This window comes from Mytilus trossulus, chromosome 14 (genome assembly GCF_036588685.1).
Source record: "Mytilus trossulus isolate FHL-02 chromosome 14, PNRI_Mtr1.1.1.hap1, whole genome shotgun sequence".
NCBI classification, from domain to species: domain Eukaryota; kingdom Metazoa; phylum Mollusca; class Bivalvia; order Mytilida; family Mytilidae; genus Mytilus; species Mytilus trossulus.
Window position 1 is genome coordinate 61,875,479 of NC_086386.1, and position 58,838 is coordinate 61,934,316.

At 31.0% G+C, this 58,838-nt stretch overlaps 2 protein-coding genes across 2 annotated transcripts; one reads left to right on the forward strand and one right to left on the reverse strand.

The window, feature by feature from the left end:
* Nucleotides 1-4,942: 4,942 nt before the first annotated feature.
* LOC134696337 (uncharacterized) lies at nucleotides 4,943-19,845 on the forward strand. The gene is made up of 4 exons (XM_063558064.1): nucleotides 4,943-5,034; nucleotides 18,159-18,282; nucleotides 18,577-18,647; nucleotides 19,478-19,845. The coding sequence occupies exons 1-4, from the start codon at nucleotides 4,962-4,964 to the stop codon at nucleotides 19,657-19,659; spliced, it is 450 nt and encodes a 149-aa protein (XP_063414134.1). The 5' UTR covers nucleotides 4,943-4,961; the 3' UTR covers nucleotides 19,660-19,845.
* A 9,104-nt stretch (nucleotides 19,846-28,949) lies between these two features.
* LOC134695601 (uncharacterized) lies at nucleotides 28,950-38,141 on the reverse strand. Its single transcript, XM_063556878.1, has 3 exons — nucleotides 37,988-38,141; nucleotides 34,071-34,203; nucleotides 28,950-29,621 (listed from the first exon to the last, which is right to left on the reverse strand). The coding sequence occupies exons 1-3, from the start codon at nucleotides 38,111-38,113 to the stop codon at nucleotides 29,008-29,010; spliced, it is 873 nt and encodes a 290-aa protein (XP_063412948.1). The 5' UTR covers nucleotides 38,114-38,141; the 3' UTR covers nucleotides 28,950-29,007.
* Between the last annotated feature and the right edge of the window lie 20,697 nt (nucleotides 38,142-58,838).

Genomic DNA, 58,838 nt, shown 5'->3' on the forward strand with positions numbered 1-58,838 from the left:
CTTTTAACCATAAACAAGCTTGGTATAATTAAGAATAGTTTGAGAAGTTATTAAAATTTTGCAAACTTTAACAACAGAGTGAATGTTTCCTGGCAGAATAACTAAGTCCATGTATTAGTAAAATACGGAAACAATTGATGTTTTTTTTACTAAATTTACTTTTGAATACTATCTTATGATCATAAACTAGCTTCTGTCTAAGTTTGGTAGAAATCCCGGATAGTTTAAGAAAGTTATAAAAATTTCAAAAATTTGACCACAGAGTGAATATTTGTAGACGCCGCCACGGCGACGACGACGACGATGACGGAATGTAAATGTAGGATCGCTATGTCTCGCTTTTTCGACAAAAGTCGAAGGCTCGACAAAAAAGAGTAGTTCATCAAACCTGACAATGATACATAAATTATTAAAATAAAAAGAATCCATTTTAGGGGGAGAGGTATCAGATACATCTCGCATTCAATTTTGTTGAATTGGTAATTGGAAAATTGGAAGCTATTCTAATAGATAGTTTTGTTTTAATAGATAGATAATTCATTTAAAACATATCCAGTTGCCCATTACAAATACTAATATATTTTGCAAAAACATGGCACAAATGAAAGTAACATTGGACTTTTTCAGCATTTAATTAAATTTCGACATTATTCGTTTTTTTGTGTGCATTTAAAATTGGTGCCTTATTATTTTAAGCCGTCATTTCCGTAGTCAAGAATTCAATGTGTTTTTAAGATAAAGATTTACATAATCTTTTTTAGGAACATGTTCATATAAATACTATCCTTGCTCAGGATATGAATGGTGTTGTCCTGATAGTTATGACTGCAGCGGTACTTCAAAGTGCTACAAAACAGTTTATTATTATTCGTCAGAACCTGGTAGCTCATCAAATGTAGGGTTAGTAATTTTTCAGTTCTATTTTAACGTAAAATAAAGAAAACTCCGTTTCTTTCTAGGAACGATGTATGCTTAAAAAAGAATATGTGGTATATTTGCCAATGATACAACTCTCCACAAGAGCCCAAATGACACAGACATTAATAACTATAGATCACCGCACGGCCTTCAACAATGAACAAAGCCAATACAGCATAGTCAGCTATAAAAGGCTCTGAAATAACAAATATAAAACATTCTAACGAGAAAACTAACGGCCTAATTTAACAAAAAATGAAACAAGTATGTAAAACATCAACAATCGACAACCACTAAATTACAGGCTCCTGACTTGGAACAGGCACATACATACAAAATGTGGCAGACTTAAACATGTTAGCGGGATCCCAACCCTCCCCCTAACCTAGGACAGTGCTAGTTTCTTTTAATATTGTATACTGTTAGTGTAAATAATATGGATTGTACGACACAGTACAATACCGGTAGTTTTACGGACACTTTTATGAATAGAGTCATCTTGTTACCTTGGTCTATAAATATAATTTATATGAAAAGTGTTCATACAAATTATATTTATAAAAAAGCTAAAAATATCCCAAAATGCTGAAATTATATAAAGTGTCTATAGTTCTATATACTGCAACCATACACTGTTTCCACGTACACAACTCTTGTGGGTTTGCTTAGCAGTTATAAAGCTGAAGGCTTTTTAACTGTCTTAATCGTACTATCTAGAAGATACCAATTCTCTCTTCACGATCAGAAAATGCTTTAGTCTTAACGTCAATACTTCTATTAACATTGGTTTTAGCAAATTAAGACAATGCGGTGCATTATTTAAGATAGTCTAAGGAACTGTCTGAGAGATGTCTAATAATGTTAAATGAAGCTAACTTAAACTTGTACTAGGACAACACATTCATTCAATTAATAGAAATTCAATTAATTAAATTATAATACATTTCAGTATTTATGTTAAGGCTGTCAGTTATGAATTTTAAAAAGACTATAGTTTTAACGTTATACTTATACATTCATTTAATATTATCAATCTAATTAAAAATAGTTCTCCGCACTTGCTCCTCATTTTCGCATTGTTTTCTCGAGCGATATTTAAACATTCGAACAAAAATTAGAAGCAAATTTAAGGCAACAATAGTATGATGCTGTTCGAAATTCATAAATCGATTGAAAAACAAATCCAGGTTTTAAACTAAATCTGAGGGAAACACATCAAATATAAGAGGAGAACTACGACACAACAGACACATAACACTAAAATGTAACACACACAGTGCGGAGACCTAGTTTTGCGAAAAGATTGCATCGTTATATCCATACTAAAATGATAAACAAATTTCATACAACAAATCGAAATATTTATATCTGCACAAAAGTGTATTCTTCTAAGGGAGCAACCAATTAACTTTAATAATGTGGGGGTCATGTTTTTTATTTGACAATTTCGTTTCTAGTATAAAAATATTTTTAAAAGTTTTTGGACGCTTCTAATCAAATTATTTTTTTCATAATTTAACTCATCAGAGTAATTTTTTTCCATCAAATTATGGAACCATTTTTTTTGTTGCTGGAAAAAGCCGTATCCCCTTCCCCTTTCTAGCTCACTTGTTCCAATTGCTTATAAGCTTTTCTCATCTCTTAGCGTCCGTCATCTGTTTACCTTTACACACATCTTCTCCTATGAAACTACTGGGCCAAAATCAACCAAACTTGGCAGCAATCATCATTGGGATTTCTTGTGTTCATTGACCCGGCCAGACTTCCAAAATGAACGCCATGGCTAAAAAAAGAACATAGGGGTATAATGTAGATTGTAATTTATATCTCTCAAACAACAGCATTTAGAGTAAATTTGACAAGGTTCAACATATATCTGCCCTGATATTTCCAGACTTATCAGACAATCCGTTGTTGGGTTGCTGCCCCGGAATTTAGGATCGCTATGTCTCGCTTTTTCTACAAAAGTCAAAGGCTCGACAAAAATAGTATAATGGCAATAAAAAACAGTAGTAGAAGTAGAAGATTATAATTATTTATTTATCTATCTATTTATCTATTGATTGATTGATTTTCACCATTATGCATACTCATTTATTAGACGTTTATTTATAGACCAATTATTGGATACTGCATAGGAGGACTAGTTGGTCTCGTTTTCCTAGCTGCTTTTTGTGTGGCCTGTTGTGCAAAGTGTACATGTGGTGAGTTATACTTATTGATTACCAAGTTTATATTAGACCAGCAAACATCAATTTATCTTGACTTTTTCAAACTATCAAAGGAGTAGGGGCAATATATAGATACTAATAGAAGATGTAATATGAATTTCATCAAAAGACCAAAGAAAAAATTGAGAATATTACACATCCAAATCACTATACGATTTTTCTTTTCAGAAAGACCAGGACAAATTGAAGCAATGGACATACAGACTGGTGGTCAGAATAGAGCAGCAACGACAATCCGATATTAAAAAAAAACTGTATCAAGATGAAAATTCTACTTTTTCTCATTTACACTTATTAAGGGCTTGTATTAACAAGATCACCCGTCCAACGTCTTAACAAAAGTAGACATCACGGTTTGGCGTCGCTTGTATTTATTTGCTACAAAATTGATTTTCATTTGAAATGTTTAAATTTTTATTACACTGGTTTCTATTACAATTATTACAGTTTTAACATTGATTGTGTGCTCTCTAAATATGTAATTCTAAAACTAATTCATAACTCCCTGTTTGTGTTTGTTTGTTTTAATACATATAATTTCTAGTGTTTTACTGAAGGTTTGTTTTGGCATTTTTAGGACCGAACTCTTTAATTTATCAAGCATGTTCAAGTTGCTAATAAATAGACTAATGAAATTAATAATATATTTGTAAAAAGTGTAAAAAGGTATCGGAAACTAAGACCACAAAAGGAACAACATATATTTTTATGTTACTTGTATTTCACAACAACGTACATACATATAGAAATGTAAAAAAGAAGATGTGGTATGATTGCCAATTAGACAAATTTTCACAAGAGACCAAATGAAACAGAAATTTAAAGCTATAAGTCACCGTACGGTATTCAAATATGAGCAAATCCCATACCGCATAGTCAGCTTTAAATATGCCCATCATAATGCGTGCTGATATACATACATGTAACATACAAGAAAAGTAAAGATTCTGAAACTTCTTCAACAAGAATTAGGATTTGCACTTATTGTCTTGTCTTATCATGACAACTGTTTAAACATAAAATGTACTACTGTTCATTGGTAAAAATTATGAAGAAGATAAAAGACGACATATCCAACCATGAATCATGTAAATACACTTGTTACACAAACCACTCATCTTTTTGTAAGATATTTACTATTCATATTATTTGATAATTTGTCTTATTTACGTACTGTTCGTAGATATTATGTTTCATAGAGACATAACTAGGGAATGTTATCAGTATAACTACAAATGGATAACGGTGAAATTTAATTTGAAGGAAGATCCAATCGGGGCATTTACATGTTGAAAATATTCCACACAGCCTTATGTGTTTATCTTTGAAGAATATGGTAATGCATATTAACTTTTTATTCTGGATGTATTTTTTTACTAACCTGTATAGTACACATGGCACAATTCAATTTCCCATGGGATCTCACTTTATGGCTATGAATTCGAAGGGATTTCCTATTTACAAAAGTGCAACCTATAACTTTACTGATGAATTAACTGAGAAGTTCCTAGTAATAGATAAGTAGTTACATAACGTACATTTAATATTGTGTATTTGAGTTGGGCACTAGAATTTAAATGTGAATGCATGTTTGTTTTGGCATACGTCTTATAGATCTCTAGATTAATGACCATTTGATAAATGTATTTATTAACATTTTTGCGTTTGAAGATAAGATAAAACAGTAAGATTTATTATCTGCAATATGTACATATACATTTTGTATAAAAACTATAATACCCCACCACGACATAAAATTACATTGCTCAAATCTTTCTAGTTTCAATCAAGTTGTGGTAAATACGAGAATAAATGGAGTACAATTTAAGATTACTTAATTTGATATTACTGCTTTTTATTTGTGATTTGACAGTTTTTATTCAAGGTAAGTAGTATAAAACAATATAAATTAATTATTTAGTGTTATTTTGATGATATTTTGTAAACTGAAACAGTGTACATCATATTTCGTTCACGAGGTAAAAAGAGAGGAAGGCAGTATGATTACCATCCTTGTGATATATGCCGACCTCGGTGCATGATTGTATCCATTGCAACTCAAAAGCATTGATAGGTATCTAGTTTAGGCTGTTTAAACAATATTTTTATTCAAATTATACCTGTTGCCCAATCCGATTCAATTTATTTAATAAATTGAATCGGATTTGGCAACAGGTATAGCCTATGTAAGCCCACTCCACAAAACAAGGTACAATATATCACATTCAAACAAAGCAACACATACACAAACATAATGACAAAACAGAATTATTTTTTCAAAAATTTCTCTTAGCTGACTGTAATGATGTTTCAAATAGTTTAACTCAGATCAAAAGTTTGACTATTTTAAAAATGCTTATAACAAGAACTCAAAAAATAAGAAAAAAGAAATTCTGATTTTTTTTTTAATATTCTAGGTAATAAACATGATAAACTCCAACATTGATTTAGAGGTCTCACATTACATTAAATGGTCTGCAGTCAGCTATTTAAAACAATAAATTTTATAACTAATTTTTAGAACAACATGTTTGATATCATTGTTACTTATTTTTACTAAATTGTTGCACCTGAAGAAAAACGACAGCGAGAAATAACCATATTGATACATTAAAGAATTATAATAATATAAACAGAATTTAGAATGTTAATACAAATGTAATAAGAAGAATAAAAAAAATAGATTTAAGAAATTAAAGATATACAAATTGAATATATGAATGATATAGAAATAAAGTTGCATTTATTAGTTTTTTAGCTTTAATAATAGAAATTTCAATGTACTGTCGTTTGATTTTTAACTTTTGTTTCAATTTTAATTATTTTTCAGCTGGTTCGGGTCTAGAAGCTTAACTATGATATAAAATACAGACATACAAAGTAAAAGTTAATTTGGTTTTGGACTATAAAATACATTTCATTATACAAATCTCTCTGATTTTTTATGTATTCATGAACAGCCTTAACTATCTGCACATTGTCTTCAATACTCAAAGATTGATCACCAAATAGTATCAACTTTAAATCAATATCAACTCCATAAACAGACAGTTTATTAAGGAGTGTGATCCTGTTAAAAGTGTATGATAGACAATCAAAAAAATAATGTTGATTGTCTTCACATTTATATAAACATTAAGGACAGGAAGGTTCTTCTGTCAAAAATTCATGAAACAAGTGAGAATTTAAATTTCGTAATTGGCAATGAATAATATCAAATTTTCTTATGCCTGAACAAAAATATTTAGGAGGAATCTCTGTTTTATATATTTTATCAAGTACAGATTTGAACTGGTTAATCGACAAAGCATTTTTAGCATTAGTATCAAATTCATTCCAGAGTTTAACAACAGATGGTATGAAACTTCTATAATATGAAACTGTTCTGCACCTTGGGATGGTATAATTCTGAGAATCTCTCCTAAGATTGTAATCATTCGGTGTGAGAAGACAAGGTTCTAATAAATCTATCAAAGAACTTGGAGAAAATCCATTTTTTATTTTATAAAATGTAGTAAGTTTATGCTTCTTCCTTCTGTCTGATAATTTTTCAAGACCTATTTCGGTGTATAATTTTTTAAGAGAATTTGTACGTAGGAGAGCAGTAATAATACGAGCAGCTTCAATTTTAACACTTTCTTATAAGTTAGACTCTTGTAAAGTACAATTATCCCATATAATGATTGCATATTCTAGAATACGGCGAATAAGTGCTGTATAAATTGTAATAAGTACATTTCGATACAAACTGTATTTTGCTTGTCTTAATAAATGTAATCTAGAACATGCTTTTTATAAATTGCATTTATATGAAATTTCCAATATGCTGTGACCATGAATGAAAGCGTCGAATGGTTTCTGGTGTAATAATCATTTCGTGTAAATAAAGGCAACAATAGTTTACTGCTTTTCAAAAGTCATAAATCGATTGAGAAAAAACAACTCCGGGTTTCAAACTTAAACCGATGGAAACACATCAGCTATAAGAGGAAAACAACGGAACAACAAAAACTCTGAAGTGCAATAAAATCAGACGCCACCATACGATTATATTTGAAATAAAAATAAATGGCAAAGGTATCTTTAATATGGATTTTTTATTTTTTATCACTGTTTTTTTTTCTTCATATAATGACCTAAACATATACATGATATAAGTATTTGAAAAGTTTAAAATCAAAAGTAAGAATGGAACACATAAAAAAGTAGAATAATCTTTGATGTCAGATTGATATTTCGTGATCGCGGTTGCTCAATCCGTGATAAAGGTTTCCAATTCGTGATCTCGGAGAAATATTTTTTTATCCTGAATTCCAACTCTTGATCTCTTATTCGTAATTTGTGATTTCGGAGTAATAATCCATGATTTCGAATCCTTGATCTCGCATTAATGTAGCAATAACATGAATAAACAGATAGCATTTGAAGCTGAAATTGGGTCTTTAAGTGCAGGAACATGGACAGGCATTTTGAGATGGGTATTGCCATTTTAACATTAATACCCAAACATGTATACATATCTAGAATCCTATTTCTAAGCAGATTCCAAAACACTTTCAAAACAGGGTAAAACTAAATTATATAGGTTCAGTATCAATTGAACATATGGTGTTAGTTTTCTTATTTTTTCTTCAAAAATGGCTGTGAGATCCCCCATAATAGGCTTACAAATATATTTGAACTAGAATGTCAATGATTATCAGACATACATTGTTTCAACACTGATATATAGCCTTTAAAAAAAAAAAAAAAAGTACGTGTCTTTCGTCTCATTTTCCCGCAAATTACGTTTCAAAATTTCGTGCCAAATTCAAATCTTTCCAAAGCTGTCAAGAAATGCTGATATAATTTTAGAGTCACTACTGGAATGGACATGAATATGAACCCGACAGTAACACTTCCTTTGAACAAAACATGGTTCAATCTCTTCTCTGGAATCCTACCTTTCCATTCAAACCACTTTCATAGCAACAATTTTCAATATACTTAATATTTACATAATTTTAACTTTGGTTTGTCTTTTATTAAAAAAATCCCCCGCGGCCAAAAGGAAAACTAATTATCCTAACTGTGTATTGCTACCTAATCATCCGTGATCACGACTTATGTCCTCATTTTAAAATCCCTGACTTCGAATTCGTAATCAGTGAGCTAATATTCGTTATCAATGAGCTCGGAGTCGTAATCCATGATATCAATTTTCAACCTGTGATCTCGCAGTAATAATTAATGATCTTGAATTGATCATTATCAAAGTTTCCCAATCAGGTCACTACGGCCTTCATGTAGACCCTTATGTTAGTAGAAAGTAGAATCGTCTAATATATGATGTTTTTATTTTTGTAACGTGGAAATGGGTATGCTGATGCATCATTGGAAAGTGATTTATGATATTTTAAAATCAGGTCTCTGAACTTGACTATGGTCCTTACCTCATGATTATAAATCAATGTCATTGATCTCCCAAACATTATTTGACCTTTGTTTTTTTTTATGGCTGAACGCTAAACGTTTTAAAATTAATTGTCCAAATACGGTGTCCAAATACTGTGTTTAACAGCAGATACTGAAATGCATGTACAGAGGTAAGAAACGTCCAACTATTTGGAAGGCTATTTTTAATATGATTAAATGTCCTTTTAAAGGAATTTATTGGTTTTGTAAACTCGACCAATTCAATCACAAACAAATAAATGTACGAGGGATAACATGTTTTTGAGTAGCTTGGTCGAGTGTATTCACCAATAAATTCATTAACAAGACGTTTAATCCTTATAATTCTTTTAAATTGGCGATAAGGAATTTTTTTCACACTAGTGACCTGTATCACAAGTATAATGTTCAAACGAATGTTTTCTGTTAAATATTATTTAATAAAACGGGTAACGAAAAATGAAAAAAATATTTTTATCATCGAGTCTTCTTATTGAATTTTGTTTACATTGTTTACAAAAAGTAGTTCGGCCAATGTCGTTTATCGAAAAAAAAAACCCATCAATTTCCACTACCGGAAGTCATCTTGACGAATGATAGAAACGTACAAATACACTGGATGATAAGGGTAAAAGCTACTCTGTTTGAAAAAAAAAAAATCAAGCTTTTAAAAAGACTTGTAGATTGAAAGATATAAAAAAAAACGGAAATAAGAGACCAAAATTAAAAGAATAACCCAGTACTTAATTGGGTAGGTTTTTATTTTACATAACGAGTTTCCAATTATCAACAAACATGACGTATGATCAAGATTCAAACACCAAATCAAATATTGAGTATCCGAGATTAAGAATTATAATCTGAAAATAGAATCCTATCTGACCATTGTTGACGGATTATTTATCGAAAAATTACCAATTGGAAACCGAAATTTATTCTGTAACAATGGATTTGTAATCCAAGAGCACGGACTACAAATCCGATTTTTTTTTGTACGTGTCTTTTATGGCTTCCGTATGTAAGTCTACTTTTTCCGATGATTTTGTCGTCTGCAGAAAATATTGAGCAGTTTATTTCTCCCACAAATTGTACCGATCGAAAGCTTGATTTTATTCCTTTTCGTTGACTTGGTACCAGGATGTCCAACCACAGTGTAGGTAACTTGTCGGGAAGACATAAACTTCGGATTCAAAAGTCGGTTATATAAAAATAGTCTACTTGATTGCCGCCATTACGTAAAAATAATAAAACTAAGTTTTAAGTGATTTGGTATATTATTGGTTTTTTACCTTTCTACATTCCAGTGCAAGTTTGTTTACATTTTCTTTCATCCAGGTTTTTCCTCGCACTTGCGCGCGCTGTGTGCATTGTTGTCGAAGTTCTAACACGATGTCCCATGGTTAAGGCCACTGCACTGTACACAGGCATTCGTCTTTGATTTTTATAACAAACCCGTATGCCCAGTTTAATATCCTAGTAATACATGGTACCTAACTTATATATTTCACTGAGAAATGTCATCTGATCGCGAATTTCCGTTTTATTTTAATTCTACGGTAACCGTTGTTTCTGACACATTCTTAGAAGTGTCTAAAAAGGATACAGTAGTCATTACTGTGTTATAACCTTAATCACTATAAAACATACATATATATAAACAAATAAAAACAAAATAGCATAAAGACAAAGCACACCAGCCAAAACGAAAAACAAAAATACACAAATGTAATATAGCACAGTAGGACAATGACAGGACCTTAAAGTAAGAACGTATGTATTAAAACACATACAAGTTATATGTTGTATATACAGTAATTTTAAATACATGTATGGTTTGAATTAAAATCGATTCAATGTTAGATTCATCTGCCAACATATAAGTTATGTCATGCTTTTTAAAATACAATATCATGATGAGTCACAGGGCTACTTTCTACAGATTGTGCAAAGTTGTTTGAATTGGTAGAGATTTAATATACTGTATACACATATGGGGTTAAAATTTCGTGGTTTTGTATCCAAAAGTAAATTCGTGGGGATTGATTTTCCTGGTTTTTTAGTTTAGAAAACAATTATTGAAATGTCACTTAATATAGCTGACAATAATCAATAAAACTGATCTGAACTTTGATGTTTGGGAAAATCAATAATTGCATTTCACAGTAACAGTGAGCACTAATCAAGTGTTGTATTATCTGCACAACCTAATTGGCTTTTACACACACCTTTGATGTTTTATCCAAGGACAATGATTGTGTGTTATAAATATTTTACCACTTGAGGGTATTACAGACACATTAGACCGTAAAATGACATTAATTGACATTTCTTGATCATTATCAATTACTGTACAAACAAAGGATTAGGATTATCATCTGACTTAAGGAAAACCTTTGAATATTGATGTCTAATCAAATAACCTATTTATTTCATTGTATGCATTTATTTTCATTAATTATATAATGCAATAATATTTTTCTCAGATCATAAAATTATGTAAATCTACAGTTAAAATTTCGTTGGGGTTTAAATTTCGTGGATAATTCTTATCTAAAAAATAAACGAAATAAAATCCCCAACGAAAATTTCTGTTTTTACAGTACATGTAGGATAACAAAAATCTAAACGTTCTAATTTTAAGATCAAATATCGAAAGATACATTTGTAGCTGTCGATGCTATTTAAAAATCTGTGCAAATATTGGGTTATCTGGGCGTTTTTCAATAAAAACGTACTTTCTTGTCCCAACCACTTTAAAAAAAAATGTGTTTAATCTGTGCAAGTAATTTTTTGTACAGTCCGTACATTGAATTAGATTTAACATTTTTAAGCATAGAAACAGTTTATGTTTCAGAAGGATTGATAATATATTGATTCCTGAATGGTCCAAAACGACCAAAATGGCATGTCCCTAGATTGCCTGTTCAACATTCATACTCTAAACTATCGTAAAATATGTAGAAATAAAGGTTATTTTTTCTTTATATAAGTTCTTTAATAATTCAAAATTAAGTTTAGAGCCAACATGTTTTAATAAACAGATTTTAACAGAGGATTTCAGAAGGTGTGTCCCTGACAAAATGTCTACTACGAAACGAAGTCATTAAAATTTGTTAATAAACAGTTTTATGAAATCAATGTAATTTTTGTTTGCAAGAGATATAAACATTAGGGTCTTACAAAAGAAGTGATGCTTTTATAAGGGCAATTAAATTGTTGGTAAGAAAAATTGAGCACATCAAATGGACCAGAGTGATACCGTATTTTTGTTAATGTCCACTACGAAACGGGTCAATTATCCTTCAAAATTGCAAAAATATGTATGTTTAGAAGCAGTTTCGTAGGGGACAAAAGTCCCCTACGAAACAGTGCACAAATTATGAAAATAATATCATTTTAAAGAGTATTTAAGATTGCACTTTTTGTCTACAAACAGGTCTATAATAGAGGTATTCAAAATAACTCTTGAAATTAAATTTTAGACAAGTTGATTTTCCATTTTTTTAGGTTACGCTTTTATTGAAAAACGCCCATCTAAGTTATCTGTCTTTACCATGTTTAAATGACTAAGTTAAGAAAAACATTATAAAATCTGTATTCGTAATAAAACAATTATAGAATAAACATATGTACCTTATTGACTGAAATATGCCAATCTGAAGTTACTGTTTTTTAAGGGTCAATATTTGTAATCGACAAGGATAGAAAACGGTGTAAAAACACACATTTCAAATGCAAACCAATTAATTGGGAAAACAAATTAATGATGCAGAAATTCCTTTTTACACGCACCTGATCTTTTATTATTATCTTGGTTTGGGTAAAATCTGATTTGCACATCTCCCGCCTTGTAAATGAAAAAAATTGTCTGAAAAACAGTACTGATTTGTTATGAACGTTTGGTATTTGTCTTTGTTAGATGTTGTTTTGCTTTGTAATTATCATCTGATTAGTTAAGCTTTTTCAACAAATGTGTGTACTATTACACCGCTGTTTTATTATTTTAACACCGCAACGATCTGTATGTGCGTGATTCAAGTTAGGAACCTGAAATACAGTTTGTTGCTTTTTATCATATTGCTTTTTCATTAATTATTTTGTACATAATTAGGTTATTAAAATTCTCGTTTGAATTGTATTTCATTTCCTCATTTTGAGGGATTTTTATAGATGACTATGCGGTATCTGTTTTTGGTTACACTGTTTATTTATATAAAGAAAACTTAGTTATTCATTGCATTATTGAAAAGGTTTGATAACTTTTTACACCACTGGGTCGATACCACTGCTGGTGGACGTTTCGTCCCCGAGGATATCACCAGCCCAGTAGTCAACACTTCGGTGTTGACATGAATATCAATAATGTGGTCATTTTTATATATTTCCTGTTTACCAAACTTTGAAATTTTCGAAAAATATTACCTTAGCCGTATTTGGCACAAATTTTTGGAATTTTGGATCCTCAATGCTCTTCAACTTTGTACTTGTTTGGCTTTATAAATATTTTGATATGAGCGTCACTGATGAGTCTTATGTAGACGAAACGCGCGTCTGGCGTACTAAATTATAATCCTGGAACCTTTGATAACTATTTACACCACTGGGTCGATGCCACTGCTGGTGGACGTTTCGTCCCCGAGGGTATCACCAGCCCAGTAGTCAACACTTCGGTGTTGACATGAATATCAATAATGTGGTCATTTTTATAAATTTCCTGTTAACCAAACTTTGAAATTTTCGAAAAACTAAGGATTTTCTTATTCCAGGCATAGATTACCTTAGCCGTATTTTGCACAACTTTTTGGAATTTTGGATCCTCAATGCTCTTCAACTTTGTACTTGTTTGGCTTTATAAATATTTTGATATGAGCGTCACTGGTGAGTCTTATGTAGACGAAACGCGCGTCTGGCGTACTGAATTATAATCCTGGTACCTTTGATAACTATTTATACCACTGGGTCGATGCCACTGCTGGTGGACGTTTCGTCCCCGAGGGTATCACCAGCCCAGTAGTCAACAATTCGGTGTTGACATGAATATCAATAATGTGGTCATTTTTATAAATTTCCTGTTAACCAAACTTTGAAATTTTCGAAAAACTAAGGATTTTCTTATTCCAGGCATAGATTACCTTAGCCGTATTTGGCACAACAATTTTGGAATTTTGGATCCTCAATGCTCTTCAACTTTGTACTTGTTTGGCTTTATAAATATTTTGATATGAGCGTCACTGATGAGTCTTATGTAGACGAAACGCGCGTCTGGCGTACTAAATTATAATCTTGGTACCTTTGATAACTATTTTAACAAATATCCAATATTTGTGCTTTTAGTATTAAATTTTAAAACAAGCCATTTTAATACAAAATCTATACTAGACATATAGGGAAATTTTCATTTTTAACTTGTAGCAAGAAAACATGTAAGTGACACCATTTTTTTCCCCCTTAGAATATATTATAAAAGCTATCTTTTCATATTTGATTAAAAAAAATCTGTCTTATAGATTTCTTTTTATGCACAAAAATGTATTTTTTCATGAACGATCTAAGCAAATTTTGGCAATTTTAAATGACTTGTACCTTGAAAAATAGCGCGATGACCCATACTTTTAATCATTTTTTTGAAAAAAGCAAAGTACATGTAAAATCTTCATATCGGAAAAATATAAGAAAATGCTGTCATATTTATCTATACCCCTGAACTACCTTAAATTTCAAAGGACATTTGACATTTCATGAAAAATGACCATCATGTACATGATGTATGTTTTTATAACTGGTTTGTATATGATTTTATAAATGAACTTGAAGGTATCTGAAAAGATGTTATTTGCAGGGAAATTTTTATTATCTGATGTTTTATTTTGATTGTGTTCCTTACCAAATCTGATTATACATTTATATACTGGCATGAAAATACGGATTTTTTGTGTTATTAAATTTGCTGTTACAAAATGTTAAAAGATTATTATAAATTAAGGAATGTATCTCCCTCATGCAAAGCTCTGATTCCTTTCACGGATTTGGCTATATTTTTTGGAACTTTTGGATTATAGCTCTGCATCTTTTATATAAGCTTTTGATTTTTACATATTTTGGCCACGAGCATCACTGAAGAGACATTATTTGTCGAAATGCGCATCTGGTGCAGAAAAATTGGTACCGTTAATGTTATTACTACCACTGGGTCGATGCCTCTGCTGGTGGACTGTTAGATACCGAGGGTATCACTAGCCCAGTAGCCAGTACTCCGGTACTGGCATGAAAATACGGATTTTTTGTGTTATTAAATTTGCTGTTACAAAATGTTAAAAATTATTTTAAATTAAGGAATGTATCTCCCTCATGCAAAGCTCTGATTCCTTTCACGGATTTGGCTATACTTTTTGGAAATTTTGGATTATAGCTCTGCATCTTTTATATAAGCTTTGAATTTTACATATTTTGGCCACGAGCATCACTGAAGAGACATTATTTGTCGAAATGCGCAACTGGTGCAGAAAAATTGGTACCGTTAATGTTATTATATATATTTTTTAAAAGAGTATCAGCAAGAATCTCATACTGAAAGCATGACAGTATCAACAAAATGGAGAGGCTGTGTTTTTTTTACTATTGAGTATTTACATAAAACATTTAATATTTTTTTTCTATAAAAATATGAAGGTATGAATATCCCCCAAAATGCTTTTAATTATATTATTTGTTTTAACTAAATATTATTTCAAAACTTAATTTTGCATACAACTACTTCGTAGTTTTTATAAATGTAGTACTAGTAATGTCTAAAGGAAAATACTGCTAAAGTAGCTCATAGAAATTGAACAATGAAAAACGCAGAAAGTTTAGTAATTATTATTACATGACATTAAACTTAACTTGAGTTCAAGTTTTTGCTGGTCAGAGTTATTTAATGAGAAAAGTCACACGGTACAATGGTTAAGTTTAAAAGTATATGTCGAATGTGTTTGTTTTGAATGGATGGGCTGTTACACTATTTATACACATACTACATCAAGTATTTCATACATAAAAACATATAAGTAAAGACCTAATGAGTAACTTCTTTATGTATTGGTCCAAAATCATGATATTCATGAGTTCGTATATATCATACATTAACATATATCAATTGTTGAATTTTTAAGAATTATCATCTGAAGATTTATTGAGGTCAACCTGACAATAGCTGTAATTTTTTTTTGTCATTTTGCACTCTTGTTAAGATATGTCTCATTAGCTAAGGGAACCACATCTTCTTTTTTTCTAAACCTTATAAGTCAAAATTGTCGCAAAAGTCTGGCAACTCTTTGTAGGAGTTATTGTCCTTAAAGTAAATTTTGACCAATTTAAACATTTTTTGCAAGAAACTATTAGAATTATTCGTACTGCATTGTATCAAATTCAAGCAAAAGTGCCAGATAATCGAAACAGGCCTCTCGTATCCTCCAAATTTTATTTGTAAACGTTATCAAAATTACATGGATGGTGCAAACAATTACATTTCAATTTACATTTACTTACTATTTCCAACACTCTAACATTATGTTATAACATACAACCTATTATTAATTTAAAATCGTGTTATGCTTTTACAATTTGGTTGATAAAAAATAGAATTCTGTGTTTGTTGAAGTACTTGTAATTACTTACAGTAGAAGACGTTACTAAGTTGAAAAACTTGTGTCTAATCTATTTATCATTTTTGAACAATATAATATGTTTAAACTAAACTACAGTAGAAAACATATAAACAACATTATTTATTACTATAAATATTACCAGTATGAAAATACCTACTCTGTCATGATGTTACCCGCTAGAAAATATTTGTCTACTTATGACTTAAGATTTAATTCAAAAGACATTTCACAGAAGGAGTAAATTTGGATATAGAAAATTAAAAAAACAAATATGGTTAAACTTACATTTTTAATTATCATCCTGTGTGATCTAACCGTATTCATTATCGGTAGGTACATTTTTGTATTATAACAAAAAATGGCTTTAAATCAATTTCCTGCAGTGGTTGTTTATTGCACGCCAATTTATTTTCGAGTTTGTTACCGAAGTTTACCGGATCGTGAGATTTATAAACAATGAAAACCGAGCACGTGGAGAGCGTGACAGATAATTGAATAGATAGAGTCATGATATTTGTTTACATTTTTTCCATGCGTTCCCTTATCCGCATTTGCATATTTCTTTATTTTAAATAGTAATATTAAACGTTTACTATTATATTGATATTGAATAACTCCCGCAGTTATAAAGCGGTATTCAATTCTGTAATAGTTATCACACGAGGACGCGGTGTGTCAGTGAAACATCATCTCAATGTCCGGAGGCCAGAGGGTGATCGTACACTGATACACCAATTCCGAAATCCCAATAGTTCTATATTAAATTAAACAAAAACATTTAAAATCTAGTTTAGAATGACACATAATCGTTATAATATAGTTCATAGTTCTAACATGGTATTTTTCATAAAAGACCCCTTATCAGCCCTAGGTCATGGGCTGATAAGGGATCTGATATGGAAAATGACATGATATGTTCTTTTTTATCATATACTTCAGCAGAAGACATACAGACACAAACTTATTTTAAAACTTCGAAAAAATGCATTTGTTATAATATGTGTTTTGTATTTTTAAATAGAATATTCTTCTCATTCCAAATAATTGTTTTATCCAAACTTCTTATGTTTTACACAAATAAAACCCGTCCCATTGAGGTGTTTGCTTCTGGGATTTGCCGAATGACGTCGAAAAGAAATTTGATAACGTTACGGAATAGCATGTGATAATAACCGGAAGCAGTTGATGTAAAACGGAACAGTTGATATAAACCGGAAGTGGTTGATAACACGAGTCATATCACACGGCTAAAACAATTCTTCAAATTTAATGAATAAATATATGTACAAACTAGTGTTATAGTCGGATACAGTTATACCATTTATTTCTATAAGTATATGATAAACCCTTTTATGAGCCCCGAACACAGTGTTTAAATATATTAGATTTTAATTGAGAATTTGGATCCAGTCGTCATAGATGCCTTATCTACAATAAAACTTACAATAATTCATTCGGAAAAGACTAACTTTCAAAATTTATGTGAATAAAATCCAGTGTCAATGCTGGGATTCAAAACTCAAGACCTTAAGTATATCATCCCACGACTCAAACCATTATACCAGGAAGACTGGATACAAACTCACTGTTAATTTTACATACTTAAACAGTATTTCCGGGGCTCATTAAAGGTATATACTATATAATGATTTTAAGGTATATATTAAGGATTTGTGGCGTTCTAACTTATCTAGAACAGCTGGAATATAAAACAGTTATCTCATTCAGACTTGGTGTGTCAGTGAAAGATCTCACTCTGGCCTCAAGCCATAGAGATGATATTTCTCTGACACACCACGTTATCATGGGATAACTCTTTCTTATGAAACCGATAAATAAAACGAAGAGCATTCCATTATCAATAAATAAAATTAGATATACGTTTCATAGTTATAGTATAACAGTACATAATGTTTGTTTCATCTTTAAGGAGGGTGTCACTCTGGTTACTATCACTGTTCGGGTTATACATGGTGCTGTCCTTATGGCTATTCCTGCACTGGATACTCAAGGTGCCCTAAAAGTCATCATTCTTCGGGGTCGTCAAATGTTGGGTAAGTTATTATTCGGAAAAATATTAAAAACGTAAAAAGAAAAAAAGAGAAATCCAGTTAGGATTAGTTAAGTAAATGTTGTGTTATTGAGAGGAGAACTACACAAAATACAGTTTTCTTTTACTTTTAAAGGGGAATTAGCTACGAAGTAGACACACACATACTATGCTCAGTTTCAAACATTCATTTAGCAGAATATAGAAGTAACAACATCGTTGAGAGCGAACATTTCAAATTACATTGTACTGGATTTTACGAATGTTTCAATATACCATTGATTTTTAATTATTGTAGTGCTATAGTTGGAGGCTGCATGGGTGGTTTAGTTAACCTCTTTATCCTGATATGTTGCATAGTCAAATGTAGTTAGTCATATCTTCTTTTTATATATCCAAAGTCATGTGTCAAATAATAAAGAAATATCATTAACCTAGTATATCATGTATATACTTCTATCTTGTTATCAACACAAATTGAGTTTTCGTGTGTTAATGAAAAGTGAATAACATTACCTGTGAAATATAATAGTTATTTCAAATATTTGTTTCGTACATTATACAAAAGTTTTTTTGAAGTGTCACAGTTGTAACCTCACGGCACGATGTTGTGTTAGGTAAAAAATGGTGTCAGTTAATAAAATTAGAAAAAATCAAAGGAAAATCTCAAAAACGTATTTAAGTAATTAACTGTAAAGAAACAACAAAACATGGAAAACAATATCATATAGACATTCGAATCTTGGCTTAGGACATATACAGACAGCATATGCCTGGTTTCCATATTTCTAAGTCATGTTAGTGTATAATCTTCCTTTAACATCAGACAGCTATGTTATAAGACTGTTTCAGAACACACACTACAATTCAGGTGAACAAGTATTTGACACTTCAGATAGTTTTTGAGTTACAGTTTTGACCAAACAAGTCTATATATATCATTAAATATTCACGGTTCACGTGACGTAGGTGTTCGGGTTTAAGAGTCAAATCGATCGTGCAGCTTACATCCTATATATCGATTTGCTTGGCCAATAAATGTTTTAACACATTACGTCAACAACATTAATATGTAAATTAAAAAAAAAAATATTATATGAAAATTAGCTGCGAGAATACAACAACTTATAGTAAAATAATCAATGGAATCGAGAACTTTTAACATCAAAATATAAGTTACTGTACGTATTCTATTTCAGAAAATTTAGGACAGGTAAAATCAATGAATACACATTCAGGTCGTCAAAATAGAATCGCAACACTTGAGAACCGACAACAAAATGGTAGTGACAGATTCGGTACAAGACATCCCATTCCTATTCAACCATCACTTCCGGCCTCATTCGAACCAGGTCACCCACCACCTTCTTATCATATATAGGACCTATTCTCTATGATATCCAAACGTATTGATGAACTTATGTATTTTAACAGTGTTTTAGTTACGAAATTGTAGAACCTTATCATTGTTTTGGTACGGAAGCCATAAAGAGACACATAAACAATAAATTAATCCATGATCTCGGATTTACAATCTGGGATCTCCAATTTGAAATCCATAATTTTGGATTAAAAGTCTGTGTACTATGTTTTCCAATCTGTGATCTAGAATTCCCAATATGTCATCAGAAATAATAACTTAAATCACTCATTAGTAAGTAAAGTTTTTTTTTTTATATAATCAGTTTTCAACTAACAAAAACATGACACGTGATAAAGTTTAATGTTTGTTGATAGTTCAAAACGGATGAGACAACAAACAAAAAATCCACAGTACTTTTCTTATTTATTCATGTAATGCCAATACATAATTTGCCCACAAACCGCTCCCTTTCTTTTCATTATTTTAGAATATATAGATTAACCAGATTTTTTTTTAATCTTACAAAATCTTCGTTCTTTTTCGTATATTTTGTACTAGGTGCCAAATGCTAAATATATTAAAAATATAAAAAGGTATTTCCCGTAATATTTTCAATGGATTATATACCAAAAATGTGATCACGCATATTTCATTTCATGTTTCTTTAGTTCCGTTATTTATATACTACCAAATTATAACAATCTTTTAAACGCTTTCATTTTCAACAGAGCAATGAACATCCTTAACAATCTGCATAACGGGACTTATATATACATGTTAAACTCTCTGTACATACATTCTAGTTACTGCTGTTAAATTTGGTATTGGGACAATACAATTTTGAGACTTGTTGGATTTTAGTCGTATCTGTCGTAATGATGGAGGTCAAAAAACTTTCTTCGATTTCGTTTTTAAGAGTATTGCTCTTAAACAATGATTTGTATCTATTTTTGGGTTGACATTTTTTTTTGTAAGAACCGTGATGTAGTAATCGGCACATATTATGTGGCCATTAAGACATTCAAATCAAAACATTACTTAATTAGAAATCTTTTTTAAAATTTATTTTAGATGTATAGATTCACATTCACGTTCATTACTTATATAAAGATTACTCTATCTATCAATGACATTTTACCTATTTATTCGGTTAACTCCTAACTTTTAGTAGATTTTAGTCTCTGATGCATGATTTGTTAATATTAATTGTGTTTTTTTTTTGCAGTTTACTAGCTTTCAGTAACTGCAAGTACTCCCAAATTGTACTTTCGTGGTTATTTGATGCATTTGTTGTTTACTTATTTAGTGTAATATCTTGTCTCTCTATTTTTTCTAGTTATATATACTAGCTTTGATTGTGACTGTTTTGCCGAGTGTGAATTTTCATTGCTATAAGACGTGTCACGGTATTTGTCTATCAAAAGTTCATGTATTTAGTTTTGATGTTTTATTTGTAATTCTCATTCGATTTTGTCAAAGTCGCCATTTTTGGAGGCCTCTTCAAATGAATTGAATTTTATAATTTAAATAGACTAAATATAGAAGTTTAAAAAAATGAGATATTTTTTTGTAATTATCATTTGTTAGTTGCCTAGCAACAGATTTAAAATCTACTAATTATACGCTATTTTAAACCTTATTTATAAAAAATGTGTCTTTTTCATATGAATCAAAATGTATTTTTGTAAAAGACATATATGGAAATCTCGAACAGTATTTCTCATTTATCTGAATTATTTATACATAGACATTAATAGTGCATTGACTTGACATATCAACGATATAAGGATGAGGCTTAGAAACGTAAAACGAAAATCGAAGGACATAAAACAGTACAAAATAACCTTGCATTGTCACCGACAGAATAACGATACGCTACAAAATGATGTCACATGCAAAAGTGACGTCACGATAGTTTTCGAAAAGTATGAGATAGTTCAAAATCTGGTTTGTACTACTGATATAACATTCATTTATAACTATGAAAATAATGATACTAATTAATATAAAATTGTGGTAGTAATAAGATAATTATTTGTATTATCTAGCTATGTAGGTGTTTCTTCTAAATCAAACTGTAAACCAAATACACCATATAAATTTAGTTGACCCAAACTAAAATCTAACAAATGAACTGGAATGGCTATATACTCCATGTGTATGAGGGGTTGCATGTCAATTCACTATTATTGTCTTTATACTGCAATCTAAAAAACACATTTTCAATTGTTGTCTAATGCGTTAAGGTTATTTATTTAATTTAAATATTGGGGGAAATCCCCTTTAAAAAGGCCTCATATCATGCTTGCGGAGAAATATTCAAAACAATGAAATGTACATTTACCTGTTAATACCCTCACTCGATGGTGAACGAAATAGTTTGAGTATGGACTAAAATATCAACCATAAGCATACAGCATAATGATTTATAGGTTGCAAACAAAAACATCATATGAAATATCTTTTTCCAATAAATTCAAAATAAACAAGGTTAGGTCGTTCCACGCATCGTTGTATGCATTGGAAACAAAAAGAGGTTGAAAAGGTCGTATGAATATTTAAATATTATTTCGGCAACTTATTTAAATATTCATGAGGAAAAGTGATATCTAGTCAGTGACTGTATATGACATAGAAATATACAGTCAACATATTTTGACTGCTCAAATAGAACGAGTGCAGTATAAAAATATTTATCACCATCTTAGCCACCAAAATGACCCTTAGCAACAACACTGTATACTAAGCAACCACAGCCTTAAATATCTTTGACAATATTACACAATGTTCTATGAATGTTCGTAGATCTGATGAGAATCATTCTTTGTAAAAAGTTGCACTGCATGAATAAAACATCATCTTAATTATATCATAAATATAAAATTGAGAATTGAAATGGGGAATACATATAAAAAAGACAACAATCTGACCAAAGAGTATAAACAGCCAAACATATAAAGCTTACTAGGTTTATATGACGCAGAAACGTGTAAAAAGCATCTTAAGATATAGTCTTAATGTGGACAAAAAAAGTGAACGCTATCAGTGAAAATCTGTGAAAAATATTGCTAAAAGACAAAAATTAAAAAAAAGCATGAATCTTAACTTCGAAAAAACAGACAAAAAACACAAAAACTTAACACTGAGCAATGAACCGTGGAAATGAGGTCAAGGTAAAAACAAAAAAAAAACCTGCACGACTGACATAGATCATAAAATATTTCTATACACCAAATATAGTTGACCTATTGTACATAGTATTAGATAACAAGAATGTGTCCATAGTACACGGATGCCCCATTCGCGCTATCATTTTCCATGTTCAGTGGACCGTGAAATTGGGATCAAAACTTTAATTTGGCATTTAAATTAGAAAGAGGATATCATAGGGAACATGTGTACTAAGTTTCAAGTTGATTGTACTTTAACTTCATCAAAAACTACATTGACCAAAAACTTTAACCTGAACTTGCATTATCATTTTCTATGTTCAGTGGACCGTAAAATTGGGGTAAAAACTTTAATTTGGCATTGAAATAAGAAAGATCATATTATGGGGAACATGTCCACTTAGTTTAAAGTTGATTGGACTTCAACTTCATCAAAAACTACCTTGACCAAAACTTTAACCTGAAGTGGGACGAACGGACGGACGAACAGACGAACGGACGTACAGACCAGAAAACATAATGCCCCTCTACTTTCGTAGGTAGGGCATAAAAAGACCAAAACTCAAAAACTTAACTTTGATAACTGAACCATGAAAATGAGGTCAAGGTCAGATGACACCTGTCAGTTGGACATGTTCACCTTACAGTCCGTCCATACACCGAATATACTAGACCTATTGCTTATAGTATCTGATGTATGGACTTGACCACCAAACTTAACCTTGTTCACTGATCCATGAAATGAAGTCGAGGTCAAGTGAAAATAGTCTGACGGGCACAAGGACCTTGCAAGGTACAAACATACCAAATATAGTTATCTTATTATTTATAATAAGAGAGAATTAAACATTACAAAAAATCCTAATTTTTGTCGAGCAGAAAGCTCGACATAGGGATAGTGATCCCGCGGGGGACCTTGCAAGGTACGCACATACCAAATATAGTTATCTTATTACTTATAATGAAAGAAAATTTAACATTACAAAAAATCCTAATTTTTGTCGAGCAGAAAGCTCGACATAGGGATAGTGATCCCGCGGCGGACCTTGCAAGGTACGCACATACCAAATATAGTTATCTTATTACTTATAATAAAAGAGAATTTAACATTACAAGAATTTTTAACTTTTTTTTAAGTAGTCATTGAACAATGAAATGAGGTCAAGGACATTGGACATGTGATTGACGGAAACTTCGTAACATGAGACATCCATATACAAAGATTGAAGCATCCAGGTCTTCCACCTTCTAAAATATAGAGTTGGCTAATGCCGCCACGGCCGGATCACTATCCCTATGTAGAGCTTTCTGCAACAAAAGTCGCAGGATCGACAAAAACCATCCCCTGTCAAATAAATTCACTATTTCAATGCATTTGCATCTTAATAATCTTAATAAATATGAGTGAAAGAGAATCACTCCTCAATGAAACCGTCACTATCAGAATCGGAATATGTTTTAAGTGGCATATCTTTTGCATTAAAAATTGAATCTGCATATGTACACGAGCTTGATGTCTCTAGTTCCAACCTGCTTAATCAAGGTACAACATAGTAGATGCAATATGCGCAAAACAACTGACCACCCGGGCGCCAACTTTACAGGTGCAATATCAGCCGGTGACTTCATCTCCGCTAAATTCAATCCATAAACTGTACACTCTTCAGGACCAATGTCTGGACGTTGGTGTTACTCGTAATAGATTAGGACGGTCACCACAAGTCTGCAGCATGTAATTGTCATGATATAGATGGCTTTCTGTACATCTTGGAGCCTGCTTCAGTTAATGTACTCCCATTGTTATATCTCTGATTTGTTAGAGAGTAAGTTTAGGAAAATCATAAGTCATGCTGCTGATATCGAATTTATACGGAGCAAAATTGAAATATGAGAAAATTTTCATCAATCAAAACTGATTAAGTATTTAGTCTTTTACATATATAACAAAATAACTATTCCATTTTCGAAAACAGGCACAAGAACGTCCATGAATTTCAGTATGTGGTGTCCATGGTTAACATAATAATGATGTCAATTTTGGCCTGGAATTCAGCTTACTTTGTGAAAAATCATACAGAGTCAAGCAAATAATATACCGAGGATATCACTGCCATGTTGGACTTTTTAATTGACAACATATTTGTTGAATTTGGAGGTTTGATCTTCCAACAGGAATCCCAATGGGTACCAATTGCGCTCCTCTACTTGCAGATTTGTTTTTATATTCCTATGAAGCAGAATTTATCCAAGGTCTTGTACAAAAAGGAGAAAAGAAATTAGCCCAGTCTTTTAATTTCACCTTTCGGTATATTGATGATGTACTGTCTCTTAATAATAATAGATTCAGTGATCACTTACATTTAATATATCCAAGTGAACTTGAAATTAAAGATAATACCGACACAGATAAATCTGCTTCATACTTAGACCTTTTTCTCGAAATGACTACTAATGGTAGGTTGAATACCAAAATTTATGACAAACGCGATGACTTTAATTTTCCTATTGTCAACTTTCCATTTCTGTGTAGCAACATCCCAGCGGCACCAGCATATGGAGTATATGTGTCTCAATTGATACGTTACTCTAGAGCTAGCTCAAAGTACGTTGATTTTGTTGAACGAGGAATACTGCTTTCTCAGAAGTTGCTAAGACAGGGCTATGAATCAATCAAATTAGGGTCATCACTCAAGAAATGTTACGGTCGCCATCCTGAGCTTATTGGCCATTATGACAAAAGTGTGTCAGAAATCATATCTGATATTCTTCCTCAGTCATAAAACCTTACATCATTATCGAACTTAACAAAAAAATAACACGACGGGTGCCGTATACGGTGCAGGAAATGCTTACCCTTCCGGAGCACCTGATTTCACTCCCGGTTTTTTGGTGGAGTTCGTGTTGTTTCTTATTTATTATTTATAATTGTTTATGTAAATGTCCTTTGGTTTTGTTAGTCTTTGTCTACTCCTTGGTTTTGATTGTTATTGTCTTATATCTGTAATAAGACATAACAAAAATTATTTTATTAAACCTTGCGCATCAGGTTGTCCGAGCATTTTGTGTAACGTTTAATTATGTTGTTATGATATATATATATATAGTTTCATTTTTACTTTAAAAAATAAGGACCGGAAAATCTTTCTTGAAAAACATGGAACTGTTATCTGTTGACACATGTTAAACCTTAAGAAAATTCGTGTGTGTCTGAAACAACTATATATAAAATTGATATATGAAACCCTTTTACAGCCGATTTCATTGAGTGTGTAGGGAAATGTATTATCTTTGCTTAGCATGCTTAATAGCTGAACCGTTAAGTCATTATAAGGTCAGGTATACTAACCTGTTTTCAAAGTAGATTAGTCCAACATTCAGTAAGATTTGTTATCTGTCGGATTAGTCTACTCTTTAAGTAGGGTAGTTTACCAAACCTAACAATGACTGTACTGTACATGTTCAGCTAACAAGCAAGCTAACCAAAGATATCAACCTTGGCTGTAATGTTATTTTTTCAAATGACATCTTTTTTAAATCTCTAATTGAAAAAATGATTCCAACGGCAAAAAAAAAATGAAAGAGGCTCCGGCAATCTTTGAATAAAAACCTGTTACTTCCCATTGAAATTGATAAAACTTTATGTTTAGAAATCAGACTAAATTGCTGGCTATGATATCATGAACTCGAACATTTTTCTGCTTTTCTTTCTCCTTAGAAGAAATTAAAATAATACAAGTAAAATAATTTAAAAAAAATCATATACCGCATATGAGATTCGAACATTAGACGCCCGGACAAAATGTAACAGCGTAACCACTCCCCTACGATGACGACCTATCAAATTCTAGTTAAAACGACATACATATAACTACTGGTTTTTTTTTCATTTGGTATTATTCTCCGTTTATTCTATTTGTAAAACGAAAACATCTGGGAATTGGACATTTTTTCACTTGTAAGATTTGTTTACTTTTCATGTTAGCTCATCAGAAAAATCTTCGGTTAATGATAAGCAAAAAAAGTTGTTTTCGGTGGTAGTCAATTTTGTCAAAACCGTTTGCAACCGATCTAGTCCGAGATTACTCTGACGTCCAATGGCTGTTTTGCCAGACAAGCTGGGGGCAAAACAGCCGTTGGACGTCAGAGTAATCTGGGACTACAACATTTGTACAACCGACCGATATTTTGTGTCGAATTTTCACATATTCTGAATATTTTTTACTTGAAACGAAAATATATCTAATCATTCAAACTCTTTGATTTATATATCGTGAATCAACCGAAGGGACAAATGCAAACGTTTTCACCATTTGTTTGTTGATCCAAATTGATTAAACAAATCCAGATTGATAAAAAAAAAAGAAAAAACAATTTGAAGAATGATTGCAAAACTGAAAACTATAAACCTCTCCATAGGAAATATCTTGATGTAGTTGATGGTGTTTAGTAATCACAACCGAATGCGGAGATTTTCAGTCCACTCTCCGATTTTGTTCCGATATTACTATTACGGAGAAGTTGTTTGTTTTATAGGAGATAGTTTTACTCATATTTGAAGGCCTCCGCCAACTTGAGCCAATAATTTCTTTTCTTTATCAGAAAATTCCGTTTGAATGCTATCCTTATCACCATTCTTTTCTGTTGCTCACGTTGGCGGAGGCCTTTAAAAACGAAGAACTTCAGTCCAAAAATCAACATTTTGCTATCTTTTGACGTAATCAGAGAACTTTAAGCAACACAAAATCAGGTTTCTGGTCTACCAAAAATTAAAATCCGCATGAGCTACTAAAGAACAGATGTATGCAAATTATTTCCGATAATAATTTTGTTTATTTTATGAAAGAAAGAAAAATGACAAAAAAGGGGGCCTTTAGTTTTTCTTACCTATTATTGCTGTTGTGCGAAAAAAATGAAAAGGCAAACAGCAAACATGATCAACAATACCGGATAAACATAACCAACATGACAGTTTACTCCTTATCGTTACCCGCTAATGAATATTTTAACAAAATGTTGGATTATTAGCAAAATCTGTTATTATGACTATAGTAAATAAGTGAGAATAAAGAATACAAATAAGTCAATATATATGAAATTGTCAACCGACATCATATCAAAATAACATCCATAAAATGATGATTTTTATCAAATTGAATTTTGGCAAAACCTTAGGAAATAGTATGTACACAGAAAACTTATCAGCGAGTCAAGATTTACAAATATGTCAAACTGGTCAATGTAGCAGTAATTATCAGCACTCTCCATACAAGAATTATTGCCTATATAAGACGTTTTCATGTTGTGGCGTTTTGGATAAAGACTTTAGTAATAAGTATGTAAAATTATCAATAAGAGATGCGAACAATACCAAAAGTAACTTTTAACTCAAAAGTCAGAAATAACCTGACAGCAATATGGTCAAAAAGACAAATGACAAAATGATAACAACAGTACACAAAACACAATATAAAAAAACAAGGGAAGAGATACTGCTCCACATGAAGCACCTGTCGTGAGGAGATCATATACAACATCGCCAGAATTGTCGAAATTGTCAAAAATGCCATAATTTCCGGAATTTGATGCGACTGTCCAAGTGAGAGATTTTACTAACTATAATACCAGGTTTAGTTCACTAGTTTCTACATAAGAAAATGCCTATACCAAGTTAGGAATATGACAGTTGTTATCCACTCGATTAATGTGTTTGAGCAATTACTTTTGCCTTTGATTAGGGACTTCCCGTTTGGAATTTTTCCCGGAGTTCCTTTTTTTTTGCGATTTTCCCTTTTTTTCATGAATGACACTGTTAACTGGTAAAAGTTTTTTTTTCTTCATCTATTGCAAACCATATAAAAGAAAAATATTAGCCGAAAACAGCAAAAATTATCAACATATAAGAGAATCCAGTAAGGAATTGTACCCAAATCTCGAAATTTGGCCTTTTTTTTTAATTGTGTGTGCTTTTTTCCTGGATTAAATATGCAACCAGCAGGAAGTACCTACATCTTTCAACCAAGAACAGCATACTAGTTAACGTGTTGAAAATATCTATTATAAAATGTTTAATGGGCACTCACTTACATATTTATATTTTATATGTACAATAGAATTTTTCTGGTAAAAGAAATATCGTGCTAAACTGAAAATTAAATGTTTGTACATCACACCAGTCCAATGCGAATAAAGACTTGTTTTACTTTAAGCTGGAATGTAAAAAATGTTCATTCCACGACATAAGCGCACCCTCTAGAATTACCTTATCTGGATCCCTTGCTACGAGTATTGTATGTTTAGGATATTGTCGTTTCAAAGCGTCAACAAAAACCGGTTCAATAAAGTCTCCAGCAAGAAATAGAACACCAATACCAGCAACCGACTCCGTTGCTAAAATATGATCAATTACTTGAAGTCTACATTGAATGAAGTTGTCACAAAAGGCCCAGAATAGTTCATATTTAAGTTTCATTTCATCTCCTTCACAATCAACATCTTGATGTAAATGAGATTTCATGTGTGCATCAGATAAAGTAGTTAAGTCTTCAAATATGTCAAACCATACACGTGGAATACATATTTTGATATCTGTTTTCGGTTGAACGCACTTCATTTCTTTTTTGACACTGTAAAATAATGTCATATACTCCAGCGGGTGATTTTTTTGGCAATGTTTTGAAACTTTTGTACCAAATAAATCGGAAATAAAGTTTGAAACCTCTTGAATAACACCTTCATACTGACTGAATATAGTAGTCTTCATCGTATAAGTATCATCTTCAACTTTCATTATTGTTGAATTAATTGCGTTATCTATAATAAAAGAAAGAACAATTATCGATAAGCGTTTAATAACAATACTAGAAAAAAGAGTTAAAGTTGGAAATAGATATTGGCATCAAGTTTGAAAGAAAGATTTACAATTCTTAATAATCCCCGATTACCGACAATATTCCCCCTCCAATAAAAAACGTGAAACGATTTGGAAGAAAGGTACATATTTATTGAGTTTTGTTTATTTTCATTAATTGTTTATCAAATCTTTAATGTCAGTTTCACAAAGTAAACGCTTGTTATTATTTTGTAAAGCATCTAGCATGAAAGGAATCAGATTATATTTTGTCTCATCTTCAAAATCCAAAATATTTAGGAAAAAATATATATGTTGGCTTTGACAATTATTTAACAGATACAAGAAGATTTTGTATAAGTGCCAATGATACTACTCCCAATCCAAGTGACAATTTGTAATGTAAACTATTATAGAGTGCGGTCTTCAACACGGAGCCTAGGCTCACACCAATAGCAATCTTTAGAGGGCCCAAAAAATAACTAGTGTAAAACCATTTAAACGGGAAAACCAACGGTAAAATCTATTTAAAAACGAGAAACGAGAAACACTTTTAAATTGTTAACCACATTAAATAGTTATCAAATGTACCAGGATTATAATTTAGTACGCCAGACGCGCGTTTCGTCTACATAAGACTCATCAGTGACGCTCAACTCGAAATAGTTATAAACCAAACAAATACAAAGTTTTTACAAACGACAACCACTGAACATATCTCAAGTATCATTTGACTTCCAACAGAGGTGATTCAGTTAGCCATAATTGTGGCTCTAAAAAATTATGTGTATTTCAATTGTTTTGGCAAAATCAACAGTTGCACTACCACTCATCCTCAAATATTTTAGTATATAAATATTATATATCATATTCTTCACCTTTGAATCAAAATTTCAATGAACGAGGGTTGGCACCGCAAATGAAAACACAGGTGATAAAGTTGACTATTTTACGAAGAAATTAAATAAAACAAATGAAATATATTTTTTTTCTATTACAGACTTATATATTCATAATTAATAAATGAAGCAGACATACAATTGTTATGTATAATAACAACAAATAACCGATTGACTAATACAACTACATAAGATTTACACATACAGCTGAAGTTTACAAATACTCTTTGGGGGCTGTTAACTTGGGTCACTTGCTGAACTTTTTTCTCATTTTTTTTGGTATAATTGTCTTTAAAATCGTTGCGAATGTATTTTTCCCAACATTGGCATAGATGTAATCTTTATCAAGAAATGCTTAAACGTGTCTGGCATGCAAAATGTTCATGCTAGTTACTAATGTATGTATTTGTTTTTATTTTTTTTATGAAAAGAAGCGTAAACCTAGCATGCCTTGTATTATCATCTTTTCACAGGGATCAGTCACGTTTTTATTCGATATTTATATAATAAGTTAAAGTCACATGCAACTTTACATTTAAAAAAAAAGTTCAAGATGTTCATAAACTTGAATAAACAAGTGCAAAGGGAAAACCGGGATATAATAATGGAAACAAATGTTCCCTTAGAGGTTAAAAGTACTAAATGATCCTAAAAGAACAAATATGATACAATAAATCATTTAACAACTGTAAAGGAATTGTTTGATACACCCTTCGTTATTTTACAGACGCCTTCATGTGTTGTAGTTTACAGATGACAATAAAATTGAGAAAGGAAATAGGTTATTTTAAAGCGACAACAACCCGAACATAGAGCAGACAACAGCCGAAGGCCACCAATAGTTTTTCAATGTAGCGAGAAAATCCCGCACTCTTAGGCGTCCTTCAGTTGGCCCCTTAAAAATATGTATACTAGTACAGTGATAATGGACGTCATACTAAACTCTGAAATATACACAAGAAACTAAAATCAAAAATCATACAAGACTAACAAAGGCCAGAGGCTCCTGACTTGGGACAGGCGCAAAATTGCAGCGGGGTTGTTCAAAATGTCGAAACTACTATATTGTCCCAATTCCCTCCGAATTAGACATATCATATGATTTGTACTAAAATGATCAACACGACGGGTGCTATAAGTGGAACATGATCTGCTGACACTTGCGGAAGACAAGTTATAACCAACATGTTTAGTCGGGTTCATGTTGTCCAGTCTTTGGTTTTCTATGTTGTATTTGTGTACTGTTGTTTTTCCGTTTCTCTTTTTTTCTTTTAAGCCATGGTGTTGTCAGGTTTATTCTACACTGATGAGTTTTAATTTCCCTTTTGTATCCATCGCCCTTTTGTTTAAAAAATGGAGTGCACGGGAAATATAAAAATAACCCACATCCAATGGCACTATTAATTCTCCTATCAGCCTATCCAAGAGGGTCCGGGGGCATGCCGACGCCCCCGTAAAATATTAGGTACAAATGAAGCTAAATCCTGTGTTCTGGAACATTTCCAGAGGTTTTTGAACATATTTGTTTCATGTAATTTCACTGTTTTGCTAATAAAAAACATCCCCAAAAATTGAATATTTTCATATTTTTATCATCTATATTAAAAATGTGTTCAACTTATTTTGAAGACCTCTTTAGATCATTACTTCAGCATTCTCCTCATTTTACTTATCCTTATTACTAGTGTCTTTAATGAAGATGGATAAGTAAGGGATTTGAAATACACCCACAAAAGTAAAAAGGTTTGACCTTGGTGTGTTTTGTCATAATTTTCTTCGTGGACTCCTTCTTTTACCTTATTGTTTGTCAGTTTTTTTTTTGCAAGATACGATTTTGTTCCTTTAAATCAGTATATTTTTATTAGAGACCTATGATTTAGTATATATGATAATACATTCAGTGATATTATTTGCCACAAATTACATCCGAAATAAGGCTTTTTCACCTAGAGAAACATTCCAATTACTAAGAAATTGGCTTGAAATTCATTCCAAAAAGTTGTACATTTTCCCTAGCAGTTACGTCAGCGGTAGTAGTGTATGTAAATTTCGTATTAATGTGTTAATGTGTTAATATGAAAACACTTCTTGGATCCAAGTGTTTGATAAAATCGACACGGCGTTTGTAACACATCTGGTTTTTAATGTATTAAGTACCATTATTGTTTCCGTTTTTTTTTTCAAGTACCTTTCATGTTAAAAACGGCTGACAATCAAAATTTACGTGACTAAACTGTTCAATAAAGAGAGCAAAGGTCAGCAAATAATCTGGGATTTATTGAAAATCAAATTTTTGTGAAATTCCTATTTTTTTTGCAAAATTTGGGACTACTGTTATGAAAACTTTACTAGCCCTACCTTATTTTTAACTAGCTTCGGGCTAGCGGACGGTTGTTATTGTTGAACCCTGCACGACGCCATGCACGAAATAAACTATTTGATTTTCAGTTTTACGATCCTGTATACTTCAGATATAAACTGGAAGGTAAATAAACACGTCATCAACATCAGAATGAAATACAAATTGTCAATAATACGAGTTAGATTAAGACAAAATGCATGCAGGACTTAGTTTAGTTTATTTGCATGCATTGGTTCAATATATACTTTCGACAACATTAAAAGTACAAGAAAAACGTTTCGTATAACTTTAAGCAAAAACCATTTATGTTTTTGACAGCACGCAGTTTCTGAAAACAACTAATATGACTATTTCTGTACTGACAAGAGAAATATAAATTTTAAAAAGAATAAAAACAACAATTAAAAAGCTATTGTTCAATTTTTGATATATTATTGTATCAAAAGATAGATATCAGGAACGTCTGATGTGAAACGATGCAAACAAATATTGTTTCGACATACTTTATCTTTAACAAAATGATATTGCTTCAGATTTTGAAATGTCACTTATGGTTTCACATGTTTCATGTGATAGATTACGACAAACGTATTTGACAAATATAAGGTATTAGATACTTTTAAATTAAATAAGTGTTAAATTTATCCTGTCTGAAAGACATAAAGATTAGAATAATGTATCATATAAAAGTATGAAATTATAGGACAGATCAACATTTAGAACGGAATGTTTATCTTTGACCTCAAATATAATAAACGTAGGTCTCTATCACTTACAGCTTACATGTAAAAATACAATGTATATATGTCAAATACAGAGAATATACATGCATCTCACAAAAACTAGAGCTGGGTCGCTATAGAAAGACTGCCAAAGATAGAAGAATTTTTCAGTTTGCTCTTTGAATTCAATTGCAAATGCCATTTAATTTATAAGGGAGTCTCCATCATTCGAACTACAACGACAAAGAATTTTAATTTCTGCTTTTAAAAATATGTTATAACTCAAAATATCCTTTTTGTATGTAACTTAACCATTTTGAGTTGATAATAAGTTAAATAAACAGATCATGAAAAGTCCTTAATGGTATGGGAAAGTAACATTCTTGAGACCATTGTTTTACCTCACCCAAATCTATTATAAATGCATACCTCCTACTTGTAAAACAATACACCTGTAGCATGCAGGGAGCTTTGTCGGATACTCGTTGGCCTTTATGGAATAATACTTTAATACAGCTTCAGGTTCCTCTAAAAGCATGAATTTGTCTGGTGATAATCCAGCCTGAAGAATAAAATAATCATCTTATTCAATGATATTTCAGGACAACATTTTGCAAACAAGATGGTTTTTGACTATGACTGTCCTCAATCTATATAAATATTTCATTTCTTTTTGTCCACAAGATGTAAAATGTGTTGAAATGTAAAATTGATAAAGGAAAATTGAAGGATTTTTTACTGTTTAGTTAAGAAAATGCATGGTGTCTAACGCTACTTACAGCAACATTGGCAATATTTGAACGAAGATGGCAAAGACTATATATCTTTAATAGAATTATGTATACATACAATTATTAGACAGCATCCCATATTTTTTTATAGTATAACTCTGAAAAATGTTAGGCATATGCCGTCCCTCTTTGACTCTATATCTACAGGTATACTTATGTTTCAAATGTTTTAACATTTTATTTTGTAATTTTTTAATTGGTTAATACCATGGGTTAAGAAAAGGTTTGTTTCCTGTATTTGCTTAAAATTAAAACAAATATCTTCTGGATGCAATACTTTAACATGTTTAAGTTTCATTTATGTTATACGCATAATCTAGAGTATTTATCAATCATATGCGATCAAGTTATTGTCTGTAGTCAAATTTTAAAATACCAGATTATTTATACTTCTATAACAATCTTTTAAAGTTTTGTTGTTGACGGTGTAACGGCAACAGTTTTCGATAGTATCAGGTGTCCTGGTACACGTTTTAAATAAATGATATATCGCGTCAGTTCCGTGATAAAATAATCAAAAGCTCAATCTCAGATGTCATATTTCCAGTGTGTTACATTTTAATTTAAATATGAAAAACCAATTTCAATCTGACTTTTCAATTATATCAGAGTAAACGTTACCATATGTTAAATATTCTAGTGTTGAAGATCAAGAATAAGGTGTAATTGACAGACCCACCTACTTACAGTGATCGTATCAAAGAGGCAAACACATTTAAAGCCCCACTTATTGAAACCTGTATATCAAGTAAATAGCAGTGGAAAGTAAAGTCACAAAAATACAGAACTTAGAGGAAAATCAATTCGGAAAGTCCATAATCACATGGCAAAATCAAATAACAAAACGCATCAAAAACGAATAGACAAGAATTGTCATATTCCTGACTTGGTACAGGCATTTTCAAATGTAGAAAATGTTGGATTAAACCTGATTTTATAGCGCTAACCCTCTTACTTTGATGACAGTCTCATCAATTTCCGTTATATTTACATTGATGCGTTAACTTAACAGACACAATAAATAGAATAGTCAAAATATGGGTACATCAGTCATCATCGTTTAACAATTTTAAAACGAACAATTTAACAGAATACAAACACATTCATTGATTTGTGTGTCTGACGTCAGAAAATTTTATACGTCACATAGATTTGTCGATCAATGTACATACAAACAATTTTGAAATTTACATAGGCAATGTTAGCATGTTAAACAATCAAAAGTATGTAAGAATAATTTCAGAAATAGACCGAGATTGAAAATAGTCCATAAGTTATATATAGAATTTATAAGAATCCACAAAAAGTTAATTCCACTACGCGATTGAATGATTTTAACGTTTATGGTTCAACTTATTTTGTAATTCATATTAGAAATATATCATAATGACATAAAATAGAACAATATCATACTGACGGGATCTTTTAAAGTACAGAGTCACGTTATAAGAACCAAAGAAATAATTTGGAATAGCCCAAAACCTAATACCGTGGATTCATCATTATTAGTTCGATACCAATTTCCGTGGATTGTGTAGTAACCTAGAAGCCACATTTTCAAATTTTCATCGAATTACACGTTTGTATAGAAATGTATGTAGAATCTTGAAAAAAACAACCGAAATCAAATATCCACGAAAGTACAAACTTAAGCTCATCAATAGATATAAATGAATCCACAGTATTTGATAATTCAGAGGAAAAATGTAATTAATAAAGTTTAACCACTGTAGTCTCGTCCTGTGTTGATCACGGAAAAGACCAAACGGTCCGTAGAAAAGTATTACTGAAATGCAAATTTACATACCAATTTTAAAAAAAACTTCCATAAATAGCGTATTCCTTTACAAATCTAATGTGTTCAAGTTTCAAGGCAGTTAGATATACAGATTGAATCTGATAGACGGTACTTTAACAAACTAAACTTTTACTATCTTAAAAAGGATTACTTAGTTTTCAATATTTTATGTTCAACGCTTAGTTAGAATATGCATAGTTTATTACGTGTTTACAATAGGATACATTTACTTCTGCAGAAAAACAGTACATGTACCTTTATGATATGCATGTCAGTGCATGGTTTCAGGTAGATTGGTGGTCTTAATTTAAATCCATGGATTTTTTTGAAATTTAAAACTGACCTGAATTTTACAGAATGTTTTAAATTGAACAATAATTTCCCATATGTAATAATTTAAACTAAATTTACATGATGTTTTGCTCCACAAGATACATTAGAATAAAATAGCTCTTATCTTACCTCCTATACCTTTCTATGAACCTGATTGCTTCAAAGCAACCGTGTGGAGACCGTGTATATTCCATATTGGGTTAGAAGGGTTCCATATTGGGTAAGAAGCCGGGGCTTATTTTAATCTATTGTTAGTAGTAATGTTACGTCCGGTAGTAAAAACAACACTGTGTGTGAGGAAATCTCTTTAAAGGTTTCAAGAGACGAAGAAATTGATAATGAACGATTGAAATAAATTCACAAAACACATTTAAAGCCTAAAATTCGTTTTTGTTTGAATTTGTTTTTGTATAGACAAAATAAAAGTTGGTTCTAACTACCTACGGTATTGAAGGTTTGGTCACTTTCATGGGCCACTAGTTTAAATATCACATGTCAAGATACACAAGTTTTCGGCAAGAAAATTCGTGACATTGTGTGCTAGTGACCTACTACGACATCTATAGGGTCAGTCAATTTCATATGTGGATTCGATCATCGTTCTCATCCCATATAGAATTTTATGACCCCATATATATCGAATATCTGAAAATTTTAGGTTATTAAAACTGTGTCACTGAGTGGACCACATAAAGTGAAAGGAGATCGTTCCTTTTTTAGCTTAAATTTCAAATTAGGATTTATTGATAAATATCACAATTAATCATAGCTAATATAGTGACTAGATAGGATATTAGCCCTTTTGTTGAACATTTACCTTCCTGCGTTTTATTTATGACGTAAAAAATAGTACTTATTTTGATTATCCACGAAAAAGTCAATGACAATAGACAATTTTCAATCGATTATTGACAGGAAACATAGAGCGCTTACGTCGACAACACAGGTCTTTTAAAATAATGCTTGTAAAGACATTTCACATGTCTTACTTGAATATTTAGTTTGTCGACGCCTGCGCTCCATGTTTCCTGATCCTAAATTTGGTTGAAATTCGACCGATTTTGTCAAATTTTACCAAATTCTCTTATCTTGACCTATTTTGACTGTAAAAAACGCGTTAGAATAAAACTTTTACAAAAATAATTCTATTTTACTTTCTCACATGTCTTAAAGTCAACTTAAAACATTGATTTTTCATCTTTTTACATTTAAATTTATAATCGGGGCCAAATATAGCCATTACCGAATTTACTCCTTTAATTATTTTCTATTTTATCACCCGCTGCAGGGAATACAAAAGTGCAAAGCAAATTCCAGATCAGTTTCTAACTTTCTAAAACATATACTTTAAAACATTTTCCATTAAAAGGTCGCAAAACATACACCTATACGTCAGTTGTAAATGCTATCATTATAGTGCATACCATTTCAGCTGCTTTTGACATAATTTGCTTGCCTTTGTCACACCATATAGCTGGAACAGTAAATACCCATTGGATTTCAGTATTTGATTCACCATTAAATATGTCTTTTAAAAGTTTATGTTTCATGTTCGTGATAAAAGAAGAGACAATTTCAACAGCCTTCATCCTGCTTTTCTTCTGCACATCCCATATTGCTATGTCGTCCCTGTTTATTTCCTTGAAATAAGTTTTATATCGAAATGTAAAAACAAAATAGGGTATGATGCACCTTATTTTTCAAATTTAAGCAACAAAACGAATATGTGTTTAATATGATGCAATTTGTTTTTGAATCACATTTACGTTAACTGTAATACTGTCTACATACTTTATCATCCCTTCTTCAATTTGGAAAACATTCATATTACAATTTAGAGTTAAATTGGTCCTAAAATATAAATGTTATATTTTTAGAAATGTATAGGTCACTGTGTTGGTTAAAACTATGGACAAAACCCATATTGTATGGTAAGTTGTGAACGTCATAGACAAATCATGTTCACAAGAATTATTAAACAAATGTAACAAACAATCCTTGAATAATATGATCTTATTGCATTTCTGTACTAAAATTTAGTTAATGACGTGTTAGTCAAAGTGTGTCATCAAGGCTGGGTTTATATTCTCCTTTAACAAAAGAAAACGCAAATGAACTTGCTACTTCATTTGATACATTTTGTACATGTTTTCTGAAAATTACTTTCCTTTAAAATAATTTCTGATGAATTAAATATGTATTATTCAAATAATAATATATTGTTCACCTATTCATACAATTTACAATTCATATCAAGAAACGAAAAATGGAAGTAAACCGTATATAAAGAAAAAGCATACAAAAACAAACAAGTCAGGAATATGCAGTTTTAAACAAAAAGCAGATGAGCATAGTGACGACAAGCTTAAGATTTATTCTAATCATAAAAAAAAATCAAAGATCTACTATTCACGTCCGCTTCTCTATAACAATATTATGCATGAATACATCTGCTTTAATGTCATTTGATCGGCAGTGACCTATATCGCACACATATCTGTTGCTTTTTGAAATTATACGAATAATTCAGTTTGTGTTTGTTACCTTTGAGCTTGTGAATCGTTTAGTAATATTTGAATATAGGTATAATACTAGTGTCAAAATCGGAACATGCACATTAAAAGTGGCGGTGTTAAAGTATTTGTTTTTTACATTCCAACCTTCCTCTAACTTTACTATAGATTTCGGCAGATTACATAGAAAACACATATCTTTAAAACAACAGTATATTATATAACAGACACACTTAACAGATAATTGGGCATGTTAACAGTTACAGTACGCAACTTAAAATAGTTAATTTGTTGTAAGAAATCGAGCCGTCCTTACACTTATTATTAGTTTTTCAACTTCACATAAGACTATTCGTCAAAAACAATGGAGAAAAAAGACACCATTCAAAAGGAAAGTAAAAAGATATACTGACCTCCCAAGCAAAAAAGAAAAAAAACAACGCAAAAAAATTAAATTCTAAGAATCATTTTGTCATTTTTCAAAACAATGATTACTCAAATTTAAATCTATCGAAAATTACGAAGCCAGTAATTGAACCAAACCTTTTAATTTTGATAATAAGCCTTGAGAAATGCAGAAATATTGACAGTGTGCACGTGTAGGATAAAAAGTATTTTAAACTGTATGTATGTATCAAACAATATACATTAATTATATCAAGTTCCAATAAGGGACCGGTCAAAATTTATGCCATGCCTGTAATTTTTTATGTGAATCAACAAAATAAAACATGAAACTTTTGCTTTTGATCATATTTATATAAAGACAACATATGTTAAATGCCTCTATTAAGTATACTTTTATTTACAATACATTGGAAAAGTAGGATAGAACACCAACTTTTTTATTACTAAGTTGGCATAGGACATCATTTTTTTTTCAGTCAGAAAGCGATAGGGTTGTAACTTTTATTAAATGTTTTTATTTTTTGCACCGGTCCTATGCGATGATAAATTTTGACTGGTCCCTAAAAGCAATATTTAAATATTTGACTTCTGTGCTTACATTTCTGTTAGTTGACTTACCTGTTCCTTGCATAATGTAAGCATAAAGTTTTTGAAATATGAACAGTCAGCAATAGTATTTTTATTTCTTCTATAATGCCCGAATTCTGCATCGTCTCCGATGCTATCAGCGGTTTTATCTGGTCTGAATAAAATTGCTGTAGAAGTTTTATTACTTATTTGGCACGAGTCTTCAGCCTTCCATGTTAGAGGAACAATAAGCGGTTCTTCGCTGGTTTCCCAAAGCCAAGCTGCTATTCCAGAACAGGTGAAGCCAATTTCTAAAGCAACAATAACGTCATTTTTGCCCTATAAATATCAAACACGCTTTTGTTTACTTAGTATTTTTTTTTTCATTTTTTTTCTCTCCAATAAATCAATCTTACATGTTGATAAGAAATATCAAGAAATTGATTGTATATCATAAGATTTTGATGCTGTGTTAGTACCTAATAATAAGAAAATGGATTTCATCTATTTTTATCTTTTTGAACTAAGTTACATTTTTTTTTACCTATAACAGAATTTTTCATAGTTATGTAGTTACTCATTGCTTTATGTTTGTTTAATAATGTTAAAAATAATAACAAAAGAAATCGTTCTTAACTTTATATACACAGCGACGTAAGTAAGATGAGTTTAATTTAGAGACAAAAATATCCAAACGAGTAAACCAAAACTCTGACAACTACGTGTAAAAATCATGCATTTAAAGCATACTAAACGATTTAGGTATGATTTAGTATATATATGATATTCATTTTATTGATATGCATGGATATATTATAAGTCATACAGCTCTGTTCATATTAAAGTCTAATACATCCTTGGCCTTCATTCTGGACTTTCCTGGTTGATATAAATCCAGTAAAACAAACACTCTGGACAAACGAAATTAAATAGAAATGTAATATAAATTTGCTAATTTCTAATTTAAGACTTATTCTATCCTGAAAAGCCCATTCTAACATCACTTAACGCCGTTTTCAAAGTTGAATTCACTCTCCCAAGAAGTCGAAAAAATCCATTATTGATAAAAACTCTTCTTTGGATGAAACACGTTGTTTTTGAATGTAGAATTTGTCATAAAGAGTTGTTATGAAATCAATATAATGTTCATCACAAAATATGTACAGAAAATAATGGTTGTCACTTCAAAGAGAAAACTTCACCTACTATTTCTTATACATACACACAACCTTGTTTCGAGATTTTACAGAGAATATTAGTAGCTTTATCCTCGTTGATTTGAAGTCCAAACTACTCGATTCCTCTTGCACTTGTTCCCCATGCACAAGAGCACTTGTCATAATATAACTGGAGACCAATGTATCGTCAACAACTATGAACTGTGAGATCAAAGCCATTAACACAAAATGGAAAATAAAATAACATATGGATGCAGTTTAAGACTTTGCTAAAAAGTAAAACCACAAAAGTTCCGAACTCAAAACGGAAAGTATATAATCATATGGCAAAATTAAAAGCTTAAACACACCAAACGAATGGCAAAATTAGGCGCATCTAGAATTTTTTTTCGGAATTGGTCAAATATGTTTTGTCACGCATTCAGAGGCACAAACAACATATGTGCAGTATTTTATCCTCCCTGCAAATAAGTAGTTGTCCAGCAATATTATTGAGTTACATTTAAAAACCATCAAATAGAACGTCTTAATGGAGGACTTCACATTAACAGAATAAATAGGAAATTCACATATTTTCAATCTTCATTCCCGAAAGAATTGTTGTTAGAAATAATCAGTTTCGTCCGCGTCTCTCATTTTGATATTAATTTAAAAAGGACGAAAACAATCTCTATGTTCATGTTGACAAATCAATAGAAAGATGTATTCCCCGGTCGTGAAATTGTTCACCTAAAAGTCATACTATAGTTCTTAGTACCATTTAATCAACGGAAAATTGATTTATTCAACAAGCGGTGTCAATAATATGTGAATTATAAAAATAAATCTATGAATGTTTTCTTCATTTTATAGAGAAAATCTTTGATTTTGTCTGTTTTTTCAAAACTGCGACTTGTGATGAAATTGTCTCTATTATTTCTGTACACGAATCGGTGTCTATCAAATTGTGGTTCGTGGGTACAAATGCATTGTTCATGTTGTTTAAATTTCTAAACAATTAAGCTTTGTGAAAAAAACAAATGATTTCCGCGACAAATGCACCAATCAGGAGCTCATCAATTTAATGGAGATTTAATCGACCACATTGTGCTGCGTTTGGAGGTTTGATGCTTCAAGAGACATTTGAAATTTCAAATTAAACTAATTGTGCACCACTACAGTTCAAATGTGAAGTAGAATTCAACAGAACTTAAAAAAAAAAAAGCATCTTGCAAAATTATTTAGTTTCACTTTCAGATGTATTGATACCCCATTACTGAAGAACATACATTTCTATTTATATTGTATGTATGTAAATACAAAAAATACAGAAACCCAAATGTTTGTTTAATATTTCGATCTTTTTCGCGATATACATACATACGTTATGTCTGACTGAACCAGATGTGTTTACCAGATAATTTTCTCCTACTATGCATGCATCATCCGCAAATCTTCACTCATTCAATATGGTTCATCAAAAATAGGACACAATAGTATAAAAAACATCACAAACAAGAGGACATTTTCAATTATGTAGTTCAAACACCCAAGAACACGAAATACGTCGCCAACGAACCAGATTTTTAAAGGTATAATTGTCACAATGCGATTTTAGAACTGTTTAACGCCAATCTAGGATAATACGCTTCTGTGAGAAACGTTTCTAAAGTGCAGGAAACTATTCTACAAATTAAAACATTTTTCCCTTGAATATTGGAAAAGAGGTGAGTGCTGTCAACTTTAATTTGAGTGGACAGTATAGCATTTCATATATGACTGGATGTCATATTTAAACAGCCTTCATTTATATTTTGATTATTTGTTTATTATATTTAGTTTTGCAAAGCTACGTGGGAAATAAATAATAAACTGATAATCAAAATTACGATCTGTCTTTCACAGTAATTTGCAAGTCAGGCTTTTTTTAACTGTCCGTGATGTTAAAATACTAAATCGATAGGATGTGTTTTGGTGCTCTAACTCTCTGAAGCATGATTATTTTTAGCATTGCTTGTTTTGGGCTTTCAACTAGCTTTCAGTAACTGTGTGCACTCTTAAATCGTATATTTTCGTTAATTTCACATGTTGATACAACTTGTAAAGCATTTATGTTATTGAATGTTTACTTATTAAGTGCTATATTTCGTCTCTCATTTTTGAATTTATTCCAATTTGATAAGTGTTTGGAATGACTGTAAAGATACCTTTACTCTTCTATTCTTGTATACGTACTATGAACAACACATTTTTTTTTTATTTTGTAAAAAATTTCCGTACTCCAGTACTATATACCCTACTTTTATGGTTGTCTTTCTAATATTATTTAACATCTCATCCATGATTTTGTTGATTTTGTATCCCCACTGTGGCATACATCAAATTTATTCGTTTAGGGTATGTCCACTAGTTTGTGTTGATATGTCTTTTAATTGAGTAAATAAATATAGGAAGATTTGGTATGAGTGCCACCATCCAAGTCACAATTTATAAAAGTAAACTATTATAGGTCAAGGTGCGGTCTTTAACACGGATCCTAGGCTCACACCAAACAGCAAGCTATAAAGCTATTAAGGGCCCACAAAAATACTAGTGTAAAACCATTCAAACGGAAAAAGCAACGGTCTAATCTATATAAAAAACGAGAAACGAGAAACAATTATGTACCACATAAACAAACGACAACCATTGAAAGCCATTTTAATTGATATTTATATTGTGTCTTTCGATGTTGGGATGTTAAACTATTGTTTTAGGTAAATGTGACGGTTGGAACATATAAAAACGTTTAAACCAGCTGCATTTTTGGCATCTTTCCTAAGTCAGAAACCTGATGTTTAGTAGCTGTTGTTTGTTGATTTGATTTATAAGTGTTTCTCATTCTCGTTTTTATATATATGTTAGAGCCTTGGTTTTCCTGTTCACGGTACTTTTCTATTCCAAATTGATGTATTTAGTTTTTATGCTATATTTGCTTTTCTCATCGGATTTTGTCTAGTGCTTTGTTCGTTTCTGTGTGTGTTGCCTTTTAGTTTTGTGTCGTCGTTCTCCTCTTATATTTAATGTGTTTCCCTCAGTTTGGTTTGTAACCCGGATTTGTTTTTTGTCTATCGATTTATGAGTTTTGAACAGTAATATACTACTGTTGCATTTATTTTAAAATAGTCATTTTAGGACACTTCATAGCTTGCTGTTCGGTGTGCCAAGTCTCTGTGTTGCAGACCATACTTTAACATATAGTAGTCTACTATTTCAAACTGGACTTGGTGGATAGTTGTATCATTGGCTCACCTACCACACCTATGATATCTACCTACGGACATTTTCGTAACCACCATAGAAACAAAAAATAAATCACAAAAGGTTTACAAACGTTTGTTATTTTTTTTGTGCTTTATATATTTGAAAAATATCCTTTAAATGGCTCTACCGATACAGATGTTTGATTTCGTATTCTTACTTTAACTGTTTTATAATCTCTTCAATAACAAGTAACCAATTTTATTATGTTTAAAACCGGAAGGGATTTCAATTGTTGTTCCGTATTCGGTTCATATTTATTGCATCAATTTTGTTTCAGATTATCCAGTTGAATATATCAATATTTTTCGGATCAATTTAATTCATTAAGGATGTTCGCTTGTCATGTTTTCAAATTATTGTCAGATTTTCAAAATCCTCTGGTTTTATCCATTTAAATGCCTTAAAAAAAATTGCCTATTGACCCCATTTTTCTTTAAATAAATCTTTTACATGAAAAGCTATCTTTAAAATTCTTATAAAATTTTAATTATTTTTTAATAGTTTTTGAGAACTTAAACGTGTCAATGATAAACATGATAAAGCTATGAACAGTCAAGAGAGACCCTTTTCCCGCCAACATTTCAATAGCTAATTTCACAAAATCAAGCACATTGACCTATATTTTTTGTTTGCTCTTTTGATTCCTTTCTCAATATATACTAGTGTTTAAAAAAGTTCATTATTTTGAAACTGAGGAGCGAACTCCCTTAAGAAGAGAATAACAATAGTTTGCTCATTGCCATTGTTGTTTCTCTTCTTAGCTGAAGATTATATGATATTGCTTGTTACTTTTGTTTCTCGTTTTGATCATATTGTCAAGGCGTTTTACACATATCGACATATTGATACCACAACAACACGAAAGAGTAAACCATATGATTTGTATTGTATACAATATAATATTTCACTTGAGTTGACTAAATGTATATGCATACATATGCGTTCGTGCTTAACTGTTGGGAGGTATTTTATTTCACATTTTCGAGTCAGGTAATCTTTATCATTGAACGTTGTTCCTTGTTTCAATGCAATACTTTTTAAGACTATTGTATTGCAAAAAGGATTTTTTAATGATCAGTTGTGCAATGAGTTGCACATTATGAACGCTTATTAAAATTGTTATTTACCCTGGTGTTTGATTTTTTGAAATTATGTTTTTGTAAATCTCATCATTGGTTTGTCTTTTTCTTTTTTTTTTTTATTATAATACAATGATGAAGAAAGCGTGTTTGAAAAAGTTGTAATATGTGTGTATGCTTTACAATATAATTAGATTTCCAAATATTGGTACAATCAACGAATACATATGTTTCTGTTACCTTTGAATACAATAACGGTTCGCTGAGTCTGTTCCTCAATAGCTGTAGTGTTACCTGTTATTTAAGAGAAAACACATTCGTAACTACAACAAAGAAACGGAAATAATTGATAATCAATATGAAAAGAAAGGACATCAGGTTGTGTTCATTAATATCATAAGTAATCGACAATGGTATGGCAAATAAGCTTTTACCAATGAAAATTAAATTCTTTAAAAACGACAGGATCTAAATGCTTGTTCGTAGTAAAACTAGCATTTAGTGGGCGACTTGTCACATTAAAGTGATATAAGGTAGAGAAAGAAATGCAGTGAGTCTAGCATCACTAGTACTGTCATCATGTTTATTAATGTTTTCTAAATGTGAAACGTAAGCTTTTTATAGCTTTATACACTGCAAAAATAAAAGTCTTACCGTAATACAACTCAAATCACTATTCTAACGTTTAACATTCTTACCTCGTTATTATCGATGTATTTTCTGCTCTTTTTCTTAAATGCACTTTGTTTACCTTTTGTAGAATTTGAAAATAAATATATAATAAAATATGGTGTTTGATTATTCTGTCAATTATCAAACTACCATCAATATAAAGTTTAAAGGATACGACATATGTGTTGAACTACAATCAATGTTACGTCAAACTTTAAGGAATTACATCTTAATAAAAAGGGACATACAGAAACATTTAATTAGACACAACGATTATATTGAATATCAAATCTGTTTCGATTTTGAGTATCAAAGAGAGAATGTGGATCTCACTTACTCAAATTTTCACATTCGTTTGCAATATTTCTTAACTGCTGCATGTTTTGAATTAGGAAAATAATTAAATCTTTAAGATAATTAGATATAGTTTCTGCAAACTGCTTAAAATGACGAATCGCAAGTGATTAATTAGAGACGAAGATGTTAATTCTTAATAGACAATATTTGATAATAAAATTTTGCAAAGTTTGTATCATTTTACACGTTCAAAGATTTATATATCAAGTTTGGAAAACAATCTGTGGTCAGATAAATCTCACATTTTCAACAAAAGCTTAGATGTATATATGCTCCATCGCTATCGTCAATTCAACAATTTTCATATTATTATAATAACTATTGTGGCATCTCTGAATTGATTACTTAACATGAGTTACATAAGGAGTGCCACCTGTGGAGACTGTGTTCTCTGCTTACCCTTCCGGAGCACTCCAGATCAAACCAAGTTTTTGGTTTGGAGCCTGTTGCCTTTTACAAGTTATATTCAGCTTTTTTTATTAATCTTTTCCGCGTAATTCCTTTTTTGCAATAACGTTGACAGTTTATCTCAAGCTGTGAATTTCGAAAAAAAATATATATTTATAGGCGACCATCATATGTCGACGTCGTTGTCTTCCTTTTATATTTACGTTTACTTTAACATAAATAATCTCTTTAAAGAACTCTGCAAAGTTTAACTAAATTTGAATAACAATTTTAAACAATTTTGTATTGATGTTTGTGTAAACTATTAGATTAGATTCAGAGAAACAGTCAAACGCTACAATTGTCAAGTGGAGACATAATGCACTTATTTAACGTACCTTAAAACGTTAGTTTATTCCTCCTTATATGGTTAATTGACATTTAAGAATTATTTTACAAATTTTGCATTTTATCCTGAAACAGTTTAACCAAGTCGGCAACACATTAAATTATTTGTATGTAATTTGACAACTGAGCAATACTGGCTCCTTGCTGAAACACCACTATTTTATTTAAACTGTCGAAATGAATAATAATATCTATATTAATGTAAAACAAAATGCAATTATCCACTTACCAAGCATACAAAAAATGGAAATGACAGAAAACAAGACTGAAAATGTATTAAAAATTTAATAAACGGTTATATGTGTGGAAATAAACAAAAATTTTGAAAAGTGAATACATGTACATCGTTATCACTTAATATTTCATACTATGTTTGTTACACTTTTCAAGTATTGTTGACGCAAGCCATTAAACCATAATCAACCTTCCATCTTTTTCCTAAAATGTCCTGTACCAAGTCAGGAACATAAAAACTGTTATCAAAAAGTTCGTTTCAATATGTTGGCGTTTGCCTTGGTAGCAGTTCAGTTTTTCTGTTGCTCCGTTGTTTTCCACTTGTAGTTGATATGTTTCACTGTTTTTATGGTTTGTGACCCGGATGTTTTTCAGTTAAATCGATTATGACTATTGAACAGCGGTATCCTACTATTGCCTTTATTTGTTTCGTGTTGCTTTGTGTTAACATTTAACACGTGATTTGGTTTTGATATACAATTGACGTGTTAAATATTATGTTCACTTGCCTGAAATTCAGTTAAAGTATAAACTTATAGTTTGCATCATTTGTGTGATGAGTATTCGTAAATGACATTTGAATATTTTTATTTAAACGAACAACAGGAAATAATCATCAATTGTCACCTTTATCTTCAATAATGCTTAAAACACTGGACGATCATCTAAATGTCCTTGTGGTAAAGTAGAAAAATATAATCTTTGAATTCTTCAGACATACGAATTGTGTTAAGTACAAAAGTTAATAAAACATCAGCAACGTTAAAGCTGTAAATGTGACGAAAAATGGAAATATCATACCTATCATTAGAACTATGATAAATGGTATCGTCGATGTAATAGCCACTTGGGTGGTGTTAAAATCCTTAATGGCTGCAAATAAAAAAAAAATATAACACTATATTAAGAAGATGTGGTATATATAAAAAAAAGAAGATGTGGTATAATTGCAAATCAGACAACCCTCCACAAGAGACAAAATGACATATACATTTACAAATATAGGTCACTGTACAGTCTTCATCCATGATCTCAATTCATACATGTACCACATAGTCAGCTACTACATTTCCTTAAAGGTCAAATATAAAACAATTCAAACAATAAAACTAACGATCTGATTTATGTAAAAAAAAAATGATTAAAAAAGTAGTAAATTTCAATAACAAACGACAACCACACTGAATTACATGCTCTGACTATATATAGCTAGCATGGCTTGTTGTTATTTGAAAATCTCGAATATATGACTGTAAGATTTTACGACAGGTGAACAATATCCGTGGTCATCTGTTTGTTCATTTGCACCAATAGAGAATTTTGAAATGCGCTGGGTATATGACTTTACACAGTTTGTCAATTAGAAGATTGTTATATATTTCCTTGTCGTATAAGGTGTTTGTTAACACCCCTACCCATGAAATAAATAAAACATCGGTGTCATCAATTTTATACATAACTATTAATCTATATAATTGAAATATTTTATTTCCCGTTCATTGTGAACGCATCTTTCAGAATAAGTTACTAAAATCTGATTATTTAATGAACATACATCATCATTTTAACCTATTATATCTTTTTGGTTTTTTTTCTTAAATTGTTGTCAATATAATGGAATTTTATGCGACTTTTATACACGTGAGGGGTTAAGCTAGCTACAGCACCAGGTTTAATCCTCAATTTTCTACATAAGGGAATGTCTGTACCAGGTCAGAAGTATGACATTTGACTTCCATTTTTAAGATATGTTTGAGCCTATGATTTTGCCTTTTGATAAGGAACCTGCCGATTTCCATTGGAGTTATGATATTTCACTTTTTACAGCAAGTAGTGATAAAAACGATTAATGCCAGCTTCTTCCCTCGAGCTTAAATAAGCACAGTATTAAATAAAAGAGTATACCTCGAAGGAATAAAGGAAATATAATTTTTCATACGCATCTTCCAAACGTTACAATTGCATTGTTAAGAGGGAAACTCGAATAAACATACAGCTTAGAAAAATCCAATGGCTGATGTCCAATAATTGCTTTATACCATCCAACTATAGATTTATCTGTTTAAAAGCTCTTGACTTGTATCTGTTCGTTTATGTTTTTTTCAATCTAGGTAAGCAAATTTGACAATAAACGCCCGTTAGTGGGTTTTCGTGCTAGAGTTGTTGACATTGCGCATTATGCTGAATAACCAATTTAGAAAGGTTATTTTAAATCTGTTATGCATTGGAACACTGAATCGATCTAGGTGTGCAATTTTGACATCGTGCCCATTGTTTACCTTCAAAATAATTTATTAGTTTGACTTTCAAACCATTTCGTCTGAATAATCCTTAATTTTGAACAGAAATTATGTTTAGTTTAACACATCATTTCCAAGCTCTATGAGTTTTGAACCGAAAAAATAAAACAATCAAAAAACCTTTTTCATCAAACACAAATTGATTTCAATTACCTTTGACATCCTTTGTTATATAGCTGGTATGAATTGTGTCTCTGTGAATTAGAATATATCAGATTACACATCGAAGAAGGCATGAATTAAATATCATTATTTTGATGAATTTTTGTACAATATACTTTTTGTACAACACGAAATAAAATGTTCACATCATGGAAATTACTTGTTGACTTCCATGATAACAATATAAAAACACATGAAATCACGAAATATAACGAATTATACTATTTTGTCAATTCTCGAATATTGAGTGAACGGGTTTCAAATAAAATGAATGAAAATATTCACAGATAAAACATTATTGATTTGACCACCAGACATGCATATGATGTTACGCATCTCTAGTGTTAACAAAATTACACTAAGTTTGTTTGTATGTAGCATTTTAATCGAAATAGTCTTAGTATATATTTCTGCGTTCAAAGTACAGTGTTGAAATCAAACATTATATATTAATACTGAATCACATGGAGATGGTTTTTAAGACTATATGCCACCTAAATATTGATTGACATTTTGCATAAGTCTATAAAAGGCATATACTTCTACAATGTATATGCGTTGTTAAATACATATCTTTTTGAATACAAGACATCTTCGTCCAACATCTGTTGATTATTTGATAAAGAAAACTCATACTTCAGTGTGGTCCGTGTTTTTTTAATTTTAAGTTACCGACGGTGTGTTATGCATACTGTTGGTCGTATTTGTGTATTATTCGTTATTGCCATGACATTGACAGTGTATGTTTTTTACTTATGGAATTTACTGACTCTTTATTATATTTCGCTTCTCTTTCATATTTGTAAACAACGACAAAATATCATAAACAACATAACACGGATTGACTCCAACCTATAATTACAGATTATCATTGATCATCTTAACGAGATTGGTTTTCTCACTTGAGCCGGTAAAGCGAAGGTGAGAAAAGCAATCGAGTTGAGATGACCAATGATAATCTGTTTATCGCTATTTACCTATGACGACATTGTCAATTTGATGTCAATTTCATTAGCAACGCCACGTGCAACCTTAGTTTCTATCAATAAGTTTTCATATCACTCGACTCCGCGCTGAGAAAGGAAATATCAGTTAGCAAGATCAAAGGAAAATGTCGTTAAATAGCAATAATTATACATATATCAAATACTTACAAAACGGGTGATACATCTTGACATGAAGAGATTTCGTGAATGGAAGGCTTACACTGATAATCTTCAGCAGACGGATAATGAAAATAAAAGAAATTTGTCACCTATGAATTATGAAGAAAGTTCAGGCAGGTAACATGTCAATTAAATATTAGTTCAAAAAAAGTAAAAGTAGATCAATACCTATCTGCGAGTTAAAAAAAAAAGCACTTCAAACTTTAATTTTACGTGCCGTTTCTTCTTATCCCATCGTTTTTATTATATTTCTAATAGGATGCATACAACTTTCAAGGCATATGAAACTTCAAGGGGTTAGCTATACGCGTGCATTATTATTCATCAAGGACTTCATTAACATGATTTGTTCTATCACATAGACATAAACAAAAGACATGAAATCGACATTGCGAAGAAATTAATGCCATGACAAAACGCGATAAATGATGAATCTTGTTTTCTCATGAAAACTCATGTTTTTAACTTTTAGAAATAAAGTCAGTTGGTATATACATTGTCTTATCCCCTGCTTAGTATATTTCGAGGATTTTGATTGAAAACGTTAGCACGTCGTAACAAAAGCCATTGCCTTCTGTGTGTTGTTTACCCATATACCGGGACGTTGCTACCCATTATACCTCGAAACTTCATCCGCGTTTCCCCTATGTCCATTGTTGTTCCTAGTGAAATATCGAATTCTGTAGATTATCCAGTATGTCTGTAATGATATATTCAATCCACTAACGATTTTATCTTATTATGTCAAACATTCGCATTCATTTGAATAAATGCATCACATGAATGCAGTATTGTCGATAAATGGGACTCTTGACCTAGCTATGCAAATGACCCACGTTGACGTCACATGGTATATGGTGTAACTCTCACAACATTGAGCGCTAAATTCTACCCATTCTAGTTTTTCTATCTCTTTGTTAAAAACGTCTTATACTCGACTACCTTTAGGGTTCTACACCCGGTTAACAATATGTCAAAATACCAAGTTTTAATAAAGCATTTTCATATAATGAAAACAAACGTTGCTTTCATGCTACAATGTGTGGTGGATTTTCTATAAAAAAATCGCCAGATTTAGACTAACATAGGGAATAAATTCTTTATCTACGTTCATATCCATAGATATGGTTGTTTTAACACCCTTTAGTACTTCAGGGTATCATTTGATACTTCAATGTGTTAAAATATCAATATCTACGAATATGTAAGTAGATGACTGATAATATAAAAAAGAAGATGTGGTATGATTGCCAATGAGACAACTATCCACAAAAGACCAAAATGACACTGACATTAACAACTATAGGTCACCGTACGGCCTTCAAAAATGAGCAAAGCCCATACCGCATAGTCAGTTATAAAAGGCCCCGATAAGACAATGTAAAACAATTCAAACGAGAAAACTAACGGCCTTATTTATGTAAAAAAAATAACGAAAAACAAATATGTAACACATAAACAAACGACAACAATTGAATTACAGGCTCACATGTTTTATCTACCGTAGTCCCTGTTCTTTTATAGTTGACTTAGTCAAAATTGTATGTAATTGATAAATGAAATAGACAGTTATTGCAATTACAGAAACACTGTCTGAATGTGTTATTTCATAAGTCTCTTACATTTATAGCTGACTAGAAAATTCAAATGGATCAACGAGTTAGTTTCGCATTTAAACAGATATTGCCTCTCAATTTTTTCATCAAATACTAGTAGTTAACTGTGCGTCCTATACAGGCAAATATGTGATGTTGTAAGCAGTGATTCTCGGTATGACAACATAAGTGCTATAGAGATGTCAAATATTCAGAAAAAAATTTTGTAAATTAACCACTGTTTGTGCATCATATGTATTTTCCAAAATGGGTTTATTTGGACCAATTTTTAGTCGATATTATTTCATTATTGACATGGACAAACAAGTGTTTAATGATCATGTCAGGTAACGTTCATTAGTTATTTGAGAGAGAGATAGGGAAGAGCATCCATTAATCTTGAATTTACATAATCATTAAACTCATTTTTATTAATAAAATATAAAACCCAGAAATCATGCAAGTTACTGAACAGCTTAAGAAGCCCAACAATATGTGTTGCTGTCTTGCTGACGTATATTTTTATAAAAGAATATTCTATTGATACGTATATGTATATAAACAATATCATTCTTTCTAAAATCTAAGCCTTACCTGATGTAAGAATATAATTTAAAGGACATGTCTTTTTATAACAATTGCAGTCCTCATTTGATGGCACACAGTAGCAATGATGTTTTGGGTTGCTAAGAAATGCAAATCCTCGTGTATGATCGCAACGACAAACACTGTCACCAGAAGATGAACCGAGATTAGACATAATCTGTCCAATGTCATTACAAAGAGATTTCGAAAACACACACCGACTGAGTTTATGTGACCAAAATTTAAATGGTTGATACCGCCATAATTCACATTTAATGTTCTTTCTGAAAACTCCAATCACATACTTCTGTCCTAAAATTACATATACATTTTTTGGTAACACATTTGAATATTGTAAATATTATTACATATTAGTGTTGTGTCACAAACAAGACATGTCGTTGTCTTATAGACAAAGACATTATTTTTTCTATATTTGTTTTTTGTTTGAAATATTATTACATATAACAGTGTATAACCATTTATTGAATTTGTTATGTTCAAATACAATAAAATTGAGAATGGAAATGGGGAATGTGTAAAAGAGACAACAACCCGACCATAGAACAGAAAACAGCAGAAGGTCACCAATAGGTCTTCAATGCAGCGAGAAACTCCCACACCCGGAGGCGTCCTTCAGCTGGCCTCTAAATTAATATATATACTAGTTCAGTGATGATGAACGCCATACTAAACTCCAAATTATACACAAAAAACTAAATTAAAAATACTACAAGACTAACAAAGGCCAGAGCCTCCTAACTTGGGATAGGCGCAAAAATCCGGCGGAGTTATAGATGTTTATGAGATCTCACCTCTAGCCAATGTAGAAAAGAAAACCCATAACAATACGCACATTAAAATTCAGTTCAAGAGAAGTCCGAGTCTGATGTCAGAAGATGTAACTAAAGAAAATAAACAAAATGACAATAATACATAAATAACAACAGACTACTAGCAGTTAACTGACATGCCAGCTCCAGACTTCAATTAAAATGATGTCTTCATCATACAAATATCAGGCACAATCCTTCCCGTTAAGGGTTTAGTATCATACCATCATTACATATATGAGAAGAACCCGTGTCATGCCAACAACATAAAATAAACATTGAAATAAATGTGTTTAGTTCCCATGCAAAAACCCTATAAGTGAATCAATATTAACTCCAAAATATGCAATTAAGTTGGTTGTACACTTGACATTTTCCAAAGAGTCTTAACGCCTTGTACTTATGGATGTCGAATAAAAAGTGAATATGTAAATGTATATGTGGAGCATAAAAATTGCAATAGTTAAAAGATTAATGACAAGGAGTAGACGTTGGATTTTGATTACTGAATACAGCAAAACCTTTTGGAAAATTAGGTCCTAAATTCTCTTTACTTTCGTGCATTATTTGAACTTTTAAATATTTATTTTATTCTTGGTTCATTCATAAGTCTTTCGGCTGGCTTACGAATATATTACCCTGGAAAGAAAAGATTACTCTATATCATCGATCGTTGGAGGTGAGGAACGCCTACAGGAAAAAAAATTGTGAAATTGTTTACATATTTTTAAACGAGATTCGAGTGTTTTGAAGGCTTTGAAACATTAGTTCATACGAAATATTTAAATTGCTGGGACGAATTATTATTTCTGTTTGTATAAACATTAAATAAACGTTATTCTATTCAAAAAGTCATACACATAATGTAAAAGACAACGTAAACAAACCAACACGTGTTTTCCTATAAGAGTTCTCGTTTTTCGTGACGTTACCAAGATATTCAATATGTCTGAACAAAATAGGCGGGGACTGTATACAAATGACAAATAACTATATAATAATGTAACGGAAATGAATATTCAAACACACATAGGTACGTCATATCATTGAAAAATATCTAACGAAACCAACTATATATATTGATAAGGTTTGCATGGACGATCAACAATATTTTTGGGGAAATAAGTTCGACCTGAACCTAATTCGCAATTCCGAACGTTTTGAAATAGGAAAAATCCGTAGCTCTTTGGTCTGCAAATAATAAAAAAAATATATAACGTAAGGACATAAGAGCTACGGTTTCGCAGTTAGTTATATTATTATTTTTTATTACAATCACTGTGTTTTTTACAGAATAAGCTGCAAAAGATAATATAAGGACTATATACTTCTTTGTGTATATTATAAGCTTATGCCATATTGAAACATCAAATATTGACCCCTAATGGGTTGTGAAAAATAATATTTACCCATTTCGTATGTCCAAAACGTCTTTTTTGTGATATAACATCAAACAAACTTTCAAATTAACGATTGGAAGACAATACGTAGAAACATTAAAAGTTATATGTTAAGCTTAAGGCAGCCAAACACTTATTTACTTTATTTGATTAGAACAAGGTACATGTGTCAGTCTGTGAATCAAGGAAGTTTAACATATTAATCATATACAGACATCAAAGTGCAAATAAAGCAAAATTAAAAAATATTAGCAGTCCTTTCTTTGTAGTTATTATTGAATGCCAATTATGACCAGTTAATGATATGCGTATTCGGCATAACTCATATGTGTACAGCTTCAACAAAATGTAACCTACACACAAAAGAGATCATTAAATAAACGTGACTTTATGTTAGTGCGACAACACTCTAGACATTAATTTTAAGATATTTCATTGATACATTTTTTTATGATATTATAATTATTTTATTTATTTAAGTTGGCCTAATTTGTTTTGTGTGGCCTGATAGTTGTTTACAAAATAATCTTATAACTGTGCAGTTTAGAAATCACTGGAACAAGCACATAATGATTGGAACTTTCCATTTGAGTTACATAATGGTTCCAGAATGATCCTCATAAAAGATGCGTAATTTAAACTTCTACATTGTACTAGAAACTTCCGTTGTAACTTTCTTGGACGTTCAATTTCTAGAGTGTTCTAGACATTTCCGTGATAACTATATATAAACAGGCACTAAAGTTAAACTTTCAGACTTAGACTTAGACATCGATAGACATTAGTATTTACAGCATTTGAATTGACACTTTTATTCTACAAACAACATCATTCTGGATTTTGACCTTAGTTCATTTGTAGTGAACGTAATATTCAGATTGGATTCCGAAAGATTTCCGGTTACAGATAAAGATAAAAGATTGGACTCATATTTTGACAGTTAAGTTGACAGTTATATTTGTGTAATACTTTTTGTAAACTATTGTATAATAAATCTTGTTAAATTTTATTATCGATCTGTGTCTTTTGTTGGCTTCAATTTAAAGGTGATTTCTGACCGTAACACATTTCTAGAGATTTAAAAAGATATCTAATTTATGATGTTGCTAATACAAAATTTAGTACTTTATTATCTACACTTGTTACATGTACCTGGTCTTACAAAATCAGCTGAATCTTTACATGACTCTTTAAATGTATTTGACTGTTCGTCCATCAAACAAGAATAATGATCAGGTGTTTTTTCTTTGCATATTCCCTTAATTCTTAATGTTCTATGCAATTCCCCTGGACACTTGAACTGAAATGTTAAAATCCCATACACGGAAAGCAAACACAGGCGCCACTGAAACGAAAAACACAAACATTATAATGAACAAAATTTTAAGTGTCGACGTATAATGATAACATTTATGTCAAGTTTTAGTAAGATTGTGTCCTTTAAGAATCGCACAGCATCTCAAAAATGTAATAGTGTATTGCACAACATTTTGTGTAAAGATTGGGTTTGAAATCGTTTAAATATTGTATCGATTTGTTTCAAAGATGATTTTAAGGTTAAATTCTTTAAATAATGTATCTGGTTAGTGAGGGAAACATACTGTTTTCTGTGCGTTTGCAGCCTCATTTTGAAGCATACAGCTTGATGCCTCAAATTCTTGCAAATAACGTGACGATTTGATTTTTTCGCTTGTCTCAAGCAATCAATTAATACATTGTATGCTAGATTTATATTCAGTATGAATGGTTAGTCTATTTATGTGTAGCAAATATGTAAAAGGGGATGTAAAACGAAAAAGCAAATATTAAGCACATTTCATAATAAGCTTAAGATAAATTCCAAGTTTTAGGTTAATCATTTTAGTTACAAACTGTACTAAACAAGAATTTAAAGAACGAACTTAAATTATTTTCATCCCTAATATTATTGTGTACACAATTGATGAATGTTTCAGCAAAATACACAAGCGACTGTACAACAAATGTTGCTGAATTATATAAAAGCTTCATACAGTATTTTTGTTCACAGAAAAAATTAATGATAACCTTTAAGCTATATGACGACTGTTTATAAGATTACATACATTGGTTAAAAGCGTTAAACCAGTCGTTGCATATCGCCAATTAAAGATTTTATCGGTAAAAAAGATTGTTTAAATCTTTACAAATTAAAGGGTTAATATAAAAGATGATCCCGGTTGTAAAGTACACACATCTAGCTTAACGGTATTTATTTTTAAATTAAACTGTTTTATCTATTTACTAGTGGGTTTATTTCTTCCCAAAGAATGCGTTTTTAATTTGAAGACATACAAACATAGATTTAAACATGTTTTTATTTACATAATGATATGAAAACGAAATTTCAAGACACATTCATTATATAAATCACCCCCACAAAAACATATAGTACAAACACTTTACAATAGAGCAGTGCATCTGTTATTGGTAACTACGAGTAGTAACATTTTGTTGATCAATACTTGTTAATATTGTTTATTGTTAAGTACCAATCTTGAACTAAGTCATTACTTTCAGAACTTGAAAGACATTTTTCCATATGACTGTTTCAGAATAGGTTTAAAAGATTTAACAAATTGTTTTACTCATCATTCTCCGGAATTTCCTACTCCAATTTAGACTCTTATATTCTGTTTTTTAATGGTCCTCGTATGCCAGATATTTGTTTTTATTTGTATAGGATGAATCTAGTCTTCTAGTTACATGTTTCAACTATTTGCACGTGTGCCCTACCGTAACTCAATATAGCATACTGTACGATATGATGCTAGATCTGTATTTGATTACGCTCTCTGCTTTGCAGTTTTTTTTTATACCTCGAGAGAAAGCAACCTAGAAGAAAGTGACTAAATTCACTCGCTTCAGTAAATTCAATTAAACAAAATAATTCGTAGTACAAGCCAGAAGTCAAAGAGTAAGCTAAATAACTTCCACTATCCTACGCAATTGTTATTATGAACAGTTACAATGAACAAAAATAAGAACCCATTTTAAATAGCAGATTGCATACATCTGCTGCTTTGGCAAAATAACTTTTTATAAATGTATTAACTGACTACTTACATGTATTGTGTTGTAAAACATTTTTGATATGTCTTCACACCAATCCTTTCAAAAGTTGTTTAACT

Bases quoted from the DNA above. Each gene is read 5' to 3' on its own strand.
- LOC134696337 (XM_063558064.1), top strand. From the start codon at position 4,962: ATGGAGTACAATTTAAGATTACTTAATTTGATATTACTGCTTTTTATT. The intron at 5,035-18,158 runs GTAAGTAGTATA...TTCATCTTTAAG, and splicing joins TTTGACAGTTTTTATTCAAG to GAGGGTGTCACTCTGGTTAC. The intron at 18,648-19,477 runs GTTAGTCATATC...ATTCTATTTCAG, and splicing joins ATGTTGCATAGTCAAATGTA to AAAATTTAGGACAGGTAAAA.
- LOC134695601 (XM_063556878.1), bottom strand. From the start codon at position 38,113: ATGAAACATAAACTTTTAAAAGACATATTTAATGGTGAATCAAATACT. The intron at 34,204-37,987 runs GTATGCACTATA...TTTATTCTTCAG, and splicing joins TGTCAAAAGCAGCTGAAATG to GCTGGATTATCACCAGACAA. The intron at 29,622-34,070 runs GTATGCATTTAT...CTTTTATTATAG, and splicing joins TATTGTTTTACAAGTAGGAG to ATAACGCAATTAATTCAACA.